This window comes from Sprattus sprattus, assembly GCF_963457725.1.
Source record: "Sprattus sprattus genome assembly, chromosome: 19".
NCBI lineage: Eukaryota > Metazoa > Chordata > Actinopteri > Clupeiformes > Clupeidae > Sprattus > Sprattus sprattus.
Window position 1 is genome coordinate 15,128,392 of NC_137917.1, and position 72,089 is coordinate 15,200,480.

Here is a 72,089-nt window from a genome sequence, read left to right on the forward strand (position 1 = left end):
TCCCTTCCCTACAGTACCTATGCAAAGATATGGCCTGCGTTTTTTTGCTGTTGAAACAGTGCTGTTTAAAGTAATAATAATAATAATTATTATACTATATATTCATGATATCTCTGAAAAATAATTGTTGGTTCCTTATTTTTTATTTTCATGTTTGACATGGTGGTTTATTTCTTTAAGATCAAATTAGTCAGTAAACATATTCTTCTGTCTTTCTCTCTCTCCCTCTCTCTCTCTCTCGCTCTCTCTCTCTCACACACACACACACACACACACACACAGTTTATTTAGGGCAAAGTATTGACTTTTTCTTCCAGGTAAGATATAACCTAATGATTTACAATACAAACAAAAAACAATATACAAGTCAATATACTCATGTACCAGACAGTTTATGCTAAGAAGCAGAGAGCACAGACTTCCACCAAGGTCAAATCCCTATCTTGCAATGTTACCGAAAGTGAACCGATTTGCACCAACACTTAATGGGTTTTTCCTTGGCCCATGCTACACCCACTCCACCAAGAGTCTTGAAGATCTAACCCATAGATTTAGCATAAGCCTGCTAACAGCCTAACAAACTGAACCGAAAACATTCTCTCCTTGGCAAAGGTAATGAACTGGTAAGGCAGGCAAGTAGGATTTTTTTTATCTCCATCTGGTGGCCTGCTTAGGGTATAACAGATGGTCCACACACACTTAATGACACTTTCAAGTGTATTTATTCAATTTTATTTTGTATTTAATATCTACTTCTCAATAAACGGGAAAAAATATTACTTAGATGTATTCCATATACAGAAGAGTAAATGCAAATGATGCAGGATATGGAAATTGTAGTAGTTTAGGCCTCCAATGTAATGTCTCTGTTTTGGCCAAAAATAAATGTATGATTATATATATATGGGCCATTCTACCGAATTCGTGTAATATGCAGTCCCTCAACAATAAAAACTATTTACAAAACAATTAGGTATTTAGGCATAGATATTTAATTAGAAAATGTTATGGTCTATATAAACCCAATGCATTTCATGAGATAGTGATAAGCTAAATATATACAAAATCATCATTTATAGGGTACTTTCTATTGGGAAGTAGCTGTCCCCAACCCTGACATCTAAATTTCAATGCCTTTAAATAACACTTTTCAATTTTTTTAGATTTTTTTCAATGATTTAATTTCAAAGATCTTTATGATTGGGTTGAAACAGAACTTGGAATATTTAGATTTATTTTGGGTTTAATTTTTAAATCAATTTTCTATACTCAAAAAATCATGTCCCTAGTTTTCATGTCACTACCGAAACACAAGAGTTTTAGTCCATTGGCTGAGCCTGTGTTTTAGCCACGACTCTGCATTTTTGACCATGCAGTGACACTGCATCTCTGACCCTCATGGTTGAATGGTAAGTAGCTAAATCCCATAGTTTTTATATAAATGTGTTCCAAAGTCTGAAAATCGACGTGTAACCTTAAGAATTGTCACTACCGAAACGCATGTTTTCTTCAATTAAGTAAACCTTTTGGGGTTTCATGGAAAATCTTATGTTTGTATGTGTGTTCACCTCTTCAAAGATGTGTTTGCATGCCGTGTGCTTGTTAGAATTCTTTATTTATGCTTAAAGTTAGCTATAATTGTCACTACCGAAACAGTCACTACCGAAACATATGGTAGTGACCTGATGATTTCAGTAGTGACAAAATGAAATGGTAAGTAGTTCAATCCGATCATTTTTAAATAAATGTGTTGTGTGGACTAAAGGGCGGCCCAGAGCACCTTTTGGAAGATTTTGGGAGAGAAATGAACATCCATCCAACAGTGCAGTCACTACCGAAACACTGGATGTCACTACCGAAACAGTGCAGCACTACCGAAACACAGGATGTTTTGTAAAAAATTAAGTATATTGAGTAATCAACTAAAATGTTATGATACTGATTGGATTAATGTATGTTCAATTTCATCAATTAACAACTCTGGAATCAATATGATCAGTATTTTGCATTTTACAAAGAAATATTGCACTTAGATTTTGATGAATTGTATAAATTGAACTTGAAAATTTGATAAAAAATTCATTTTTATGGATTTCATTGTGAAAACCTTCAAGAAATATTTGTAAAAATACTCTTCAGAGAAGGGAAGGAAACACAATCTGAACAGGTCAATAATAATACTTTTTTACTATAGTAAATGTGATGTTTCGGTAGTGACAATTTTTGGAAGAGGAAAAACATTCCAACACATTCTGAACATACAATATAAAAATTGACTGTTCTTTTACTAGATAAGTGTACTTTAGATATGGTAAAATATACATACGGACAAAGTTTTGGGAATAAAACATAAAAAAAATCTAAATATTTCCGACCTGACTTTGCACCAATTCGGTAGAATGGCCCATATACGTATATACAGTATATACCATCTAATTATGGTCAACTCAATATTGGTAAACAAGAAAACTCCTCTCTTCCTTCTGTTTTATGTGAAAGTATGAAGTCCTGTTCCTACTTTAAATAAATGCATTTTCCTTTTCATAACACTTACAGATTAAACAATGGACACCCTAAAGGTTTAGCATACTAAATCACAGTTGTTCTTTTTAAATGTACAGGGCTTTTCAAACACGCAACAACACAGAGTAGTTCATATTTTTCAGTGGACTGAATTTAATTTAGGTAATGCAAAATGAATAAGTACTATTACAGAGAGCTTACATTCAACTCTTTAAAGGAACATAGTGCAGGATTTAGTGGCGTCCAGCGGCAAGGTTGCAGATAGCACCGAACTGAATACCCCTCCCTTTCCAAGTGTGTAGGATAACCTACAGTATCCGCCAGTTGCCATAGAAATGCAGGGCGTCTCTATAGCCAATGATATGGTTAGTTCATTCTGGGCTACTGTAGAAACATGGCGGTGAGACATGGCGGACTCTTTGGAATAGGCCCTGCCCCCTATGTAGATATGAGGCAGAGAAAAACACAACCATTCGTAAAGGTGATTTTACACCTATGAAAAACACATTATGATTTTCATTCCATTTCTGCCAATAGATTCCCCTAAATCCCCTAAAATAAAGGTGGCTTGGTTAAAACCTTATTCATGAGAACTTTGTTTCAGGATTACTTAGTAAATACAGTGTCCTGTACAGATGCTTACTAACATATACACATAACAATATGCAATCATCAGAAAGATAAATCATAGATAACAATTAAGACCCATTATTGTGAATACTGAATGAACTGGTTCAAATCAATTACTAGAGATGAGGAATTAAATAATAAACTTAGAGGACAAACTCATCCTGAAGTATTTGACCTTTTAACAATATGACAAAATTCAGAGAAAAGTGAAGAGTCTAAGGGCCTGATTTACTAACAGGATTGCGCCCATTTTCTGGCGTAAAATAGCGGTCGTAACGAAAAACGGTATTTACTAAGCTGGCGCAGCGCATATTAACGCTTTGAGGGTGTGTACCTGCAAACAGGTGGGATGGTTCGGAAACGTGGGTGGTAACGTAGGCGTGTAGCGCTATTTAATGGGAGGAGTGCGCCTAATGATGAACTGCGTGGTATTTACTAAACTGCCCGGCGAGCGCACATCTCTGATTTGCAGGCTAATTCTCCGCCTCATAAAAGCACGTCTTAACCAAGCGCATTTCCACTGAGTCTGAAAACGTTGATATGGCAGCAGCAAGGCAAAGACATAGACAGAGACAGCGAACAGAAATATTTGTTTCAACTCGTATAATTCATATATTCATATATATGAAATTAAACTTTCCGAACGTAATTGGAGAAATTGATCGCACCCACATGCAAACAGTCCCACCTTCAATCCGCGAACACGTTTACCGAAACAGAAAGCACACATATTCAATGAATGTCCAGGTCATATGTGATGCCAACATGACCATTACTTACGTGGAAGTGGTCTGTCCATGACAGTTTTATCTTTCGGAATAGTGCCATTTATCCATGATTGAGCAACGGTGATTTTGGAGAGGCCTGTCTACTTGGTAAATGTATTTGTTGCAGTGGGGATATATGGTAGTGAACCCATGTCCCTTGTAGAACGTATTAATCTCGCCATGTACACATATATATTGTTATAATACACAGTTTATGCATTAATGCCACCAATAGCATATTATTTATAATCGTGTTCTTTTAAACATCACGCTGTAGATGATGGCGGGCAAAACAACAATATAACCCATTGAATCAGGTTCAGTGATTGAGCGAACGTGAACCAATATATCTATCTCGCTATCTATTCGCTATCTATTCGCTGAACCTTAGTTTTTTCTTCCTCGAATCTCCATGGTGGCAGTAACTTGCTGGCAAGTTCTCCAGTCTTTTAACGGTGCGCTAAATAATGATTGCCCAGCGCGTATCTGGCTTGATAAATATCACGGAAAATGCGGGGAATCACCGTGCGTTAATGTGCGCCTGGCAAAGATGCTTTCGCAAATCAATCTTAGTAAATCAGGCTCTTTAAAGGGCGGAGTAAGCACAGTTTGCCCAGCGCAGATCTGGCTTGATAAATACCAAGTAAAATGCGCAAAAACACCGTGCGTTAATTTGCGAACGCAGATTAAGAAGCGCTCGCATATTAGTAAATCAGGCCCTAAATATCTGTATGCTTTTGTGGATGCTGTAGGTGTGTACTTTAGTTTGGTAACACACACATTCTTTGTACAATTTGAAAACAGAACCTCAAAATCCGATTGAGAAAATGATCTATGAAAAAAAGAAAGTGAACAACAAACCGAATTCCTTATTACCAACACAGCATTACTTAAAATTACATGACGCAAAACGTTAACTTTTTGGCTTTAGATGCCGTGTATTGTAAAATACAATTTATACCTTACAATATGATAAGATACAATATGTATCAACGCTGTAGCCCAGCACACAGTTTCTCCTATTATCATACTTAGCACAAAGGCAAATGTATAAGGCAAGTGCACATAATAGTCAAATGGCAAGACTACTGGTTACTTAGACAGGTCAGAAAATGCCATATACTGTAACTCTCATATGACCTTACTTAACGTCATTGCATAGATCACCTGGGCTGAAAAACTCAACCTACTGAAGTAAAATACTCATACTGGAATCTCTGCAGTCTCTGTGTTATATAGGACTTGATCCTGTAGACTCTGGTGGCTTTGGCCACAAATACTTTGAAGCTCCAGGAAAAAAATAAACAAAGAGAGCCACTGGGAATGACAGTGACAGTGAAGTCTCTCAGAACATCTCTCCTTTTGCCTTGAGGGTGAGAATCTCTGCTGCCAATTTCTGGGCATCCTTGAGGTAAGGATGCATGCTCATGACCTTGTCCACCTGGTATGGGTTGAAAATGGCGTGCAGTTTCTTGCGCATCTCCTCTCTCTCCGAATCCAAGCTGACAGGCTGCGGCTCAGGCTGAGGGTAGTTTCTGGCCCACACCTGCTGGTCCTGGTAGAAATGACCAGGCCCTGGGAGGCTGGCCAGATGGCTGGACTCTGGAAGACTGCAAGGGTTCGATGTGCTCTGTGGCATCCATGGCACAGGCTCCGACCAGCAGTTCTGCTGGCCTCCTCCTCCTACTGCTCCACCGAGCTGGAAGTAGCTGGGCAGGCTGTAATGGTGAATAGGGGCAGGCTGTGGATACTGAGGGTGGTCATAGCCACAGGAAGTGGGGTGATGCGGAGGGAATCGAGCAGGGCTGGAGCAGTAGGACTGCAGGAGGTGTGGCAGTGGTGGTGGGGGGGTGGCCAGGTGGGGGCAGCAGGCCAAACAGGGATGTGGAGCCTCCTGAAGGCTTGGGAGCCTGGCCTGGCCACGGCTCAGGTCCTTAGGGTGCTGTCGTTGCTGCTGCTGTCTCTGTTGTTGTTGTTGTTGTTGTTGTTGTTGTTGTTGTTGTTGTTGTTGTTGTTGTTGTTGTTGTTGTTGTTGTTGTTGTTGTTGTTGTTGTTGTTGTTGTTGTTGTTGTTGTTGTTGTTGTTGTTGTTGTTGTTGTTGTTGTTGTTGTTGTTGTTGTTGTTGTTGTTGTTGTTGTTGTTGTTGTTGTTGCTGCTGCTGCTGCTGCTCGTACGAGCCCAGGCCAGAGTCCGTGCTGAAGACAGAGGCTGGGTCAGTGGTGAAGGGCGAGAGCAGGCTGGGCCATTCCAGCTCAAAGAATCCACTGCTGCTGCTGCTGGAGGACGGGGTCCTGCTGGAGTCCATAGCCAGGGTCCCATTGGACCAGGCCTCCGGGGCCTCACCCCCCTGGCCCTTGTGGAGAAGGCCCCCACCGGCGTCCAGGGCAAGTCTGTACTGTAACTGCTGCTCCAGAGAGGCTGAGCTTGTCCCAAAAGTTGGGCTCATGCCAGAGACCGTGCCCCCCCTTGGCACCAGACCTACTCCTGTAGCGTCCTCTTTTTTGGCGGTGGAGAGTCTGGCGTTGTCCCGAAGCTCGTCTGCCAGAGCTCGCTGGGACTGGTTGGCCCGCTCCGGGTGGTAGAACTTGCACTTCATACCGTAAGTGCATTTCTTTCCTAAAACGCAAAAGGAAAACATATCTGTGAAGATGTTCTCGACTCTGAGGGCTTGTAATCACAAACCTATCACACATAAGGTAAGAGATGAAGGAGTGAGCATTGGATCTGTCCGAAAAGAAATTGGTTGTCTTATTCAAAATATGTAGCTAACAGATTTTACACTCAAGCCTTTGATGTTATCTTTCTCCATCCTCTGATGCCCCTTTTGGCATAACAAACAACATTATCTTTGTATATATTGAGACACAAACCTCCACTTCATGCACAGTTCATTATAAAAGTAACACAGAGTACAGAAATACTTTACCATAAGGGCAAAGCTGACGTTTGTGCTCTGGCAGTAATGGCTTCTTCCTTAGGAAGTTGTCAAGACTGGGACCATGGCGACCAAGAGGGTCATCGGGGGGCATGAACCTAGAAATCACAAGGTCAGAAAGGTCAATGATAATTATTGAATTACATCCTTTATGAATTCAACCCACAGTTAAAAGCAACAACAATCACAAAAACGAAGCCAAAGCAGAGCTAAGTGCGACACTCACTTGTCGTTGACGAACGAGTACATGAGCAAGCGTTCCTCGATGCAGCGCTTCCACTCCGGCTTCTCACTCTGCAGGTCGCGGTAGGTGTCGTTGGAGACGATCACGCCATCCAGTTCGTGGGCCAGCTTCACGATGAAGCGGTCATCGTAGCAGACCACGCGTTTGCCCCCCACACGCCTCGATGGAGTGAACACTACGATCTTCTGCTTCTCCAGTTTGCTTAGGATGTGCTGATCTAAATAGATGACAGAATGAAACAATGCACTTTGAGGATGACATGCTGCTGGGCTTGTGCTTCTAGTGCCATTATAGAGTGCACAGTACACTGTGAAGAAATATGTGGAAAAATACATTACAAAAACTATACATATATACAGTCAAGCCAGAAGGTCTGCACACCCCTTTCACCTACTCCACATTTTATTTGTATTCTTGAATCATTGTGAGGGTTGATTATACTGATGTGGAAGTACTGCTGGTTTACTATGCGAGCAAATTAATATTTGGCTCATCTCTAGTGTACATGCATGCAGGCCATGGAATGTGAGAGAGATATGTCCCCATCAACACCATATCAGAGAAACTTGGAAAAAACTGTCCAACTGTCTACCAGCGTGTCATGCACTCACTGGCTGTGACACAACTAGCAGTTTGTATAGAATAGGAAGGACTACAGCATTCACCAAACTCAAGACCCATCTCAGCGAGCTCAAAGAACTGGCCCATTTTGGACTCTCTGCATGCTTGGAAGAGTCTTTGCCGTTAGCAAGAGAATATGTGCTTCTGCTTTACGGAAAAAGGAAATGAAAATGGACGAAGGTGCACTAACTCCAAGCACCTAAAGAGGTGAGAGACATTACTCATTTGTATTGCAAAGATGCAAACTGTGGAGAGAGTGGAAAGTGCCAGTGCCAGAGGCACAAGTTGGTAAATCAAACTCTTTCCAAAACCAGTTGGTAGTAGGGCGAGAACGTCTTTCCCGGAAAGAAAAGCTTTCAGTGCCTCATTTTGCTGACGTTTTAGCTCTGAAATTCCGTCTAAATTAGCGAGAACAGACAAAATCGCCTGCTCGATCAAGCTAGACCTTATTTTGTCCATTCATTGCTTACATACATCTGTATTCTGTACACACACATACGCACACACACACACACACACACACACACACACACACACACACACACACACACACACACACACACACACACACACACACACACAGACTTTATTTTGTGAATCTGTTCCTTTTGTATGCTCTTGGTTCTTGGTTTACGCCTTGTATCTTTATGTTTTAGAGGCTTGTCATTTTAGATAAACTATACTTTATTGGGTTACTCAAATTCTCACTGTTTGGGGATGTAGTACAGCCATCTGGTCTTTGTCTCTCCAAATATGATTACCATTAGAGTGAGTATTCTCAACTTATAGGCTATTATGCCACCTATCCCCCATACGGAATGACCAAATTTGATCTGTTTCAGAGAAGTGGGATGTCTAAAGAAATCTTATTTGCAATAAAACTATACCAGATACCTCCACACAACCACTGGTTTTAGTTCAATAGCATCCTAGGCCATCCAGTAACAGTATATTTCACAGGAATCTATGTGTTTCCGATAAATGAGAGAAAAGTAAAGGAGTGCTCTTTTCACATGACCACAAAAATACAATGTCTGCCTAAACTAAAGCTATGTTTACTGTACTATATTCTTATTATATTAAGTATTCTATAACATAAATTACATTTTGACCCTTCGAAGATGTAGGGCAGGTACCTGGTTCATTGCTCAGCAAATTTGATGAAGATAAGAGTGAGCATTATCAAGTTATGGGCCTTTTGTCACCTCACCCCGAGATTGGGGTAGGTCTAAAGAATAACCCACGAAAATAATTTGCACCAAAATAAAAGTTCACAACAATCCATTTCATTAATGGGAAACATATTGAATATGAAAAAACACGGTTGTGTTTTGTTTTAACTCGGGTAGGGGTATCTCAAAAACTAAAGCCTTTTTTGGGGACTTGCTGCTAGTCTATTTTATTACATTACAGACTTATACTACAATAGATTTAGTTATTTTTTTTGTCTTAAAATTCTACACAAAATAGCCCATAATGACAAAGTGAAAACAGGTTTTTAGACATTTGTGCTAATTTGTTAAAAACCTAAATGTTAAATATCATATGTACACAAGTGTGCACACCTTTTGAAATGACACCCAAAAGTGAGCTGAGGTGCATTTTGTTTCCACTGATACTGCTTGAGATGTTTCTACAACTTAATTGGAGTCCACCTGTGATAAATCCAATTGATTGGGGGTTGCCAACACCTGCCTATATGAGGTCTCACAGCTGACAGTGCATGTCAGAGCAAACTCTAAGCTATGGGGTCAAAGGAATACTGCAAACCTTGACTAGTTCTGATAGAGGGAAAGATGAATGCAGTTAAGTACACTGAGATCCTTAAAGAAAACCTGCTGACAATTACAATGATCAAAGCACACAGCCAAGGAAACAAAGGAGTGGCTTTGGAGAAATTCTGTGCATGTCTTTCAGTGGCCCAGCCAGAGGCCTGACCTGAATCCAATTGAACATCTTTGAAAAGAGCTGATAATGGCTGTGTACCGACGCTCCCCATCCAACCTGACAGAGCTTGCATGGATATGGCAAGAGGAATGGGCAAAAAAAATTGCAAGCTCGTAGTTTCTTTCCCAAGACACCTTGAAGCTGTAATCGCTGCCAAAGGTTCAGCAACCATGGATTAGGCTAAGGGTTGGTGAAGATATAAAACTAGGGCTGAACGATTAATTGCATTTGCGATTTTCTAACCGCAACGTCCGCGATTACAACGTGGTGTAAGAGACTAGTAAGTAGCTTAATTGCCTTCTTGTGTTGCACTTGCTTGATGTTTGACTGTGTTAGGACATTTGTTGACTAGTTTGTCGTAATGTCAAAGTAAGTACATTCCAAGAGATTTCGCTAATTTGAGCCACTAGCATCTCGTTAGCGATTAGCAATTGATCCGTTATGCTGCTTTAGGTCACTGTGTGCAAAATTTTCCATCTTAAAAATAAAAAAATATATATATGTATATATAATATGGCATGCCGTTCAGGAAATTAACATTTGAATATAAAGTCTGAATATATATACAAAAGTCTGAATATATATACACAAAAGTCTGAATATATATACAAAGGTCTGAATATATATATAAAAGTCTGAATATTCTGTATACAAAAGTCTGAATATACATACAAAGGTCTGAATATATATACAAAACGAAGTATGAATATATATACAAAACGAAGTCTGAATATACAAAACTCTGAACTCTGAAGCACTCAATCCATTTGTGTCCGCCATATTGGATTGAGCGCTTCCTATTAAATCAATGGTACCAAAATGTTTGTAATTACGTATTTTCTGCTTCATGAAATACTGTTTTTCTGTTATATTGTAAAATGTAGACATTGATTCCTCACTAGAAATGCAATAATAACACGTTTATTTTACACCGTTTGACTTCACGAAGGATATGTTTTAGAGGCAAGCTCCCCGTTGACTTGACTGGAGTCTCGTCAAAATCTTTGTAATTCCTTGTTTTCTGCTTCATGAAATACTGTTTTTCTGTTATATGGCTTCAATTAAACATTGATTTCTCGCTAAAAATGCAATAACAACACATTCATTTTGCATCGTTTGACTTAACGAAGGACATTTTTACGTTTAGATTTTGCGTCTAAATGAGATACATCGTATCGTCTCGTCACATGATCAAATAGAGACTTGACATTGGACAACAAAATATTACCCAGCAATCCTCATTGCATATCTGTATATGACAACAATACCAATGAAAATAAGAAATTATTAGTTTTTTAATAGTTTCCATAGTTTATGTAGGATAAGCATATAATTGTGTTATAGGTTGCTACTGACTATTTCCCTTCTACAAAATAATACACACCATGACCGAGATAGGTTGGCCATTCCAAGGGTATATATAGCATACGGTACTCCTTGATCTTTAAATGAGTAGTCATTGATCGCGGGTGTGTTTCCAGAAAAATCCTTCCACTCAGTTACTTTGCAAACACATCCAGGGTTTTTCCTGGGTCAAAATGGCTCTTCGGTGCCCCCCCCAAAAAATTGTGCGCTATGCGCGCACAGTCTGTGTTACCTATCAGCAGAAATCAATGTTTTTTTTTTTTTTACATTTCATAAATAATGGAGGCTATGCTTGAGGTTATCATTTTGCTTCCATTTTAAATTAAAATAGATAGGCTAATATATTGACAATAGTCCAAGCCCCATGGTGCTATCATGTATGGTTCAAAGATTCAAGATCAAGGTTTACCTCGTATATGCAAACTACTGAAATCTATATCAATAGAATCTAGAACTAACCAGTGGAAAGTCAAGTTTTATGAAAGTCAAGTTTATCTATGATTACTATTCATGTTTATTATACAAACCTACATACAATTATTTTCACCAATGGAGGCTGTGTTGGAAATCAATAATCAAACTTTTGACAGTTTTGAGTGGAAATTTAATGTGCATTTGTACAGGTGTATTCGTGTAGGCCTACGTCGGGCTGGCCCTCGCAGTGGAACGACAGTTTTCAACCGAACCGGTTTATCAATCAATACTAATATTAATATTATTATATTCGAGATGCAACACAAACGAGTTGAGCTTTCAAAACCAATCCTGTTGTCTGCCTTCCCGAGGCCCCGCGTTCTACTGGTACTCGTTTAAACGCGTAGACAAATCAAGTAATAGCCTACACCTGTGCAAGTTCTCAACATAGCAGATATTTTAATAAATTGAAATCCATGAATATTGAAACCGCCGACTGATGAAGTCAGGATGCATCCACAGGTTGAGTAATTAAGTGATTGGCTCTGTCCATTCGCGCACCTCACAGTTGCGTATAGATCAGACTTATCAACTCGATTACTATTGATCAAAACGGAACGAGAGTTCGGCTGTAGCCTACTTGAAACATACTATTCAGAACATATTCGCTGACGTGCATTGCATACGTGATGAATTGCTCACAAATCTGCTTAAAACAACTAGTGAAGGTGTTTTAGAATAATATTTATGCCATATACAATAAGTGACTTTATGTAAACACCACTTATTAATGTTAGCTGCCTAATTATTTAGCGCAACGCTAGCATGACTCTACCGTAATTCGATTTTTAACCAAGGTAGCCTATTGTACCTATTGAGCCTGTTGATCACGACCTGTTTACAAATCTGGTTAAAAAGATAAAGGTGAGCTGTTATTTATAGATACTAAATATTTCCCAGGCATCTAATGGCTTACAGCTACCTGTAAAGCATCTAAACGTACAGAGTAAGGAAGGTTGACTGCTAAATCGGCAGCCACCAGTCTTTGGATAGCTCTCATTAATCAGTTATTGTATATGGGCCATTCTACCGAATTGGTGCAAAGTCAGGTCGGAAATATTTTGATTTTTTTTATGTTTTATTCCCAAAACTTTGTCCGTATGTATATTGTACCATATCTAAAGTACACTTATCTAGTAAAAGAACAGTCAATTTTTATATTGTATTTTCAGAATGTGTTGGAATGTTTTTCCTCTTCCAAAAATTGTCACTACCGAAACATCACATTTACTATAGTAAAAAAGTATTATTATTGACCTGTTCAGATTGTGTTTCCTTCCCTTCTCTGAAGAGTATTTTTACAAATATTTCTTGAAGGTTTTCACAATGAAATCCATAAAAATGAATTTTTTACCAAATTTTCAAGTTCAATTTATACAATTCATCAAAATCTAAGTGCAATATTTCTTTGTAAAATGCAAAATACTGATCATATTGATTCCAGAGTTGTTGATTGATGAAATTGAACATACATTAATCCAATCAGTATCATAACATTTTAGTTGATTACTCAATATACTTAATTTTTTACAAAACATCCTGTGTTTCGGTAGTGCTGCACTGTTTCGGTAGTGACATCCAGTGTTTCGGTAGTGACTGCACTGTTGGATGGATGTTCATTTCTCTCCCAAAATCTTCCAAAAGGTGCTCTGGGCCACCCTTTAGTCCGCACAACACATTTATTTAAAAAATTATCGGATTGAACTACTTACCATTTCATTTTGTCACTACTGAAATCATCAGGTCACTACCATATGTTTCGGTAGTGACTGTTTCGGTAGTGACAATTCTAGCTAATTTTAAGCATAAATAAAGAATTCTAACAAGCACACTGCATGCAAAGACATCTTTGAAGAGGTGAACACACATACAAACATAAGATTTTCCATGAAACCCCAAAAGGTTTACTTAATTGAAGAAAACATGCGTTTCGGTAGTGACAATTCTTAAGGTTACACGTCGATTTTCAGACTTTGGAACACATTTATATAAAAACTATGGGATTTAGCTACTTACCATTCAACCATGAGGGTCAGAGATGCAGTGTCACTGCATGGTCAAAAATGCAGAGTCGTGGCTAAAACACAGGCTCAGCCAATGGACTAAAACTCTTGTGTTTCGGTAGTGACATGAAAACTAGGGACATGATTTTTTGAGTATAGAAAATTGATTTAAAAATTAAACCCACAATAAATCTAAATATTCCAAGTTCTGTTTCAACCCAATCATAAAGATCTTTGAAATTAAATCATTGAAAAAAATCTAAAAAAATTGAAAAGTGTTATTTAAAGGCATTGAAATTTAGATGTCAGGGTTGGGGACAGCTACTTCCCAATAGAAAGTACCCTATAAATGATGATTTTGTATATATTTAGCTTATCACTATCTCATGTAATGCATTGGGTTTATATAGACCATAACATTTTCTAATTAAATATCTATGCCTAAATACCTAATTGTTTTGTAAATAGTTTTTATTGTTGAGGGACTGCATATTACACGAATTCGGTAGAATGGCCCATATATGGCATTAATATTAGTCTTACCATCACACATAGGATATATAGGTTCAAGCACACACTGCTTAAATAAAACGTAAAGCCTACTATCAAAGTATTGTTTTTTTAAGACAATGTAGGCAACTGCTTGCTAGCTGCTTTATACAAAAAAAAAATAGAATTAAAGTGACTAACGTCTGGCGAACTTGGAGAAGCCTCTGTTCAATGATTGGCTGAGGGGGTAGGAGGTGGGATCTGCTGCTGCTGCTTGAATTCAACGTGAGCGCTTAAAACACCATTAAGCTGAATTGGATGACAGTTATTTTTTTATCGCAGACTTTTTTTTTGCCTTTCAGCGCTCGGGATTTTTCATAGGCGTTCGGGAAAACGGCTTAGGCGCGCGCCTACATTTTCTCTATGCAGGAAAAACCCTGACATCATTTTGTGAAAGACTTAGAGAAAAGAAACAGAAACACCCGACGAGGCAAAATCCCGGACGATTTGGGAATCCCTGCCGGACGCATTTTTTAGGTCTCAAAAAGAGGACATGTCCGAAAAAGAGGACGTCTGGTCACCCTACCATATAACAGAAAACAGTATTTCATGAAGCAGAAAACAAGGAATTACGAAGATTTTGACGATTTTGACAGTCAAGTCAATGGGGAGCTTGCCTCTAAAACATATCCTTCGTGAAGTCAAACGGTGAAAACGTGTTATTATTGCATTTCTAGTGAGAAATCAATGTCTTAATTTTACAATATAACAGAAAAACAGTTTCATGAAAATACGTAATTACAAACATTTTGGTACCATTGATTTAATAGGAAGCGCTCAATCCAATATGGCGGACACAGACGGATTGAGCGCTTCAGAGTTTTGTATATATATTCAGACTTCATTTTGTATATATATTCAGACTTCGTTTTGTATATATATTCAGACTTTTGTATATATATTCAGACTTTTGTATATACAGCCGCGGAAAAAATTAAGAGACCACTTCAAAATTATCAGTTTCTCTGGTTTTACTATTTATTGGTATGTGTTAAAGTAAAATGTACATTTTTGTTTTATTCTATAACCTACTGGCAACATTCCTACCAAATTTCAAATAAAAATATTGTCATTTAGATCATTTATTTGCAGAAAAATGAGGATAAGGATTGAACCAAAGCGGACTGGAGGGTCTCCTAGTTCGTCTTCTCTGATGAGTCCAATTTCACAGTAGGTGCAAGACTCTGTGGCTTGTAGGCCTCTCCAGGTCTCCGTCTAACCATCAGACGACCATGTGTTGGGCAAAGCTGAAAATTGGACTCATCAGAGAAGACGAACTAGGAGACCCTCCAGTCTGCTTTGGTTCAATCCTTATGGTCTTTTACAAACCTCAGCCAGGCAAAGTACAACGTTGTCCCGGAAGAAAAACTTGCTTCCTTTTGCTCTGACAATGTTCCCCAACTCTGAGAAGTGTTTTTTCCAGCAGGGCAATGCTCCATGCCACACAGCCAGGCCAGTAAAGGTGTGGATGGAGTATCATCAGATCAGGGCCCTGTCATGGCCAGCCCAATTTCGAGACCTGAATCCCATAAAAAAACCTCTGAAATGTGATCAAGAGGAAGATGGATGGTCACAAGCCATGAAAAGAAGCCGAGCTGCTTGAATTCTTGCGCCAGGAGTAGCATAAAGTCACCCAACGGCAATGTGAAAGACTGGTGGAGAGCATGCCAAGACACATGAAAGTTGTGATTTTAAATCAAGGTTATTCCACCAAATATTGATTTCTGAACTCTTCCTAACTTAAAGCATTAGTATTGTGTAGTTTAAAAATGAATATGAGCTTGTTTTCTTTGCATTATTCGAGATCTGAAGACACTGCATCTTTTTTGCTATTTTGACCAATTGTAATTTTTCTGCAAATAAATTAACTAAATGACAATATTTTTATTTGAAATTTGGTAGGAATGTTGCCAGTAGGTTATAGAATAAAACTAAAATGTACATTTTACTTTAACACATACCAATAAATAGTAAAACCAGAGAAACTGATAATTTTGAAGTGGTCTCTTAATTTTTTCCGCGGCTGTATATATATATTCAAATGTTAATTTCCTGAACGGTATGCCATAATATATATATATATATATATATATATATATATGTGTGTGTGTGTGTATAAAATAACCGCAGGAATGTTAAAATAAGTTATATACAGTATGTTCAAAGGAACACTGGGAAATGTACATTTATATTCTCATTAACATTTACCTATATTTAATTGTATATTTATGTATTAAAGGATAAGGAGTAGAACAGATGTACAGGACGTTCTCCATTACTGGCGACCCGAAGAGGCCTATCGTTATAGATTAGAATAAATGCAGCAATGAATCTTATGCCAGTGATTTACGTATTTAAGAGTTTTGAAATGGTCGATGCCAATGGAATGTTATTTTGATTGCTATTCCAGGTTTCACACAGAGCATGGAATGTCCATTGTTTCTACCTCTATGGGTCATGTTTGTACAGTGGGGAAAATAAGTATTTGAACCCCTGCCGACTTCGCAAGTTTGGCCACTTGCAAAGAAATGTGTGAACTAGAATTTTAATGGTAGGTGTATTTTAACAGTGAGAAACAGAATATCAACAACAAAATCCCAAAAACTGAATTTTATAAGATTTGTGACTTTATTTGCATTTGATGCAAAAAATAAGTATTTGAACCCCCAAGCAAACAGCAAGAATTCTGGCTCCCACTGGCCAGTTAGGTGCCCAAAAAGCACACAGATTAGTCCTCATTAGGTCTAACAAGGTATAACTGATCTCAACTGGTGACCTGTATAAAAGAAACCTGTCCAAAGAATCATACTTCACACCTTAAACCTCACCACCATGGGCAAGACCAAAGAGCTGTCCAAGGACGTCAGAGATAAGATTGTAGACCTGCACAAGATTGGAATGGGCTACAAAACCACCGGCAAGCAGCTTGGTGAGAAGCAGATAACTATTGGTACGATTATTCATAAATGGAAGCAACACCAAACAACTGTCACCCGCTCTAGGTCTGGGAATCCATGCAAGATATCCCCTCGTGCGGAATCAGTGATCATTCGAAAGGTGCAGAATAACCCTAGAACTACACAGGGGGAGCTTGTGATGATCTCAAGGCAGTTGGGACCAGAGTCACCAAGAAAACCATTGGCAACACACCACGCCGTAATTTTTTGAAGTATTGCAGCACTCGCAAGGTCCCCCTGCTCAAGGAAGCGCATGTACAGGGCCATCTGAAGTTTATCAATTCTAGATCACACATTTCTTAGGATTGGGAGACAGAATGTGATCAGATGATACCAAAATCAAGCTCTTTGGCATCAACTCGACTTGCCGTGTTTGACAGGGGGGGGGGGTGCTGAATATGACCCCAAGAGTACATCATACCCACCATCAAGCATGGAGGTGGAAACATTATGCTTTGGGGCTGTTTCTCTGCCAAGGGTACAGGACGACTCCACCGCATCAAGGGGACTATGGATGGGGCCATGTAACGTGGAATATTGGGCTTGAACCTCATTCCCTCATTCCCTCCCATTGAAAACACAACCTTCAAGATTTGGAGAGAATCTGGAAAGAGGAGTGGACCAAAATCCCTCCTGAGATGTTTGTATACCTGGTGACCAACTACAAGAAACGTCTGACTTCTGTGCTTGCCAATAAGGGTTATTCCACCAAGTACTAAGTCATTTTTGTTAGTCAGTTTTGGGGGTTCAAATACTTATTTTTTGCATCAAATGCAAATAAAGTCATAAATGTTATAAAATGCATTTTTCTGGATTTTTTTGTTGATATTCTGTTTCTCACTGTTAATATACACCTACCATTACAATTCTAGAGCACACATTTCTTTGCAAGTGGCCAAACTTGTGAAATCGCAAGGGGTTCAAATACTTATTTTCCCCACTGTATGTAGCTTCGGCCCATAATCCCTTTTTAGGATGCAACCGGTTATCAGTCCCGTCTATTTAGTCCTTCCACACCTTCTGAACTATGTCATGGCATGTCTCGAGACACTTCCCCTTTTTCCATACATGACACAAAGTCCTGTATTCATACGGCAGAACAAAGGGATGTTTACAGCCTCAAAGGATCCCACAGCAAAACAAAACAAAGCTAGTCTGGGATCAGATTAGGAATTCCTACAGCAAACTGGCTACCTTTGTCACAAGAGAGTGTGTGTGTGTGTGTGTGAGAGAGAGAGAAACAGACAGAGAGAAAGAAAGAGAGAGGGAAACAAATAATTCAATACTTCCTGGTTAGGGAATTCCCCTTTAATGGGCATTTATGTTTCCTGGTTCAGGACCGATTTGTCCAAAGCAAACTTTGGATTCTTACACCACGACTCTATCTCTACTGCGGGCAGTGTGGGGGGAATGCAGTTTCTTGGTCAAGGGCCAACAACCACAGGGAATACCACACCAACTTTGATATTGAAGCAACATTGAACATTTGAACATTTAGAGTAAAAATGCGATTACATTAAAATGTTAATTGCTAATGATAATTACTCAAATACAATGGACCCTTCCGCAAACTCCACCCCCCTTAGCAACGCTTGCTATATCAGTCAAGCATTCACATTTCCCAGGTTCTCAGCATTGGTATGAATGGCGTGGCAACATGTTTTCAACCGTGTCAATTTCAGCTCTACCCAATGAAATCACAAGCATTTTTTGGAAAAACGGCAAGATCTCAGATCGAAGCAGGCCAAAGGGTCTGCAATATGCTTATATAGGCTACAACCACGACATTACATGCCGTGTTTGTAGACAGACAAATGCTAAGGCTAACAGGTTCATTCCAGCTGTGTTTATTTGTTCTATTATCTACACAGTCGCTGCTACGCAAACATGTAAGGTGGTAAAACTGAATCGTATTTTAAGCAAGGGTTTTCTCACGTTTTCGATGCAGTGGGCAGATTTTAGCGACATAGCTTCTTGGAACAAAGTAGGTGCTTCTGTTTACGTCGCTGACATTCAGCTGATGGGGGGGTCGTCCACATTGTTTGATCCACAGCAGGCATTTCTCTCTCTGGGTCTTGGGTTTCGGGAAGGGATAAAATGTTACCCCTCCCTCCAGCCTTTTTGGATATCGGCTGTCAGAATTACACACTCCATAAGCGCAACGTTTTATTTTCTCTTCTCAAGCAGACCTCTCTCTCATTGACTTCCATTCATCAAAATGGCTTGCTTGACTGAGGTCCCGAGCTTAGTAACCGTTGCTATGCTATGATTGATCAGTTACCGTTTTGGGGAGTGGTCGTGGAAGGGTCAATTCCACATCAAAACAGACAGAAGTATGAACCCAGATGACTTCCTAAATGAAAAGTGGTAAACCATGCCAGGCAAAGCGAGCAGAAAGAGGAGCACATCTGACAAATAAAAAAAACAATGGCGCCCATCCAAGCGATGGCTGATGGCAAAATTCTTTTGAGACACGTGTAAAAATTCAGAGAAATTTTCCTGTGATTTCTCAGAAATGGCATCCTTGTGTGACGTATTATCAACCGATATATTCAACGACCAGATTTCCACTGAGCAGGAATTCCCCTTCATACTGTGTTTGGATAAGGGAGGGCGTGTACAGATTTATTGTACGTTTGTAACCATAGACTTGTGTGCAAAAGTGATTGATTTTAAAATGCCACAACACCACTGTTTTCCAGTAGCCAAACCAAGGAAGCCCCAACACAATGGCATCCCATTTAATAGTTTGTCATATTTTGGCATGACTGTAATTCGGATCTGATTGGCATGAAGATGATACCAGGTTGGATTCCCTCACCCACCCACTTGCAATTAACTTTATGTTTTCATAGAAGTAAAGATTCCTGGACATACTCTCCACACCCGCAGGTCATTGGTTCTCTCTACCAGTCCAGTCAGAGTGGTGCAACCCTCAACGGTGATTGGCTAATTTTTCTAAAAGAAATTACGAGAGGTGGCTAAGTAGGCATGAACTTAGTGTGGCTTCCCCTTGACAGCATTAATGCACGTGCAAGCCAGCTGTAAAGCGAGAAGCTTATGATTTGACATTAAAAAAGCTTTCATGTCACGGTAAAAATGTAATGCGCAAAAATTATATATAATGATGTGATACGTTTCATTAAGTATATCTCACCTGTGTATTGTTACAGAGAGTTTCTCGTTTCACTCAAATCATTTAATTCTGAGAAAGCCAGGCTTCCACAGGCCACTGCTGTTTCGAGCGGACTACCCAAAGGATCTACAAAGGTTTATTCTATGGAGGAAGAGTTGATCAAACCAAGACAGTTGTGTTTTATTTTTCAGTGGGGTCGTTGCTTTAGTCAGAGTTTTCCTTTTTCTCACCTGAGATTGGCACATCAGGTCTGGGCTGCTCCTTCCTCCAGGAAGGCACAAACACTGTAATCTTTTTGTGTCCCCGCTCAAGGAAGTACTTGACAGCTAACTCAATTCCCCTGCATGAAAATACTTCCTTGTTTCCATGGCTGGAAGAAGTTGGGGGAAAAGGGAAAGAAACACAACAGAAAGGAGAGGGGTTGGTTAACCAAAAAAATCATATGTATAAATATTAATTTAAGGACCACAATCAGGTCATGAAGGGATGCAACTAAAAGCAAACGGCCCGAGGCCTGAAAATACCTCACAGGCTTCTATGTACATGACACTGGTGCAACCAGGAAATGTCTATTATGGGTGAGAGAATTTGCATATAGCCGATCGTCAACAATCGGTTTCAGTGGTTGAAAAAAAAAAAAAAAAAACACTTGCAGAGAAAGCGTGGCTGTCTGTCCCACAGCTATTTTCTTCCAAATCAGCAACACCCCTGAAGAGCAACACGGTGTAACCTGACATGATTTGAATGCAGACTGTAATGTGGAGAATGCCGATGGGGGTTGTGACCTCGCCCCCCCCCCCACATCTGTTTACATACTAACAAGCTGCTAACCATGTGCGGTTATGACCTGCAAATAAATGCTACTGAACTGAATGTAAACCTGTGGAATTCATCTACAAATCAATATGGGACCATGGTTAAATTTACTTAAACAGTGAAAAATATAATTTTGGTAATTGGTTGGACTATACTGTAACATGGGAGGCAGTTTTATCTTTAAACTACAACTGTAGTGGTTTTACCATATACACCTAAAGGGCTTATGCATGAATTTCTATACATTTTGTAATTTCTAAGTGCTCGCATCTGTGTGAGAATTATGGATGAACCGCACAGAATATACATCCATATCCTGCATTTGCTTTTCACTTTTTTTGCTCAATACATTAATATTTACATTGTGTCTCAGTAGCTAAAATGCCAATAAGCCTACATTTCCTCAAGATAAAAAAGCACAGGAAGAAATACCATAAACTTTTAGGCACTTTCAAATAAATCAGAACAGCAGCTTACTAATAAATTATACAATTATTTAAAAAAAAAACCTAAGAAAAGCCCTCTGTGTGTCCCAAGAGTGCCTAGGGAAACTCAAAAGGCCAAGACATTCGAGAAGGATTTGCATATTGGAGCAGTGTCCTATACAGACAAGCATGAACTGGTTGAACTTCCTTGATGTTAGCAAGCCAGCAAGGGCGTTTCATTGTGTCTCTTTCTTTGTTCACCCCAATTCTTTATTTAGATTTACTTGTTTGATAAACACACCCCTACTGGCCATCAAAAGCTGATCTGTGTGCTTATCCCCATTTAAGTTATGGTTACAGCAGGCTGACGGCAACACACACGCGATGAAACACACTTATGATGTCAGCTAGTTGAAGGTCATGGGCTGGGTCGACAGCCAAGAAGCACTAGTGGTGATGAATGGCTACAGGGTTAACATAATTTATGTGTGTGTGTGTGTGTGTGTGTGTGTGTGTGTGTGTTTCTACGTGTATACAATACCCACAGACAGTTAATACACATGCATACACCCATGCACACTCTCTCTCACACTCACACTCACACACACAGACACACACACACACACACACACACACAAACACAAACAGAAAACACTCACCTCATTGCTACATTGCTGCCATCAATAACTACAGGCTTCAGTTCATTCTCTGGCTCCTCGTCCTCCTCCTCCCCCTGTGTCACTGAAAGTTGGGTGGCCTTCCCCGGGCTCTTGCGACCCCCGACCCCAGCCGGCTTCTCCCTTTCTGGGGTGGGGGGCCCCCCGGAGGCCCTGGTCCTTACCAGCTCAGCCAGCACTGCGTTGGTGTCCGTGCCCATGCCCAGCTTCATCATGGCAGCCTGGATCTGCCTGGGTGAGTAGCCCAGTTTACGAAAGAAGTCCACCTGCAGCTGAAGGTCTGACATGCTGGTGTTGTTCGGCAGAAGTGGGGCGATCTGACCAGTGCAGCCTGGCTCCTGAATTTCGTACGCACGTGCAGATCTAGCTCTCTGAGGGTTCATCATTCCTGCCAAAGGTTTTTCATGGCAGAATTTACCTGATAAGCAACACAAAAACTTAGATTAGACAGCACAGATACAACCTATGTTAATACTTAACAGATAGTCACTGCTTTATACTGTTTATAAGTTATGTAATATTTGGCCAACGCAATCGCAAAGGGGACGGTAGTTGTTTGCCCAAACACTTTAGAAAGAAAACAAGCAAAAAAAAAAAAAAAAAAATGCAAGGTTGGCTCAAGGAAAGCTGTACTGAAGTATTTCGATTTCTTTAAATATATGTAAAGGGACTATGGTACTAATAATGAGTTGATAAGTATAATGTGTCTTAGGTTAGTGCAATTATTTAGAAACTCTGTATTGTAAGTATTGAAATTTGTATTGAAAAAAACTATCAAACAGGCTGACTTTGATCAATAAACCTTTAACTTCTTGAATAAGCTACAGACTCTTACATGGACCCATAACTTCAACTGCAAGTAAGTTGACTTTGAACTAAGGAACATCACCTACATCTGTGAGGGTTTAACACTAGTAATGTCATGATCTAAGAAACGTGTACAGCAGCCTGGATAGGACAACTCTGCAAACCTCAAAATAAATTGTATAATGACGTTCTGCTCAAGAATTAATTTGGGATAATAGATCAACACACTGCCACTGCCATAATTCAAATTTCCAGACAAACTCACGACTTAAAGTTAAGTACGAAATTCCAAGATCCGACTTAATTCATCAACAAGTTATCATGGTTCAAGCAGCGATTAGGATACATAACATTTCAGAATAGAGAAACACCTGTTCATTCAAACTTCTTCCATGTTTATTATTAGTCCGTGGTTTCGTTGCTCACCCAACAGCGAGTGTAGACTTGACTTGATAATGGGTTATGATAAACTTTATATATGTGATATGCCTACATAATCTAAATAAAAAAATATTAAGACCTAATGTTAAGCCGCATGACTTTCCACATTAGTTGTAGGCTACTTATCAAGTTACCGCAGCCTGGCTCTGAGACTTTCTAGTTGACCAACTCATGAAGACAGAGCTCGTCAAACTAATAATTACGGACACATGAATAGCCTACCTTCTCACCTACCTTGTATTGTTGTAACGATCTTTCTCCATTTCTCCTTCAATTTGTCTGTAACCTACATAAAGACAGTGGTCTAACAGCATTTTATGTATTTCCTTATGGGATCTTCCCTTTGAAACTGAACTTCGCTTCCTGTATGACGTGTAGGCCTATAACACCGCCCTATCATGAGCAAGCAAAAACGAGTGTTTGAGACAGGTTAGCATTCCCTGAGGCTTTGTTAAATCCCTTTAACCAGCTTGATCTGCTTAAGACCGTTACAATGACAATTGATTTATTATAGATAATTTGAATGGTAGAGCATTCATTATTTATATTAAATGGTAGAGTTATTGTGTTCCCCAACTACCTACATTACCACCACCATCATCACCACAAACCAGATAACGAGCATGTGTCGGTCCACCGCTAGATTCTGGTCGGCACCTTACCGATAGTGTTCTAGCTATTATCCTAATGTAGCTGCGGAGGCTATTGAGAAAAAAAAACTTACGTTCTAATTCATATGCCATATTATTTGCCATAACCTAGAACTCAGGGGGTTTAGTACAAGTAATATATTTAGGATTTATAATACAAATCATTGCCTCAGCCACCCTGTTATTCAGAGTTGAGACCCCCCTCTTGTGCTCTCCCGTAGTGTGCCCCGTTTGCGTCACAATATTCAGCATATAAATCACAGGAGGCGCTCAAAGTCTGATAACGAAAGTGTGTTGTGTTAAACGGCAGTAGCCTACTTGAGAGTAGTTGAAAACCATGTAGATGGCTTTGGCAGGTCTCAGCAGGTATGACTAGCTAAAACTAGCTGGTCACACAGAGTACTGCAGATGCTGGAAAATGTTACACAACAGTAGCCTAATTAACCCCAAAGCATTGTGGCTGAAGCAGAGACCATTTGAAGCAGAGACCCCCCCCCACACACACACACACTTTGCACCACATTATCAGTCCAACGTGATAATGAAGGTCGGTCAGGGTAGCTAGTTTAATTAGTGTCGTACATTTGTTGACTAGCTAGACATTATAATCCCCATTCCCTAGAACAAATAAAGAGGAAAAGTTGATTCAGATGTGTGAGATGATGACAGGCCAAAGAGAGGTAAGATGCTTTTTTTAATCTGTAGCGTTTTCTATCAACAGAAGCTACAAAACCACATGCTGATGTGCTGTTGCAGTTTGAAACAATCCTCTTACTGTTAATATCTTAAAGTGAAACTGCAGTTGTAGTTCATATTTCCTATGAATTGCATGACAAAAAACGGAAAGCAGAGATGATATATCAATAACGCTATGCTGTGCTGAAGACAGCTTCAGGCAGATTCAAGATCGATTCAAAAGGAGTTATGGCGTCCTCTGGCGGTGGTTTGTATTCAAGTCAGTGAGAGAATGCAAGCTTGTCGTTCAAAGTTAATTTTGATGTAAAATAGACATGATCGCATTGCGTGTTACCACAAAGTATAGCCTAGTTTATTAACATATGTATTCAATAAACGCTGTTTTGGCACAGTGTCTGCAGTCATTAATTAAATACATTTTTATTTTTCAGGAGGAAAAGGCGAAAAAATGGTTGTCTTCTGCTTCTGTAAAGTAAGGAGGGCCGTAAAAGAAAATCTTGCCTACAGCTTCTTGTTGTTTAGAGCCATGACCCTGCCACTACTAGACCAAAGATTTTAAAAACACCTGAAAAACAGACATCTTTAGATTAGAGGAGAGTGTGCTTGAAAACCATAGCCGAAAAAATCTTCTGGTAATAATAACATAATCATTTACCTTTAATTGCTAATTGCACCTTGACTTATAAAAGACAAATATTTTTAAGCCTTAAACATAACAGTACTTCGTTTAGTTTGCTTCTTTCACAGGCTGCTACTCTCAACCACAGTTTGTTTTAGAAAAGAACCTGCACCACATTGCTCTTTACGACTGAATAGAATTTGACAGTTAAAGTATGCTTTATCAAACTCAAAAGTGATTACTAAGGTTTGTGCCAGGATACCCCCACTCATGATATAAAAGGCCAGAATTCACTCACGTTTAACAGTGTTGATCCTCCAGAATTGCCCAGAAATTCGTTTGGGTCAGATGACAGTAATAGAAATGTCTTGGAATGAGGGAACTCTGGTCTGAATATGTCTGCATACAAGCATGTATTTTTATCAGGTGTCAGAGATGAGTTTTTATGTGGATGACTAATTTGCTTGCTCAGGACAAACTTGATTGACGTGATGATCACTTAAGCTTGAATTTCCCTCATGTGTACTGTTTTAATAGGATTAATGTGGCCCGCGTCTAAACCTTGTTATTACGTAACTAACAACTGTCAGATGTTTTACTGTGTGGCTGAGGCAATTTACGATGTAAGGTTCTGGCAAATTTGCATATAGCAGACTTCATTTTACAATCATGGGATTAAAGGTAATCATATGTTGAAATGGCAATAAAAGACAATACAAGATTCAACATAGATGAATGACGGTTCTTGATGCATTTTCTCTGAGGGATCATAGATCACGGTTATTCAGCTTGCACCCTTGCCCTTTACGTAGTAAAATTTCTCCAGATTCCTTGAATCTTTTAATAATTTTTGCACTGTGGAGGGTGAAATATCCAAATCCCTTCTTATCTTTCTTTGAGAAACATATTGTTTTTAAACATTTCAATAATTTGTTCACACATTTGTTGGCAAACTGGCGATCCTCGGCCCATCTTTGCTCCTAAGGGACTGGGTCCTGGGTTCGATTCCCGCATGGGCCGCAGTTGGCTCTGGGGGGCAGGTCCTCCCCAGACCTCAGTGCTGGGGCCCTCAGTGCCCCGGGCCTTTCTGTGTGGAGTTTGCATGTTCTCCCCGTGTTCACAAGGGGTTTCCTCTGCTAAGAACCCAAACAGAAAAACATGCAAAAGAACAGAACTGTCTGTCCCTGACCAAGATGGACGGTTCACTTCACTTGGTTTAAGGCTGCCAACTGCTCCTGGGGTCCTGGAGGAAGGACAGTCCGGGATGAGAAAATGCAGAAGTCAAAATCAAATTCACGTGTGTGTGTGTCCTGTGTCGTCACCTAATATATGCACGTGTGTGTTGCTGTGTGTTGTTGTGCAACAATAAAATTAACTGAAGTCAGCCTTGTTTGTTTGTTTGATTTATTTTTTTATTTGCATTTTCCATACCGTCCCAACTTTTTCTGGTTTGAGTTGTATTTTATTTGGACGAATGGACTAAAACTCATTAAAATACCAACAAAGCATCCGTATATTATATAGAAACTACACACCCACACACACACACACACACACACAAAACACACACACACACACACACACACACAGATGACACGCCTTAATAATCTTTTACTGTCAATCACCAATAAAACCAGTTATGTTCTGGTATGTGATGTTTTTTTGTACATTTTGTTTCAATGACGGAATCCTGAGTGACAACTGTAATTACAATAAAATGCCCCATTAAGCCAGGTGAATCTTGGCATGAAAAGCGTACAGACCTTAGTTTGCATATAGCAAAGAGCAATTACTGTGTCACGTGAATGAAATAAAAAGCACAATAAACCTCACGTAGGCTGCCCTAAGGCTATCACACTCGTCATATCTTGAGCTGTGAGCAGTGTATCCCCTCTACCTGTACAGTACATGTGTACACTTGATCATTTCCCATGCATTTTGGTCTTGTTCATACCCTTACTAGTCGGCCAAAACCAGTTTTGGCATCTTTAGGCAAAACTATTAAATGTTTTATATTTTTGTAGTTCATCATTTCTAATTAACATTTCAAGATGTTTTTAATGTCTGGTTTATGTTATAAAAATATATTTTCATGTTCGTGAGAAGATTTTGTGCTGTATACTGTATGTTCACACACATATCATATGTGTACAGACTAGTTTCATGATAGGGTAAGTGTAAAGAAAGAAAGAAACTTTTGCAGACCACAGTAATGATGTTAAATAGTATTTAAAATGCACATTTCTCATAAGTTAACAAGCTGGCCAAACTAATATAGCATAACCTAAATATCAAAGTGTAAGAAAACAAGACAAGACAAAAGCATATGAACATTTAAATGAAAAACTTGACGTAATGTTGGTTAATATTAAAAGAACTAAAGTCTTATGACCTATATCATGTTCATGTCATACTTTTGCACAGCATTGAGTTGGTGGAAAGAAAGGAGTGTCAACTGAGCCTACAGAGATAGGCATGAGCTGTACCATGAATAGCACTGGAGGATCATACTGGAGGATTGCTAAGAAATGAGGAACTGCCAAGAGATAAACATGGGCCAAAGCACTGTGTCATAGTTTGTAGAGGATTTTGTGCTGTATACTGTATGTTCACACGCATATGATATGTGGACAGACTAGTTTCATGATAGGGTAAGTGTAAAGAAAGAAAGAAACTTTTGCAGACCACATTAATGATGTTAAATAGTATTTAAAATGCACATTTGTCATAAGTTACTCTAATATAGCATAACCTAAATATCAAAGTGTAAGAAAACAAGACAAGACAAAAGCATATGAACATTTAAATGAAAAACTTGACGTAATGTTGGTTAATATTAAAAGAACTAAAGTCTTATGACCTATATCATGTTCATGTCATACTTTGAGTTGGTGGAAAGAAAGGAGTGTCAACTGAGCCTACAGAGATAGGCATGAGCTGTACCATGAATAGCACTGGAGGATCATACTGGAGGATTGCTAAGAAATGAGGAACTGCCAAGATAAACATGAGCCAAAGCAAGACTTTGGGCAGCACTGTGTCATAGTTTGGAGAGGTTTGGAGGTAAACTAGAATACATGTACATGTAAACGCATACAATGTATACAGTGCGAGATTTCAGGAAGATAACAAAAATGGAACAGTGTTCTCAGGAGCAATGTGAAGATTTGAATTCAGGTTTGTGCAAAGGAAGATCTCAACAGCATACAGGATATTAGATCCTGAGGCTCAATTGGCAGAATGCCAATGACATCTGTGCTGACACCCAGGGATCACACGTATAGGCTCCTAATGCACATCTGTACTGTTGGCTGATTTGGAGAAAAGCATCAGCTTAAATGTAAATGTCCTCATGTCATCTATGTCTGTCAGATCAGACAGAATCAGATGTGGTCCACGGTCAGCTCCTGCGATGGTTTCGATCAATTGACTTTAAAGGTTTATTCTGGGAGCCCCAGAAGGAAATGGGGCTTGACATTTCCTTATTAAAAATGTCATACTTTCAGACAATTTGGGACATGTAAAGGTTCCTCTTACTGTCCAAGAACCAGGAAACAAACAACTGAAAACTAGGAGATAACATTGAAATGTAAATACAACAAACAGAGTCAGAGACAGCGGCCCCAGATATTGTGAAGTGTAAGCGCTTCTATTCTCTCCAATGGCACTCAGTTTGGGGAATACGTTGTTTCTATTAAAATGTACATGGGACGGGTATTTCACCGGTGAGATTGATATGTCAGTCTAACTACGTCCAATTAAAAAGGAGAATGCTTCTATTATCGCTTCATTAGAAAAGCTACGGTGGCAGAAAGACACATCGCTACCGGTTGAAGGTGTGATTCTGTCAGGCGTGAAATAGCTACAACTTGCATATCATAAGTCATATTTCCCCTCGGGGTGAATAATGTTTTCTGTGATTGCACTCACACACTGTCGCTTACCCCCTTCTACAAAAGAGATCAGGGACTGAATTGCATTATGCAACTCCAACTGCTCTCCCAAAGCCAAACTTTATGTGGATTAAGCCAACTGCAAAAAGAATGTGTTCAATAAATGCAAGACCTGTGATAACTTTGAAGCTTTATCGACATATTTTGGCAATGACGTGTGGAAAGGGGAGGTTTATTTAGGGGATGGTCTGCTCGATGCTTTACTGAAAGTGATGATAGACATGGAGTATAGAGTAGTTTCAGTATTCCAGTATTGATTCAAAATAAGAAAAGAAAAAACACAACTCTTGCTGCATGTTTATTTAAAAAGTCTTTAGAGCAAATATCTATGACCTTCGAAAAACCTTTACAGAGCTACACCAACATGTTCCAATAAAATAATCCCTGACATAATTCATAAACACCAACGCGTGCCCCTCACAACCTCTCTCACAAATCAATAGGAGTCCTACCATGTAGACTCGGGAGGCAGAAATAGAATTGAAGATTTAATCCAAGGTAGGATGTTACTGTGATAAAGATATACAATAATAAAAAGATAGAGACAACATATCGGCATAGGCACCAATCCTCAGTCTGACAAAAGCAGTGTAGGGGAAGTCAGATCCCAATGACTGGAGAAGGCCAGGACGAGGAGCCTACCCCCGGACATCAAGACAGGGACCGTCTGGTGGTAGGCGGGTGGAGGAGGGAAGGTGAAAGTCGGCATACTGAAAGCAGCAGCAGACAGGTGTATTACAGACTTCAACTACAACTACAGAGAGGTATGTTAGACATTTCACTATAGGACAGACAGGCCGGCAGGCTACTGGTCAGTAGTGATGAGTGAACGAATGACGTAGACAGCGCACCTTCCTGGTAGAACTTTCACATAAGCTATCATTTGTCCACCAAATTATACAATAAAAAAAGATATCTTTATCAATACACCCACCCCCAAAGTGCTGAGAATGAGGTGACTCCAGAGCAGGACCAAAGGGCATGGAGTTTGGCAGTGGCCTACATCCTCTTCTCATCATACTCTTTTGGACCGATGTGTTTCTCAGAGGCATTATTCTAGACTCTGGCCTAGAGTAGGGGATGACCCTGCTTTTTTTTGCATTTACATGTATTAAAATAAAGCATATAGTAGATGCATTTACTGTATCCAAAAACAACTGTCATTTCTCTGATATATTTCCATTGGCTGAGATGAGAATCACAGGTTGTCTATAAATGGTTAGAAGAACTCATTTGTGGCAGACCCTTGCTATATGTGAGAACTGAAAATTCTATCCATCTATCTATCTATCTATCTATCTATCTATCTATCTATCTATCTATATCTATCTATCTATCTATATATCTATCTATATGGAATAGACATGTAACAAAAAAAAGGACAATTATGTTTTATTCACTGTGATTGACTGCTGTTACTACAGATGAGTATGTGCTCAGACGGCATTACCCTTGAGCCTAGCTCTTTGGCATTGTAGTTAGACTGCAGGTTTGGTACCCTGTAGACCTGGGTTCAAGGACTGCTGGGGTGACTGCTCTTTCCCTTCGCTACATCCTCTCCCACCCATTAAAACATATTGTATTCCGAGATTACGTCCTTATTCAGTTAAAGGCAAATTCTGCATGTTTTAGAGAATTGTTTTTGTAGTAAATCACTTTTTAAGATACTCCCACTTTTTATATTATTTTTGAAGGCATATCATCATTTGCAGAACACATAGACATAGCCTACCTGCCATTCCTGCTAGCCGCCTAAGTTATTCACTGTGTCATTTTGTGATATGGACCCAAAACCCCACAAAATGTCAGAACCGTTTTTAGAGCTTGACATCGTCAAATATATTGCCAGTTAGCAAGCTGCTGTCATGAAAAACGTGAATGAAAACTCAATAGCCTAATCTCTGTGTGAAGAAACCACCATGATAGTCATGATGACAAACTACTAAAACTACTACACTACTGAAAATGATTTACACTATTGAAATGAATTAGATTATGTGCACTCTATGTTTATGTATGTATCAAGTATAGCAAGCATACTTATTTTTGAAATGTTTTAAGAGGTATATCAGGGGATCTACCTGCTGGCTGAACCAGCCCACTGTCTCCCAGAGGCTATTCATTCTTAACCTGCAATCATCCTGGTTGCTTCCACATGGGCCACTCTCAGGAGCCATCTGTTGGGCCTCAGTCTTGAACAGGTGGCAAACCAAATATGACATGAATATTTTCGGCCCAACGGATGCTCCAATTAAGGCGAGACACGGCAGGCAAAAACATCGTTTTTTTCAGCAGTGGTCAATTTTGAGATTTTGAGCTAGTTCACTCCCTGAACATGAAATCTTTCATACTAGCACAAAAACAATATCCTAATTATACATTAATGTGTATATTTATTCACATGTTGTCTGTTCGCGGCGTTTTCCTAGGTTTCCCGGAAAGTTTGATGTTAGTAAAAACGGGGCTTTAAACCTAAGGACGCAATTTCATTGGTTTGCGGTGGTTTCTGATAACGTGATTCGTTCAGACGCATCACATGGTATGGTTTGACACTTCCTTGATAAGCTTTCCGCGGGATCTTTTTTGATGAATGAAAAGCAACGCAAGCAGCAATGTCATTGAGAAAAAGACATCAAAGATGTCGATCGCTAGAGAAAATAAAATAGATAATAGAAGTAACTAGAATGCGTTTCGTGAACAACTGCGAGAGTGTGCTTGCTCTGTAGCGGCTATGACCGAGAGAACAAGTGCCTTGGAATTGGGGCAGGTGTCAGCTCTCCAGCTCTCCCTGCTGGATTAGCATGCACAAATGAGTATGCATGAGTGAGTATGCATGAGTGAGTAAACATGAGTGAGTAAACATGAGTGAGTAAACATGAGTAAGTATGCATGAGTGAGTAAACATGAGTGAGTATGCATGAGTGATTGCGCTTCACAGAAAGGGAGAATGTTTGTGGGGGGATTGAGCGGCTTCACTAGTAAGAATGATTTTAAAGATTATTTCTCAAAGTTTGGAGAAGTTACTGATTGTACCGTCATAAAAGACCAACACACAGGAAGATCAAGAAGATTTGGTTTTATCCGGTTCAAAGAGGCTTCAAGTGTGGACAAAGTGCTAGAGGGAAAAGAACACATACTTGATGGGAAACATATCGACCCAAAGAGGGCAATGACAATGAAAAAAAAGATGAATGAATACCAGCAGCAACCATTTAGGGGCAAATATGGCGATCATAATCATTGACGGCATAATGGCCGATGCGCTGTTTTGCGCGCTGGTGTAGTAACTTGGCATGTCTCATTTCTCCTTTTCTATCTATCTGTCCCTGTTCTTCTTAAACTGCTTTTCTAGGTACCAGGATTGCTGAGGGTCAGGAAGTGGAGTGGCTGGAGAGGTAGAGGTGGTGATGATGTGAATGGGGGTGGCATTCCAACTTGGCCCCAGTGTGAGGTTGTATGGTTGTCAGCGTGGATGGGACTCGAGTGGTTGAGGATGGTCATTGAATGTTTGCTTGTCGTATTTAATGGTTTAATAGTAATGTTTTTGGGGATTTTGCTCATTGACAGAATCCCATTTCGGTGGGCTTCTGTTATAAGGGGGGGGATATGTGACGGCCCAGCTAACTCCGCCCACGGGCCGATGTGTTATCTCCCTTGTTCTGCTTAGGAGCGCCTGATTGGCTGGGCTATAAAAGGCCCGCGCTCCAACTTGACGGGAGCTCTCTCCTCCATCGCGGCTTTTGACTCCTGTTTGCTTATTGTTTGGTTGTTCCTTAACTGATCTACAAGACACCTTTGGTTGATTCCATTATACTGACGTACACCACATGTATATTATTCTCCATTCGTTAATTATCCGTAATTATCCTTATTTTCTAGTCTTTGTTAAATTCTATTATTTAATAAAGTCAATTATTATTATTACAACTATGCGTGGTCTCCCCGTTTATGTTACATACTTGAGCCGGTGTGTAACAATGCATGAGTGAGTATGCATGAGTGAGTATGCATGAGTGAGTAAACATGAGTGAGTATGCATGAGTGAGTATGCATGAATGAGTATGCACAAGTGAGTATGCATGAGTAAGTATGCATGAGTGAGTAAACATGAGTGAGTATGCATGAGTGAGTAAACATGAGTGAGTATGCATGAGTGAGTAAACATGAGTGAGTATGCATGAGTGAGTAAACATATGTGAGTATGCATGAGTGAGTAAACATGAGTGAGTATGCATGAGTAAGTATTGTAAGATTCATGATCAAGCAGCTGCTGTGACCACCAGCAGAATATCCAAAAGGGTTATCTTATCATGGTCACAAAGGAATAGTCCCCACACTGGTATTGCTCAGACACCTGGGGTCAGGAAGCAAACTGAGGTGTGAGTGACTGCAATTAATCAAAGTATGGGAATGGGGGAGGCCATTGAGAACCATCTCAGACAGAGAAACCAGATTATCATATACCACAACAAAAGGTTGCCAGACCTGTTTGCATTACAAGCCTAGCTCATTTACATTAGAGGCCTAGGAGTGGTCTTAAAACAGTATATATGCCTAGAATTGTGAATGCTTGTGATTCAGTCCTACACAGCTGAATCCGGAGTAAGGCTGATTCGTCACTGCACATTATTGGAATAAAGATTGCTGCATAACCTCCTTCATTTCTTACAGTATGCATGAGTGAGTATGCATGAGTGAGTAAACATGAGTGAGTATGCATGAGTGAGTAAACATGAGTGAGTATGCATGAGTGAGTAAACATGAGTGAGTAAACATGAGTGAGTATGCATGAGTTAGTATGCATGAGTGAGTATGCACGAGTGAGTAGGCATGAGTGAGTATGCACGAGTGAGTAAACATGAGTGAGTATACATGAGTGAGTAGAGCCCTGGTATGGAAGGTGTCTCTTAATATTCCTAGTTATACAGTTGAATGGAGAGGGACAGAGAGAGAAGAGGAGCCGCAGGTGTCAGTGAGAGGTGTCAGTAAAGCACAGGTGCAAGCCAGTTTAATGACCCTATTATGATGTCATAATAGTGATGTCGCGTTTGACGTGAATGTGCGAATGGTCCTGTTGGCACATGAGCTAGGGATAGGCTATGCAGTGCTGAAAAAGATCAGCAAGGTGTTGGGGATCCCTGCCCTTCATCTTAGAACGTATCAGAGGCATGTTAAAAGAGTGACAGGTATGGATACAGGATTGTGTCAGAAAAGTTTAAGCCGTTTGTAGAATTTCTAATGACAGAGATAGCCTAATGATAGTTAGCACCTTGTGACATAATTTTATGACATTTCTGTAGGCCTAACAGTATTTGTTTTCTATGGTTGGAATAAGGATGGATTTATAAGAATAGAATAAAGTGTCATCTCATTCATTATGTTGTGTTGGTCAGTTTTACTTTTACAGTTAAGATTTCGATTCAGTGGCAAAAACAAAGAAAATAAACCTTCTAATTAAATGAGTAGGCTACATGGCAGGACATTGAAGTGAATTATTTTCCATCTGATAGCTTAACCTTATGACAACATTAGTTCACTGGGCAAACCTAGGCCCATAGTTGCAAACAGGGAGGGAGTTAGGGGGGAGAGGGGCGCTCTCACGCACGCGCGCACATACACACACAGGCACAGAGTAATGGGTCTGCCTTGCTCTGCTTGGATAAAAGTAGGCTATTTGCTAAGCAATCACACAATTTTGCATAGTGTAAAATTAGGGACAGCTGAAGTTTATTCCTTTTATTCAATGTATCACTTTCAGCTTATCTAACAGACTGCCCCAGTGACTGTTCTTGACCTAATCCCTGGTCCTATCCAAAAAAACAATTGGAGGTTTTTGCCACAAGTGAAAGAAATGTGACCCGTATCAATAAAACCAAACCAAATGAACAGTTCTTGATACAAATTACATATCATTATAGCAGCGGAAATTGAGAGAGGTCTGGAGTCGTTGCACAGGACCAGGGAGCAAGGCAGGCAGGCCTATGCTGATATAAATCCAGATGTGGCAGAGTTGCTGAGGGAGGATGAAGATGCAGTCATAAACATCAGTGTATCTTTTGATGGCACCTGGCAGAAAAGGGGCTTCACCTCACACTATGGCATAGGGGTGTGCATAGACATTTTCACAGGTCTAGTGATAGACTTTGAGGTCCTATCCTCATATTGCCACGGATGTGCCCTCAAAGAAACTGCCAGGCATTAGGGAAAGATTACAGAGGAGGATATTGCCATTCTACTGTTGTAAGAGACATGAACTAAGTGTGGCAATGTTTAGTATCTGTAACCCATAGCTCTGGATTTGAATTCTGTCTGTCTCATTGAGACCTGAACCGTCAACATCTGAACCAAAGTAAAAGTGTGTTTATTATTGCATGTACCAAATTGCTTCAGCACAGCAAAATTCTTACGACTTGGCAAGCATCATTCATCTACGCAGTAGACGTCATACATATAACATATACCAAAAAATAACATAAAACTCTATAACACTATGACAATAAAACATATAAAATGTAACATTAACATACAACAATTTAAAGAACAACATATAGCTCTGCAACACTATGACATTATAACAATATAACATATAACATTAACATTCAACAATTAAGAGTACAGTAGAAGGGCTAGCAGCAGTTTAAGTGTGAATTGAGGCATGTTAAGAATAAGTTAAAAAGTTTTTAAAATTGTGCAAATATATCTAGGAAGTGAATTGTATGTGTGGGGGAGCAGGGAGTAGGTGGAGGTGGCGTCTATTCAGTGGGTCAGTGTTTCTGATTCAGAAGCCTTACAGCCAGGGGGAAAAAGCTGTTTGTGAGTCTGGTAGTCCGTGTTCGGATGGTCCGGTAGCGTCTACCAGACGGCAGCAATGAATATAGTCCATAGCCTGGGTGGCTGTTGTCCTTTAAAATCTTTTGTGCTTTCCTAAGGCATCTAGTGTTATAGATGCCTTGCATGGAGGGGAGATGGCTGCCGGTGATACGCTCCGCTGTCTTCACCACCCTCTGCAGGGCCTTGCGGTCGGCAGCGGAACAGCTACCATACCAGGCAGTGATGCAGCCTGAGAGGATGCTCTCAATGGTGCATCTGTAAAAGTTTTATGATTTGATTAAATTATTAGCTTTTTAATTTTAAATCTGACCTGATAACTCTGAACTATTTGTCGTTCACAGATAGGCAGTCTAATACGGCTCCATCTGGGCAAGGCAAGGCAAGTTTATTCATAAAGCACAATTCATACACTATCACCCTTTGTCCTGTGTTCTCTCCCCCCCCCTCCCCTCACATGTGAACCCCCTCCACCCCACTGTTTTCCCTTCCTGCCATCACCTATAGGGTATGGTCTTACTCCACCGCTTTTTTGTTTGGTTGTTTGTTAAAGTCTACTTTATTGCTTTCTGGGCTGTTAAACAGACAGGAATGGACACAACCTCAGTGCTATGCAAATAATATTTGTGTGAAAACACATCTATCAGTGTGTTGCCTAGAGGGAATGTACAGGATCCGACACAATGACATAAGTGGGTGGAAGGAGATGCTTAGGAGAGTGCTGTCTGGCTTTGCCAACACCATCACCACACAATATTGTAAGGTAATGCAAAAGTATTGCCAGGGTATGCAGAAATTGCTCATAAAAACATTAAATCATAAACATGACCCTTAAGGGTTTCATCAGCATTTATTCAGATAGAAATAAATAGGGGTCTTAGCCATAAATAACCCTAAGGTGTATAAGCTGTAAAAGTTGACTGGTTAAAACTATAAAACAGTCCACCTAGGATTTTATGATGGATGGTTGTAATTAATGTGGCTAAAAGTAACTGAGTTTGCTGCGATTACTCTCAAACACTATGGTTAACATTGTGGTGATATTGATAAGGAAGCACCACTAGATTTTTCTCTTTGGTTCTTTTATCTGCTCATTTGTTAAGCCACTTGTGTATTGCCAATGTGTATGACTTGTGCTTTATGAATAAACTTGCCTTGCCTTGCCCAGATGGAGCCGTATTAGCCTGCCTGTCTGTGAACGACCAATAGTTCAGGGTTGTCAGGTCAGATTTAAAATGAAAAAGCTAATCATTTTATCAAATCATAAAAGTAGGCACACTGAATGAAAATAAGATTGTTTATTCACACACAGTCCCACAAGATATACATGTATTTTGTGTAGCCTTGATACAACAATAGCTGATGCTTATGTTTAAACATTATGAAAACAATATGAAAGGCCAACATAAAATTGGTTTCATCTTAACAGTTAACATTAAAGCCCCATTCCGGGAGAATTGGTGTTTTTTGCTACTGAGCTCCCCTTAAAGTTGTGGAGTGAAGCTCATTCTACACCACTATAAATACAAATCAGTGTACGCATGTATTTGTCAAACAAATTGAAGGAAATGGAACTGGCAAAAACAATGGCAGAAGCTAAAGTGACTGACAAGGTAGAGTAATATCGCAAGATTTTACACAAATATTGTGACATTGGACGCTAACATAACCAAAGAATAACACAACAAATAATGACACATTTAAATTGAGAGCTCGCATTTTCAGCCCTTGTTTTATAATTGAATGTGGAGTATAAGTTAATGTTGTCAGGGTTTGGCGGGAAAGGATCCAATCGCAGACCAGATACAATTTAACTCAGGATTTATTTCCAAAAGGTTAACGCACAGAAGATCCAAGGCAAAAACTCACAGAGGATCAAAAATAGGCAAGACTCAAAAAACAGCAAAGAGACACAACAAGGAAGCTTGGCAGAGAAGGAATACATATAACAGAATCTCTCACCATGCTACTAGAAACTGGGAACACAAGACTTGGACTGACATTGAGAAACGACCCGACAAAGGACACAGGACACACTGAACTTAAATAGCAGAGGACAACGAGAAACAGGTGAAACAAATCAAGCCGAACAAACAGGGTGATATTGGGAACAGGTGAGGGATGGAGACAGACAACAAGGGAGCACATGGCAACATACACAAACAGGAGGAAGCACATGGACAACACACAGGAAGTAAACAATGGCACGTGTACAAACAAAACACAGGCAGCACAAGTAGAAACTCCAGTTGGCGGCCTCTAGAGGCCCGGAGGTCCCAACTGGTGACACAGGGTGTCAAGTCGTGACAAATGTTATAAAATGTTGTTGGCAACATGCTTACAGTTTTTCTCCATTGCTTTCGGTAATTTCACAAAACAGAAATTACATTCTCAAAACAACACGTGCAAACCTCCAAACCTACATGAGGGGTGTTTGGTAGGGCCTCACTTGCCTACATTTGTCATTGTGTGGGACAAAGTTAGCTTCCACTGAGGCCCGCTCATCAGGGCGTGGTTCGCTGCCCATCCAAGGATGCTGATAGTGCTCTAATCACCCTACTACCCATACCTCAATCTTATCGAGGAGTTTTTTTCTGCATGGATGTGGAGGTTCTACGAGCATCAGGCTCTAAACCAGAGGTCCCTTCTCCAGGCAATGGATGCTGCTTGTGTCGATGTCACAGCAGATCAGTGTAAGGAATGGTTGCGACATGCACGCCAATTCTACCCCCGTTGCAGAGCAAGGGAGAACATCAGATGTGATGTTGATGAAAATCTGTGGACAGACATGAGCGCGAGGATGAGTAAGAGAGTGAGGTCGAAAACTCAACTCCAGCTTTGCTTTACTTTCCTACTGTATGTGTTGTTATAGGAGTGAAGGCTATACATAATTTTAGTTTTGATGGAATTATTGTTTGACAGTATATTGTGCTGTACACATTTTCTGTTTCTGTTCGGCAATTACTGTAACAATTTCCATGGCAGTATGAGTGCAATACAGTATGTGATGTGAAACCTTGTTGGCTTCTCTTGAATTCATCGTTTTTCTGTTTGATACACATAGCATTCTGAAAAGAAAACATTACAGTACTTTAAACTACATTAAACATTAAACTACTACAGTAACCATTCAGTGTCAAAGGACTAAGCCAAGAAATATGCACATGAGGGATATTTCTATGGTCCACTGCCATACTGACAAAACATCTAAATGTTTTGACCTACAGTGTTTTAACAATGCCAAAGGTACTATTCATTTTGGGGGCACTGACTATTTGTATGAGAAAAGGAATTAGTTTTGACTGATGAGTTGCCTGTTTTGGGAGAGATATGACCTTTTGCAGGTGTGCCATAGTGTTTTGCTAAACCATCTAGCTTATTTTGGGGGCACTGACTATTTATATGAGAAAATTATTTGGTTTTGAAGCTTAAGTAACAGTAACTGTTTTGGGTGAGATATGACCTTTTGAAGGTGATCTACTGTATGCAGTTGTGCTGAACCATATAGGCTTTTATGCCAAATGCACTAAGAGTTTTGAGAATGTAATTTCTGTTTCGTATAATTACCCAAAGCAATGGAGAAAAACTGTAATATAATAATAATAATAATTCATTTTATTTTTAACGCACTCTTCATAACATCGTTGTATATGTTAATTTGTGTAATTTAAGTGTTATTTATTACAAGCTAGCTGAGTATGAGATTGACGAAGACTGATCAAACTTTTTGACATGAGGGGATTTAATTTGGATACCAGCCTGAGACAGGCCAGTTTCGATGACTTTGGGCATCTGGAAAAGCTAGAAATCTACGTTGCGCGCCCTATACCCCAAAGTAACATAGTGCAATACCAGGTGCACCAGGCATGCTGTGGCAGTGTCACATTCACCATTCTCCTTATTACAAGTCAGTGTACCACCAAAATTATTTTTAAGTTGTTATTTTAAGGTAAAATTGTTCGTTTTGTTTTATAATACATCAAAGATGCTATTACTAATCCATTTCTAATGGATGAAGCCTTGGCCTGGAGGAGGGGTCGTCAGGTGGTCCCCAACCTTCTCAGAGTGTTTCGACCCTTACCCACAACACTCTCCAGTTGGCGGGTCAGCAGTAATTGGCCAAGTCACTGCCCCCCTCCTCCAGGCTTCCAGCTAGTGTCCTCTCTCTTATGCCAGAGCCAACAGGAGGCTCTCTCTGCCGCTTCTCCCAACCGACGAACAGCTGTTTTTCTCACGTGGCCTCTTAGACCAACCCTCGTCATCAGATTCCAAGCTGACTGAGCTGGGAATCCTCGACAACCCACTTCTACTGTCATCAGCCATGTTGTCCACCCCTTGTCCCGGCAGTCTTGGACAAGTTGTTGGTACTTCATTTTCTTTCTCTCTGCCGCCTCCTCACAGTTCTCTTCCCACGGGACTGTTAGTTCCACCAGGATGATCTTCTTACCCTCTAGGGACCACATGATGATGTCTGGTCTTAGAGTTGTGGACAGTACCGCCTCTGGGAAGTGGAGTTTCCTCCCCAGATCGACCTCCAAAACCCATCCCTGGGCTGACTGCAGGAGATTCTGCTTGGCTTGGCTTTGGAAGGCTGGTCTTTGCCCCTCTTTTACAAAGGCGATGGTACTCAACAGCGGTTTCGTTTTGGCTGGACGTTTCCTCCTCCTCTTTTGCTCCAGGATGTCTGCGAGCTGGGCCAACACCTTGTCATGGCGCCACCTATACCTCCCCTGGGTCAATGCTGTTTTGCACCCTGATAGGATGTGCGCCATGGTTCCTTTACCGCCACACAACCTGCACAGTGGGTCCTCCCTCATTCCCCACCTGTGCAAGTTGACTGGGGTCGGTAGGGTGTCGTACACTGCTCGGAGCATAAAGGAGATACGGAACGGCTCCAACCGCCACATCTCACTCCACGTAATGGTCCTTTTGGGAAGGTTCCACCTTGTCCAGGCACCTTGAGTTGCGAGCTCGATGGACTTAGCTCTTCTTCCTTCTTCCTCAAGGCTTCGGACTTCATCCTGGATCATGGTCCTCTTTTCCCTGGGAGTGGACTTTGACCACTGCTGGAAATGGGATGTTCCTAGACCCTGCCTTCTAGTGCAAAGGTTCCCGATGGTCTCCTTGGTCCTCAGAGAAGATTCCGCCTGGTTAACTGCAATGCTGGCGGCCCACTTCCTGCCGGATCTTGTTCTTATTCCTGCTTCCCTGGTAAGTTGGTCTTCCGAGTCCCTATATGTGAGGGAAAGTCTGCACTTGGCAACTTTAAACTCCTCCACAACTGAGGACAGGGGGAGCTGGAGCTGACCCGTCCTTATGTAGAGCCCCACTGATGTAAAGCTCGGGGGTATTCCTAACCATCTTCGAAGGTGCTTGTTGAACTTTCTCTCCATCCCTTCAACTGATGTTATTGGCACTTCGTAGATGGTGAGAAGCCACATAAGTCTTTGGAGTAGGCCATGTTGGTAGATCCAGCACTTATACTTCCCTGGCAGGCCAGACTTGTCAATTTTGGTTAACCATTCTTCAACTTGTTTTAAGGTGCTGGAGATGCTGTTTTTGTCTGACAGGGAATCATCATACCAAATCCCATTTAATAGGGTTCCCCTGGATGTTCGGGATCACTTCCCCTTGAACAAGCAGCTTGAACCTCTCCGTTGTTTTGCCCTTTTGAATCACCAGATATCTTGATTTCTTGGGCTTGAAGATCATCTTCGCCCAAGTAGCCATACGATCTAGTTCCGCCAGGACCCATCTTGCTTGCACATGGGTTGGTGTTATGACGGTAAGGTCATCCATGAATGCCCTGATCACTGGCTGTTGACTTCCTGCAGCAGTCTTTGGTCCTCTTGACTTTGTACTAGCTGCAGTGATGATCAGGTTCATTCCCATGACGAACAAGATGGGAGAGATGGTACACCCGGTCACTATTCCCTTCTCCACTGGCTGCCATTTTGTTATAAACATGGCTGACTGGAATTGTAGCTTGATGTCTCCAAAGTAGCCGGTGATTATTCCCTGGATGTGATGTGGGATGTGGTAATGGTCCATAGCCACTTGAATCAAGTTATGGGGGATAGACCCGTATGCATTGGCAAAATCAAGGCAGGCAACTGTTAGGTTCCCTTTCTTCTCCTTTGCTTCTTGGATAAGTTGGCTGAGGACCCCTGTGTGCTCCAAGCACCCGGAGAACCCTTCGATCGCGCCCTTCTGGATAGAGGTGTCAATGTATCCATTCTGGCACATATAGGCGCTCATTCTTCTGGCCAGCACGGAAAAGAAGATCTTACCCTCCACACTGAGCAGGGAAATGGTTCGGAACTGGTTGATCTGTGTGGATCCCCGTTCTTTCGGCACAAAGCATCCTCCTGCTCTTCTCCAGCTTGTTGGGACGGTTCCTTTGGACCAGATTACCCGCATAAGCTTCCACAGCCTTCGGAGGAGCTTGGGGCATCTTTTGTATACTTTGTACGGTATACCACTGGGACCTGGAGCCGAAGATGATCTAGCATGCTTGACGACCTCTTGAACCTCTCTCCATGATGGAACATCTATGCTCAGGGATGTTGATGGTGGATTGATGGTGCCAAGCCCGTGATCTTCTGCTAAGGCTTCGTTTCTTGATGGGTCACTGAATGACTCTTCAACAAACTCCTCCACCTCCTCCTTGGAACTTGTTAGAGTCCCAGATCTCGCCTCTCCCAAAAGTGATTTGGTGAAGCGGTAAGGGTCTTTTATAAACTGGGCTCGTGCAGCTTCCTGTTTTTTCCTCCTCTGTCTTAACCCCTCCGCTCTTCTTGCTCTGATGAGCTGCTCGCGGAGGCTGGCTGTCAGTTCTTTAATTCCTTCCTTTTCTTCCGTGCTTGCCAATTTGAATTGCTTTTTCAGGGTTTTAATCTCCTTCCTAAGTTGTTTGATCTTTCTTTCTCTTCTATTATCCTGATTTTCTCGTCTGTCTTTGTTCTCTCTCCTTGGCACTGTTCCAAACCGTTCTTTTGCCAAGCTATAGGTGATGGCTGTCAGTGAATCCTCCTTTCTTTCTGCTGATCCTGCTTGAGCAGCTTCCAGCACCTTGTCCAGATCTTCATCAAGCATGAACCACTCTTTGGTATCACACATCTTAGGCCACTTGAGTCTTTCCTTCATTGGCTGGGGTGGGCTTTCTGGGGTGGCATTCGAGGTTCTCCTTGTGTGCTCTTGGGGGATGGCATGCACTGAGAGATCTCTAGGACTATGGTGTGCTTCCTGCCTAGGGTTCTCCTGCGTCTCACCAGACTGTTCGTCTGAGCGGTGTGCCTGCATCCGTTACTTTAACAAAACATTATATTCTTAAGACTAATATAGGCTACATTACACAAACATGGTCTCGTAACACATATAGATATCGTGTTAATACTTGTTTATTAGTATAACTCGTTTGGCTGAAAAATCTTTCCTCTATCACCTTCTGTGCTCAATGAAAAAGAACACAATTTTCTTTATCCCAGATATAATATTGACATTCTTATTATGTTTAACATGTTTGTCCCTTTCCCCAAAGCTCTCCAATATAGTTTTCAAGCATAACATAAGCCTAATGTACCTGCTGAAAACATCCACCACAAACGTAGAGGTGAGAAAGGTGAGGGAGTAGTAATGACTAGGATCATGCAAGGCCTAGATTTATTATTGCCCCCTTGTGGTCTCCAAAAACTATTATTTCAAACTACATTATGTAAATGGGAAGCACACATATTAGCAGTCTAATTTGATAGTTGGCTTATTTTAGTGCATTAATGTCTGATATTGAGAAAATAGCATGCCGATCAACAATGGATATATTGGTCTTTCCTGACATTCCTATAAAATAGCCAAAGTAGCCCAAGAGTTGGGTGATGTAACGTCTTCTTTATTCGTGCGATGAGACCCACAGCACTTTCATATGCCATCGTACCTCCTACTGGTGAAATAGGCTCCCCAAGTTAAATTATTTGTTGTTGATTAGATTCCTCTTCCACCAGCCAAAGTTCACAATTATACTGTACATGGGTTTCTTTTTGATATCAGACTCACACACTCATTTAGATCAAGGTGGTGAACGAAGGCTCTTACAAACGGACATTTGAGGAGATTGTGAGGACACTGGACAAGATGGAGAATGAGTTTATTCCCTCAGTGTCCTTGTCTCAAAGAGAGGTGTGGAACTTATCTTACTGCCCCCAACCCCCCACACATACCCCCCCCCCGCCCCCCCACACACACACACACCACACACAAAGACACACACACCCCACACATCCCCACAAACAACTCCCAAGTGTTTCCATTCTGCATCTAGGACATTTTCTCATGAAAGTTTAGATCGGCAGTTGAGTGAATGGAATGCACATTCAACAATCTCTTCTGGCTCAAAAAACCCCCACAAAGGCCTTTATGCAGCGTTATGGAGTTTTGGTGTGAAACTAGAGAACTAGCCACCAAAAAAGCAAACAAAAACCTAGCAAGCACCAAAACAAACATAGTTGGCACTGATAATAGTGTGCTTACAGCCGTCTTTTGGTAATATTGTTGGCGATGTTGAATGGCGATGTTCTCTTCCATCCCGGACCACATAACTTGATAGTGCATTGCCTAGTGGTTACGATAGGTCTGAGCTGTCTTTCACATGGCCATATGAAGATTATACCAAAGTAGTTGCTTATAAAAACATACTTCTAAATGTGACAAATTGTTGCACAGTACTCCCCTCATTAGAAAACACCACGTTCCTGCATTTGTACAGATACGCATCTTACTTTTCCTCAAAACCATAAAACCTCTCTTGATATTCCTAACATTGGTGCTATAAGGGTCTCAGTCATCTTTTATCTGTTAGTATGTTGTAACTATCAAATTAGTCAAATTAACATCCCCTTCCAAATTCCTGAAACATATGTTTCATAGTGACTGTCAGGCTATGTGTTTTCATAGCCCCTATGTTGCTAATTTTTATACTGTACTTTAATAAAAAAAATGTTATCGCTTTTTGCACGTCTACAAGCACCACAAGAGAAATGAGAGCAACAACTCTAATCTTTAAACACAGCTGATACAGTAGTTCAGTGCACTGTAGAGGTTTGTGGGAAGATAACAGCCCTTATGTTACTATTCTTGGCTGTAAGTGGCACTCCGTCTTTTCCATATGCCACTAATGGAGCAGGCTTCAGCAACCAGTGTGAACTCGACAAAAATAATACAAACTTCCAAAAATCTTCCTTTTAAACTTTACTGACAAAATTGCAACATACAAACAAAATATGAATTCTAAGCTTTAAATAAAAGGTAAATATGTGCATTGGTGTTGTCGGTCAGAAAAACTGTATTGCTCCTTAGCCTGACCATCTCAAAACTGAGCAAGCACAAGTTGGTCACATAACCACCGTTCTCTCCGGATTCTTAAACATTCCACTACTTTTAACCAATAAATGTACTTTACACCTATGAATTAACTAATATTTCTCTATACATGAAATTATGAAATTACAGATTTAAATAAACAATATTCTGAATTATATTTGTATACATTCAACACTATTCTTCAAAATTGGCTCTTACATTGGCTGTACCTGAGAGGTAATGCAAGGCCAGGCTACACTAGCCTGACGATGTCATACTCATGATTCTAGTCAGAATATGAGTCCGATACCGAACCATTGGGCTGTGATTATGGGGCGTGTTTCAACGAACCAGGAAAGAAAATGCCTATTCGCTGAATTGGATACCTAGAACCAATCAGAGCAATGTAGTAGGCCTATTACCATCTGATAGATTAAACGTTTACCTGATCCCGTAGGAAGGACGGCAAAAACATCTTTTCAATCGACAAATGCCTTGATCGCGTTTCTCTGTTCCTCTTTCAAAATGAATGCGCTGTCAATGTCTGTTGAGATATGCCTGCTCACGTTAATTAATTAGCATTAAGGCTACAAGCTACAGTTTGTTTCAATGGGTTTTTTGTGTACGCGTTAGCAATGATCTAACAATAATGGTCTAGAGAGCTTTAGTTAAGACAAACAATACTCTGCAACATTCGTGTTGCACATGCACAACTAACCGAGTCAATGTAGACATTAAAAAGTCGTGTAGATAGCTTAATTCACATAAAATATTCCCCACTAAGCACCCGAGACGCGGCCATCTTGGTCGGAGTTCGAATCTACCGGTTAATTCAACTCAAGCGTTGGTATCTGTCCATCAACGTATAAAGCCCTCCCTGACAATTTGATTGGTCCGGTTTTATCCGACCGATGAAACTCTCTCCCAATTAGCCCAGAGCCAGACCAAATCTCCCTGACCAAAAAAATTGTGGGCGGGGTTTGGGCTGGTATCCAGGCTAAGGGGCCGATCACACAGGACGCGACTTTTAAAAGCGCGTCGCTAGCAAAACCATTGTTTTCCTATGGTACGGCGCGCCTTTCATGTGCGCCTTTTAAACGCCGCGCCTCGCGCCTTTCTGGCGGTTTAAAGGCGCGCCTAAAAGTTAAAATATTCTCAACTTTAAGCGCAAGGCACGGAGTCGCACATTTTAGCAGTTTATAACTATGAGGAATTGTACAGCTCCAGATGTAAGAATTATTCGAATTCTATACGGCGGACTCATATGTGGACCTGCGTGAGCAACCAATTGGCCGTCTCTACACTATGCCTTTTATAAATGCCTTTAAAACAAATAGGCTAGCTGGCTAGCTAACTGTAGGCACCACTCCACAGGCGCATAGGCGCTTTTCCCCAGGCGCATCTTGCCAACGCGCTTTCGATGCGACTGTGCTTATAAAAGTCGCGATTGTGATCGCCCCCTAAGGCTACACGGGCGTGGGTGAAGTGAATAGGGAACAGTCCTGTTCAAACACGGCCAAACACACCCATGACCTTATTCTCTGACACTTCCACTCCAAGCTATATAGTAGTTCAGTGTATAGCCTATAGTAGTTCTACACAGGGTGCGATTTGTCAAAAAAAGAGGGGGGCATTTATTTATTTTTTTATCATAAGAAAACAAGCAATGCAAAGGCCTAATTCTTTTGATGTTAACGATAGGCCCTATAAGGTTACATTTTGAACAGTTGAACATTTAATGCAAACTAAAATATATAAAATTCATGCAACGGCCAAACCTGACTAATTCAGTTTCAGGACCACAGATAGGGTCCGATCACGCAAGCATAATGCCAACGGGCAACTCACTCAGACTGTAAAACAAAACCTAATCAAATATTTCACAGTATGTTTAAAAAAATCGCCATCAACGTCGGAGTTTTCCGGTGGGGCATTCACTCCAACTTCTTCCACTGTGCAGACTGAGTTATGTTGTGCATAGAGGTTGGATTATATATATTTTTTGTGCGGGTCCTGTTAAGAAGGACGCTATGCGGCTCTAGACTCGTTTCATTTTGCCCTCGTTTAACAGTATTTGGCTGGCTATGCTAATTTCCGTGTATGTCATATTATTATGTGCATGGGGACATTCGAGAAATTCCGAGACTGCAGACAGTTCGGGTCATGTGAACGTTAAGGCATTTGCATGGTTATCCAATTCACCTCGTACGACTTCACGAGAGACACGCCCTTTCTAATCGGATGATTGTACGACTCACCTCTACCTGCATGGTTCTACGAGGGGCTGTGGAGATTACCAACGGTTTATTATGATGTTACAAGGCCATTACATCATCAACAACAAACTATAAAATAAGAAATCGTTTGTTTTTATCCCGTGTATTTTTAGTTAATGATCAGAGGCTGTTGTTGTGAAATGAATTACTAACGACAATGACCAAGCTCGCGGTTATTGTCGAATATTTTCTATTATTATACCACACAAAGAGATCTGCTTTTTTACGTCTACAATTCAGGTTCTTTACAATTTAATCATTTACACTGCATGCTCTGCTAACTCAAACACAAAGAGGCTGTTCGAAAACCAAGAAATGTTTTTATTATTGCTGTAATTAGACGACGTCTCTCTATGCTTTATATGCCGCGAGAGCCACGATGGAGCAAGGAAGAAGGGAGATGTCGGTTTTCCTCCTGCATCGCCGCTGGTGCCCTTCATAGTTTTTTTCATTTTTACAAACTTGTCCCTGATCTTCCTCCAACTCCTAATGCACTCCTGGACCTCCAGCCCCAGGTTCCCAGCGATCTCTCAGCGATTTTTTTTAAAACGGAGGCGCTGTCATATAGGGAACGAAACAGGAAACGTCATTTTAGATTCAAGCGGTGCTCCAGAGGCCATCCGACACCCTCGGATGGCTCTCCGAGGTGCTCAAAGGTGTGGTCCCACTTCAAGGAGGGCGTTTAAGGGCGTGCCTCGTGAGATCGGAGAGCACGATCGGACAAGCATGTGAGCGCTTTTAGTGTCAGCGATGTAGGCAATAAGTGAAAGAAAACTCTGTCACAACCTGCCTGTTTTTTGTTTACATTTTTTTTTTTTATAATGGAGGGTTGTCCCCCCCGAGGATGAAATTCATCCAGCTGAGGTAGGGATATAAAACCAGAGGTGGGGTAAATCCCCCCCCAACAAATCGCACCTGTACAAACAGCTTTGAGTATATGTAGTACACTGAAAATTAAAGGAAAGCTATTATGGCACAACATTGCCAACTGCATCACCATATAACACAAGAAGTATTCTTACACTCTTTATCAGTGCCAGCTTGGCACTTGGCAAGGTTTTGACATGCCTGTTGGGCAGAGCAGTAGTGTTAGACCAAAACCCCACTGCTGCTTTAATCTTAAAAGAGGTTAATGTTTTTTTTATAACGGGAAACAACATAAAATCATAATCACAGTTTTATACCAAATCCCCTTACCGCTGCTTTCATCTTAAAAAGTAAAAAATTAATCTTAATTCTTTTTTTTTCTTTTTTTTTTTACGGGAAACAGCATACAAATCATAATGATAAAGAGGGGTCCAGGAGGAAATTCGTTTCTGATTCGGGCCAGAGGGGCCACCGATGGACACGCCGGCTGCGCCACTGACAAGCCCTGCTTCCTATTGAGTCCACCAGGGAGCTCGGGGATGCACAAGGACCATTGGCCGAGCGTAAAAGGGGTTGGTGCCAGTCTGATTTCACGGGCCATTTCACACACAGCAGTGGAACCGCTTTCCCCCGGCATTACATTATTTATTTATTTCAATATTCCACTGGTGAGTCAAGACTTTACCAGCAGGGGTCAGTCTTTGCCTAATAAATATGAGGCTGTTGTTCGTGAGAGTTTTGAGAAAGAGACCAGAAACTGCCTGTAGAAATCTGGCTCTCTTTCTCTCTTTCTTTTCTCTCTGTCTGTTTGTCTCTTTCTCTTTTTTTTTCTCAGCCTCAGTAAGATGTAAAATTAAGAAAATGGTTCTCTCTCTGTAGAACCACCAGGGCCTGGAGCTACACAGCACAGGGAGGAGAGCATGTGTGCTTGCTGAGAGAGACAGCAGATGTGCACATTAAAAAATAGTGAGAGAGAGAGAGAGAGAGAAAGAAAAAGAGAGAGAGATATTGAGAGAGATAGAGAGAGAGAGAACAAAAGTGCTCAAGTGCAAGGTGTAAAGCCTGCTTCTGTTTCTTAGGAGACAGTGGTGCCCATTTAACAGGTGGGTGAACGAAGGTGAAATGAAAAAGCGTCTAGAAAGCCTGCTACTGTAAACCAACTGGTGTTTGCTCGGACGACCCGGGCCTTTGGGGTTGGATGGATGGATTAGTCCAATTATCCAGCCTGGCAAACCTAACAACACACATGTTGTCATCAATCATTCAGAAGTCCCTCAGAATCCCTCAGTATCCTTCTGGCCCAACCTCACTGTCTAAATCCCAGACGCACAACACTCTCTCTCAGTCTCTCTGCTATTTTCTTTTTCTCGCTCCTCCTCCCTCAGCCTCTCACTATCTATCTGTTTGTCTCATGTATTTCTCTCTCTCTCTGTCCTTCTTTTTCTCATGGTAGTCCATCAAACTAAAGTTTGAGGCACATAAAAAATACATAGACAGGAGCTATGGAAGGGGTTTAAAGTTATTTTTTCACTCTGAACTTTGCCATTCATGTATTGGTTTCTTTCTCACACTGATCTCCTATCGATTGGCTCAAGGAAGCTTCTGCCAGATAGTTGGGCCTATGGATTTAGGATTCCATTTAGGATTTAGGATTCCATCAAGATGTGGTCTTTAGTGGCTCCACATTAACTTTTTATGTGAGCCTCCCTCTCTGTTCAGATTGAGCCATGTAGAGTCTGGATTGTTTGTAAATGTATTTCAAACCCTCTCGCCATGCAAGTTTTGATAAAAGCTCTTGTGCACATCTGATATAACTTCCCCTCATAGATCTGCCACCACCTCAAATGCTCTCCCCCTCATCCCTCTCTGACCAGACTCTCAATGCAAGTTTGTATCCTCGAAAATGATATGTGCATATACCATATCCAAGCTTGTATTTGCCTCTCCACCTCCCTCCTTTTGAAAGGCTCTCTTCTGTGTGTGTGTGTGTGTGTATATGTGTGTGTGTGTGTGGTTCAGTTTGTTTGACTGTTCCATAATGACATTTTGAGCTGACAGCATGCTCTGTCACACTCTGTGAGAAAAGCTCCCTAACAAATATTGCCAGTCATCTGAGAAGCGCCACTCCGGAAGAGTACATGATGGAAAACAAATGAATGTTGAAGGCGCAGCGCCATCACATTAGGTTGGTTTGCAGTAATGCTTTCTTTATTGTACTTGATTGCTGTGGATTATATCCTCTATGAAGTGTATTTGTCTGAGTGAATTTGCAGCAAACAATTGCTCCCTCACTTCTCCTGGCCACGCGTCTGCGGAGATTATTTTGGGCTCTTGACAGGAAGTAGATTATTGTTTCTGCTCCAGACAGAGATCGCAAAATGATTTTGCTGTTCGTCTCTCTATTTGAAGAACAAATCAATTTTCCATGGAAAGTACTACTCTCCCCCTCCCATACACATACCATCATCATGTCTCTCATCTCACAAACACACACACACACACACACACTCCTTTTCTGTCACCACACACACGCCTCTTGCCCTTTCTGTCTTCCCAGATGTATCTCTCTCTGAGTTTCACAGTGGATGATTAACCCCAAACATCTTGCTGCTAAATTTGGCTGCTCCAGATTTCTCTTTCACAGAGTCCTTTTGATGTGTTTTTATACAACAAACACACCAAGGAGTTTCACCTGTCCTTGGTTTCTGGAGCACTCTTGTTTGTTGATTCCCTATGCGCTTGTTAAAAATAGATACCTATAACATGTGGATGTGCGTTTTCATTCATTGATGTCTAGTGAGGTGAGTGTGATGTCAGCACAATGCAAATCCCTTGCCCTTAGTTCTTGGAATCCTGGAAATATTCCAATTGCATTTCCCTTAGAGTCGTACCGGCAAAACAAAACAAAAATTAAAATATTTGTTTGTATTTTTTAGCAAGTGTTAAAGTTGCATCTGTCTAGATTCCAAACGCATAGATTGTATGCACAATTAAACACATTTAAAGGTACATTATTGGGGGGCTCATCTCCCCTGGCACAACTAAAAGGTCTGCTAGAGAAAACTAAAAAGAAGGTGCTTTAGCACTGGGGTCAGGGACGGACTGGCCGTCGGGCATACCGGGCGTTTGCCCGGTGGGCCGACGTGCAATATGGGCCGACAGTCCCGATTTAAAAAAAAAAAAAAAAAAAAAAAAAAATTTTTTTTTTTTTTTTTTTTTCTTCCATATAATGGTCTAACCGGCTGGCCCATGAAAGTAGTTCATCAGCGGCCCTATTGACACTGGGCTGGCCCAATCACATCCCCTGGGCTGACCCAACACCAACCCCTTTCGATTTGGACCTGCCTACATAATGCATTAGGACGGTAAACAATCTCAAATTTTTTATTTTTTTTTCCCATATAATGGTCTAACCGGCTGGCCCACGAAAGTAGTTCATCAGCGGCCCTATTGACACTGGGCTGGCCCAATCACATCCCCTGGGCTGACCCAACACCAACCCCTTTCGATTTGGACCTGCCTACATAATGCATTAGGACGGTAAACAAACTCAAATTTTTTTTTTTTTCCCCATATAATGGTCTAACCGGCTGGCCCACGAAAGTAGTTCATCAGCGGCCCTATTGACACTGGGCTGGCCCAATCACATCCCCTGGGCTGACCCAACACCAACCCCTTTCGATTTGGACCTGCCTACATAATGCATTAGGACGGTAAACAAACTCAGCCTGGCCCATGGCTTGACAGGTGCACGCTAGTCTGCGGCCCATTGGCTGTCTTCTTTAGTGACTAGGGGCTCGTCCAATCATATCACCAAACACCTTCTACCTTTAGCTTGGTCGGTGCACAGAAACGCACGTTTCGTTAGAATCCTCCAGTCCAAAATGGAGAGAAAGCGAAAAGGGGGTGCAGAGAAACCGCAAGATAAGAAGAGGCTTGCTTTTCAAGCCAACGCTGCCAAATGTGCCAAAATATCAGAAATGTTTGCCACGGCAGGGCCATCATCAGCTCCCGTGGATGACAGCCAGGGAGATACGATACAACGACCTACGGTAAGCTTACTGATCATGAATTAAAACGTCTCTAAAATATGTTTGACTTAGGACCTATGTTCTATGGCCAAGTTCGTTTGCATTGTAAATACAAGACAAGTCTGGAGCAATTACACTGATTTATTTATATGTTTAGTAATTTAATACATAATAACTAGGGTGACCAGACGTCCGGATTTATGCCGGCCATTCCGGATTTCCAATGCCCTGTCCGGCGTCCGGCGCAGCATCAAACCGGACGCATATTTGTCCTCCTTTTTGGAGTTGCACTGGGCCTAAAGAGCTGCGCTCTAGAATATTTGCCTGGATCGCAGTCTAACACATGATTGGCTTAAAGCTGTGTCTGATTAATATCTGATTGGCTTAAATTCAATTCTAACCCTATATCATTGGTTAAAAATGTAAAAAGGCTCCATGTGCTGGCTACGTCATACATATGCTGCTGGCTAAATTGACAGAAACTGTTATTGACATAAGGACAGTTAAAGGCACCCAGTGCAACTTTTGAGGCTTAAAAATAAACATTCAATTTCTAGTCTTTTTTACACGTAGTAAGTTTCAATAACTCCATACCATTACATACCGACATTCAAGCAGCAAAGATGAGACGTCGTTGTGTGGTGAGAACTGATAGAAAATCGATAACAACAACAATCGTCGCCATTTTCTTTATTTTTTTTAACCTACAATAAATAAAGCAGGCTTCCAGTCAATGGAAAAATGGCTTCTCCCCACCGGCGATTGTTGTTGTTTACGATTTTCTATCAGTTCTCACCACACAACGACGTCTCATCTTTGCTCCTTGAATGTCGATATGTAATGGTATGGAGTTATTGAAACTTACTACGTGTAAAAAAAGACTAGAAATTGAATGTTTATTTTTCATTGAATGTTTACATAAAGTTGCACTGGGTGCCTTTAACACACATAGAAGAAACGTGCCTAAACGCCAGACGTCTTTCAATCCAGAGTGGGCAAAAGAACACGACTTTATATCAAAAAGCAGTCGAGACTCCTTGCATGGCTTCTGCATTTTCTGTTGCTGTGACATTGACATAAGTAGTCAAGGTAAACGCGCACAAACTTTCCTCCTCTTTCTCGTGCCAGCTGCTAATACGAGTGGACATGCTTTCACTGTATCATGCTAGCATACAATTAACGTTGTGTTGCCGTGTGCGTTACCGACAATGTAAGTGTAATTCATGTATCTGCTAGCTTTACTTTCTTTATATTAATGTTTACAAGCACTAGCTGCTATAACTAGTAATTTATCGCAGACTTGTTCTAGCCTGTATACGACGCTAATACGGAGATCCATTTGTTTTGATATTGCTGGTAGCTTAGAGTTCAGACTGCCAGGCCATTTGTGGTCTTAGAGTGCCACCTTGTGGTATAGTAATGTGACAGCATTGCAATTACAGTGTTGCTGATACACTGATGTGCATAATAGTGAATTATATATTATACATTATTCATAACTGATAGGTTATTGTGTATTTTGTTCAGATATTTATATATTTACGTAAATTAGTACAGATTGCGAGTTATGTATATTTATGTTATATTCTGTATTTCTTTATTCTATAGAAACCACACAAACACTTACAAATACTTCTTTTAATGTATGATTATTCCACTGCAAACACTTAATGCACTTGATCAACCCGCTGGAGGTTAAACACAAATAAACCTGTTTCTACTACACAAAGTTGTATTGTAGAGGGGAGCACGCCAGAGTCCTATGTAATTATTCACAGCACCACGAAATTCCGTGATTCCGGAATTCCGTATTCCGAAATTCCGCATAGTGTCCTCCTTTTTGGTGTTATTTGGTGTTATGGATATGGTCACCCTAATAATAACAGTGAGTGTAACTGAAACTAGGTAACAAGGTACAAAATTCAAGTAACAACTTTAACAAAAAGTAACAACTTTCTACACAACTTTAAAGTGTATGATGTATATTGTATTGTATTGAATTTAGATTAATTAAGACCACCACCTTAACACACAAACTCTTGTTGAACTCATAAAGTAGTAGGTTCAGTGACGTGCGGTGAGACACCTGTATTCTGTAGCATCTGTGAGCCCGTGAATCAATGTTTCGTTGGAATCATGATGTAACGTTGTTGTAGCGGGAATACAGCAATGCTATTTTCTAATTGGCAGGGCATATGTATGATTCTAGACTTTGCTAAGCACTGAAGCGACTGAAACTGTGAATTTTGTCACATTCAGAGAAGTTAACAGGTAAAACGGGAGAAAAATAGGGCGTCTTTAGGCCGTCCTGCCCAAAAGTAGGGCGTCCCATTTCTTCTTAATTTTTAGAAGACTATAGGGCAGATGCCCTGCTAGCCAAAAGCCTGGTTGGTGTAGATATTCGAGAGACCAAAAAGACTGAAAAGGTGTGTTATCGAATTTAGTGGGCCGGTCTGGTTCAAAATGCCCGGGCCGATTTTTTGTCCCAGTCCGCCCCTGACTGGGGTCAAGTACAGGACACCAGAACCCGGACTGATGCGGAGGAAAAAAGATTTGCTTTAAAAAGACAAAACAGTCAAAACATTTCATCACTACAGTCTGGAATGCTATTAGTCAGAGAATAGATGTGCTGTCTTTTCCCCTTAGTCTCTGTAAAGCACAGCAGCTGAAAAAAACACAAACTATTGCACTATTGTCCTTCCTAAAACCACTGTGAGAGGATCTCCAATGTCTTTCCATATCAGCCCAAGAGAGCATGAGGCGGATCCAGGCCGTCCACACACGTTGAGCTACCTTCTGGGCTGTATTGCTGAGTCGCACGTCTCCCACCTCATCATCGTCCTCCTGCTCATAAGCGGAGAGGCTTAACCAAGATGAGTGGGTCGTAAATGTATTCAGTCCTCCACGTGTCGATATCTGTGTTTACACTCGTATGCGGCAGAGAGCTCAAGCCGTGTCTCGTCCGTTAATCCTCGGAGGCGCCCTGCTTAATATGCCTGGAAAATGACCAGCCTCGTATTGACAAACTGCTCCATTAGATGAGTTCAGCGTTGTAATGCCGTAATACAACATGGGAGTAAATAATGCCGGAATGATCTCTTGTCCTAACAGAGGCTGGCAGGGACACACTCCAAGCCCCCCTCTTTCTGTCTGTGTATGTGTGTGTGTCTGTGTGTGTGTGTGTGTGTGTGTGTGTCTGTGTGTGTGTGTGTGTGTGTGTGTGTGTTTTTGTGTGTGTTTGTGTGTGTCTCTGTGTGTGTGTGTGTGTGTGTGTGTGTGTGTGTGTGTGTGTGTGTGTGTGTGTGTGCGTGTGTCTGTGTCTGCCTGTTTTGTTGAGTTTATGGCAGTGAGTGGGAACTGTGTTGCCATTGAACAGTGTACATTGTGTTGCCTGAAGTGTTGCTTTGCTGAAAGGTTAGTGTACATTTATTTTTCTTGAAGAGCAGCAGGAAAATCCAACACCCGAAGAGAAAGAAAAGGTCATCTGTTATTAGTACTTGAGTACCACTGCCTATCTGCCACTGAGATGTTTTTATAGCACTTTACTTGAACCCAGTATCCATCAATATAACAAACACAAACCACAACAAGGGTTATACAGTATTCAGAATGCTTCATAATGATTGACATATTCTATACAACTAAACATAGTAATGACTATGCGACTAAAAGTGTTACAATGTTTTATTGGCTTGACGTATCAGAATGCTTAATAAAGCTTCGTTTAACTCTTGATTATGGCACTGGTGACCTATTTACCTTATGTAAAATGCTGTTCAACCACCAAATGCTCAAACTTTCATAATAATAGATACTGTAGCCTACTAAATTATGTAAGGGCTAATTCTGCAGTATCTTAATGCTTTTTGAGTGCGGTCTTGACTAAGCACAAGTGATTATTTGGGTGAAAAACCATGTAGTTTGCAGCCTTAGAAACAGACTCTTACATCACACCCACAATATTTCATAATTTTTGACTTTATGAAGTTCTTTTAAATGAGGCTTCTGGTAAATATGTCTGGCTTTGGGGTTTGTTTAAACCATATATGTAGTTGAACCATAAACTCAATGAAACACCTCTCCTTCTTCTATGTAGTTTTGCCTTGCTAAAATGCCTGAACGTGATAAGCACAGGAGATGAGCAGAGAATGGGAGAGGCTCTGGGTTTGAGCACATGCTAAATGGTAACCTCTATCCCCGAGGAGGCCCTGGAGTGTGTGCAAATCAAGCACATGTGTACGTGACCATTTCCAGTAGGGCCTTTGCAGATTGCTGTCTCTTCATTACTTCCAGGACTAGATGTAGATCTCACCTCATATTGTCATCCTAGCTTCAAAGCAAAGGGGTGAGATTTAGATTTCATGTCCTGTTGTCATCATGTCATCATTGACATGTCATCACAAAACAAAGGCCAAGGAATCCACTTTCATTACTCCACTTGGCATTAAGACAATTACATTGTATTCTATAAAAGAGCATTCTGACAGATGCCCACAAACTCATTAAACGGGAAAGAGAAAGGGACAGTGAGAAATTAGAAAAAGAGAGAAAGAAAGAAGGAGAGCAAGAGAAAGAAAGAGAGAGAAGGAGGAGCAGGTTGAGATACAGATGGACTGTGCAAACCTTCATTGCACATTCATTTGAAGCCACTTACATCTTAATTGATCCTGTGGTGGGGTGTGTAGCTGTGGCATCTCCAGCAGATGCAGCTTGGTGGCGCCACCCAAACTGATTCAATTCCCCAAATCAATACCTATGCCCAGCCTGGTGGTGACTGCGCCTCCAAGAACCTCATTTCCTGCGCGAGTCGTTTCCTTCCGACTCCAAAAATAAACAACTCAAAAGAGGGAGACAGAGAGGGGGGTTAGAAGGAGAGAGAGAGAGGGACAGAGAGAGAGAGGGAGAGAGAGAGAGCAACCCTATATGAAAGGCTGAATTTTGGAAGCCATGACAACCGGGAGCATCAAAATCCATTTGAATGGAGCTTCCTGCCTCTTGAGCAGATGGAACTTCCTCTCTTCATCACTCTCTAATCTACTAAAGCATTCAAAGAATTTTGGCACGCCTCTGTTACTCATACCTTCCGCCCAGAGAGTTCTTATAGGACGCCACTAGCACACGTGTGTGAGAGGCCGAACCGAGGAGAAAACTACCTGACTACCAACTCTGCCACGTGGGAAAAACATCAATAATTTGGTATCATCGTTCTGCTGTGTGGTACTGTGCATTGTGCAGTGATCACCGGCCGCATATGATGCCTATCTCCTTCTCCTCCTCTCCTCTTCTCTTCCTCTCTATATTTCATTCCCTTGCTCTGTCAAGTTTAACATGTTCATGTATGTGACAGCTTGCTGACATTTGTCACCCAGATGTAGCCGTGTGGGTCACATGTTCGGACTAATAAATATTGGGTTACCTTGGCAAAATGAGCATGAGATTGAGAATGAGATTGTGTGGCTTTTATAAATTAGTACGATTGAGTGGAGAGAGCTCAGTAGCACTGAATTTAAAGAAAAGATAAGACTCCTGGTCAAAGAGACAATATAAGATACTCAGGGAACTGATGGTATCTAAAACCCTTAATCATTTTTCTTATAGATCTTTGAAAGATGGGTCAACGATAATGGCGGAAGCTAGCAAAAACATCCACATAGGGTTCCCCCCATAAACTCCCTCATAGCGTTCACACTTAAAACCTGCTTTGACTTGGACACGTGATGGACAAGTTGCTGACTTCATGTTACAATGAATTCCCATTACGAAAAGTGAAGGGACGACTTGAGGAATGGCATGAAAGATGTGAACTAGAAGCACAAACTCGTTGCCAGTGGCAGCTGTTATTCATTTTTTGCAGCTGTCGTTATAGAGAAATAACTGATCTCCGAACGTTTGGGGGGCCCATCCAAATCAATGGACATTCTGCAGCATTCTAAAGGAGCTGTATAACAATAAATAATATCGTTCACATTACATGTCATTAGCATTTCAGCATACCAGCAGTCTTAGCATATCCTTCAGAGACTATTTTTTATAGGCCTTGGTAATGTAAGTGTCTGAATAACCAGGAACAGTATTGAGAAATAAATAGGCAATTTAAGCCTTAACACTCCATATGGCCATTTGGTAATCAACAGTGAAGCCCGTTTCTATGGCAATGTGATCATTTCAGTGGGTAATTTTTGTACTTTTCATTGTCTGTTAAAAAGACAAAACTGGGGCATTGGTTTTGCTCCCTGTTCACGGCTGCCTCTGATGCCTCTGTGAAAACGCTGTGACAAAGTTCTCTCCCACCTGTTTTGGGTCACTTTCAAGTGTGTGCGGTTCCACGCTCACAAATGAAGTTCTGAAGAGCCCTCCATGGACTTGTGACTAGGTTCTCAGCCCACAGGAGTGTTCCGTTGCCCACGCTTCTCCTCCCACTCGCAGCTCTCATCTCTCTCTCTCTCTTTCTGTGTGTGTGTGTGCGTGTGTGTGCGACAGAGAGGGTGGGGGTGGGGGGGATTGAGAGAAAGCAAAACAGACACAATCAGTGAAAAAAACACAATATGAGAGAGGAAGTTAATTGGAAACAGAAAAAAAGACAGATGGTAAAATGGAGGGAGCTGTAGTATAAGACAGGAGAAGAGAGAGAGAGAGAGACAGACAGACAGAGATAGAGATAGATAGAGGAGAACATATAGAGTGAGAAGGAAAATAAAGACTATCCATGAAAGTTTCCTGAGGGGAAAAGATGTTTTACTTCCCTCAGTACACAATGCAGTTTTCTCCTCACCCAGAGCCACTATCACAATGCATCACAGCGATATAAACTAACAGTTTATATACATGAGCTCCGTTATTATGGATGATAATTATGTCATGTTGCCTTCATGTTCCCCTTATGGTCATTAGGGTTCATTAGCATCTCTGTTTCTCCAGACCTGTCAGCTGGATCTCTCTCTCTCTCTCAGACTCTCTCTCTCTCACACAGACACACACACACACATACACACCCCAACACACACCCAAAAACACACAATCTGTGAAGTGCAAAGTGGCCATGCTTACCCTGTGTAACCTTAATCTGAACATTCTCACCATTGACCGGCCTTGACGGGGGCAACGGCCGACTCAGGTCGACTGTAATAAATTGCGAAATAAATCAAAAGGTGCAGCCGAAAGCTCACTTGATAAAATCCTCCGACAATTGAATGATAAATATGCGGTTCCATGGCGACACGTGCTGTGGGCTGCCTGGAGGTTACTGCTGTGTACTTTATTCTCCCCCGGCCATTTATCACCTGAGCATGCTAGTGGCCATGGGCAGAGAAGGAGAGAGGAAGAGAGAGAGAAAGAGAGAGAGAGGGAGAGAGAGCAAGAGTAAAGGAGAGAGGTATTGGGACAGAGAGAGACAAATGGAGAGACAAATGAGGGGATAGAGACGGACAGATAGAGAACAAGAAAGAGAGATAAAGAGAGCAGGGAGATAGAGACAGACAGATAGAGTGCAAGAGAGAGAGAGAAGATAGATGGCAGAGATAGATGGAGAGACAAATAGAGAGAGGTTGGGAGAATTTGTAGGAGGGTGTATGAGGGGTGCAGTGGGGTGCAGAGGGGTGCAGTGGCCTAGGATGGTGTGTGTGTGTGTGTGTGTGTGTCTCTCTGTGTGTTTTTGTCTGTCTCTCTCTCTCTCTGTGTGTCTCTCTCTCACTGTGTTTGTGTGAGTGTGTGTGTGTCTCTCTCTCTCTCTCTCTCTCTCTGTGCAGTGCTGCCGCTCTCATAACGTGCACTACGCGCTGTGCGTAGGGCACCAAGTCCTGAAGGGGGCCCAAAAAATAGGCAACTGGAAAATCATCATAGTTATAATAATTATAATGCTGATATTATTTTAGTACAGAAATATTAGGCACCTTTTAGGCATGTACATTACAATACAGCAGTGGTGTAGCGGGGGTTTTGGCCGCCCTGTGTGGTACCCAAATTTGCCGCCCCCCCTTCAAGGAGGTTTTTTGTTGTTGTCAATATGCTTTTGAGGCCCCACGAGTTTTTGTTCTGGCGTCATAAAAAGAACTTCCCCAGAAATCTTGAATCTTCTCCTTTAAAGGCACCCAGTTCAACTTTATAGGCTTGAGACTCGATAATAAACATTCAATTTCTAGTCTTTTTTACACGTAGTACATTTCAATAACTCCATACCTTTACATATCGACATTCAAGGAGGGGAGAGGCCATTTTTCCATTGACTGGAATCCTTGTTGTTGTTTACGATTTTCTATCAGTTCTCACCACACAACGACGTCTCATCTTTGCTCCTTGAATGCCGATTTGTAATGGTTATTGAAACTTACTACGTGTAAAAAAGACTAGAAATTGAATGTTTATTTTTAAGCCTCGAAAGTTGCACTGGGTGCCTTTAAAGCTATACAGTTCGAAACATAATAATAATTAGCACTTTGTAAGGAGAATATGCACATTTCAATTTCTGAGTGACAAAACAGCTACTAACGACCCACAGTTAGCAAATGAGGGCTATCCATATGTTAAATGCATGGTATAGAAGACAATGTGGACAAACGTATCCACTTTGAGTTGGTTGCTATGGTTACCTAGTTATGCTAACTAACTAGCTAGCTAAGGAAACTTGTTGTAATAACCTTAAACAATTTAAATGGAAGAGGTCCATTTACATAAAATTATAGCTAGTTATCTAGCTGATGTAATAGTCTCCTCAATTTAACTTATAAAATTATAATGGGAAAAGGTAGAAACCCTCAGGGTGCCTGTGCAACTTTGTATGAGCTAGTCCATATTCATAAGTTCATATTGATTCATATTAACACAAAGAGTTCAGCGCATGTGGTCTTACCTAGAAAGCTGATATGAAATATGAAAACAACCAGTAGACACATCTATGTGTATAATGTTCTTCAAAACCTTAGGATACCCTGCATGAAAATGTTGCCGAGTGCAGTCCAGTATTTGACCCTGGGTAATTTACGCACTACTAGTTAAGTTCCGTCTTAAAGGCACCCAGTGCAACTTTATATAAACATTCAATGAAAAATAAACATTCAATTTCTAGTCTTTTTTACACGTAGTAAGTTTCAATAACTCCATACCATTACGTATTGACATTCAAGGAGCAAAGATGATACGTCGTTGTGTGGTGAGAACTGATAGAAAATCGTAAACAACAACAATCACCGGTGGGGAAAGGCCATTTTTCCATTGACTGGAATCCTACTTTATTTATTGTAGGTTACAAAAAATAAAGAAAATGGCGGCAATTGTTGTTGTTATCGATTTTCTATCAGTTCTCACCACACAACGACGTCTCATCTTTGCTCCTTGAATGTCGATATGTAATGGTATGGAGTTATTGAAACTTACTACGTGTAAAAAAGACTAGAAATTGAATGTTTATTTTTAAGCCTCGAAAGTTGCACTGGGTGCCTTTAAGTTATGGTGGTGCAACTGAAATTTAGAACAGCGCTAGTTTTAAACTAGCTACTCTGAACGTAAGGTTAAGACGAAGTTTACACTGGGACTTACGATCGACCTTACGTTCTGCTGGTGCAACCGGCTGCAGAAGTATAATTTGGAACTAAAAACAAAGACGTTCCACCAAGACGTTCACACGCGCAGGTCGTACAAACTGTTGAACGTTGCAAAGTGACGCTAGGGAGACCGCGCCACTATAAAACAGCACCATATTGTAAATTTGGCCATTTGGGAAAACATCTGTTATGAATTTAGTGATACAATTATAGTATTGGCCGCCCCCATTCAATGCCCTGTGCGGTCCGCACACCCCACACCCTGCACACCCCACGCTACGCCACTGCAATACAGGCAGAACAAGAGAAATATTGAATTGCTCATAAAGTTCCGATGGTGCAATTTTGGGTGATTTTGATGGGGGTATTCCGATGACAGCCTTTTTTTTTTTGTATCCGTGAACAGAGAAAAGCATAACAGTTAAGTGTAATCTGGGGGAGTCATACGGGAGTTATTCATAGGGCACCAAAATGGCTGGCAGCGGGACTGTGTGTGTGTTTCTCTCTTTCTCTCTTTCTATCTCTCTCTCTATCTCTCTTTGTGTATGTGTCTGTGTGTGTGGGAGCGTGTATTATTGTAAACTTTCCACCACATTGGAGTAGATTTCCACTCCCTGTTTTTCAGTCTTGGTTGTAGATCATTTTCTCTGATACTGCCCTCAAAACTGAGACATACAGTAGCTCTCCACCTCTACTGTTTTCCCTCTGTCTCTCACCTGTTTTTCGCGTGCCATCACCACATGAAAAAAGTATAACACCGTATAACGTCAGCCGACTGCAGCATCACAGTCAGTTTGGGGGCTGATTTCGTAACAGTTTGAAAATTTCTCTACCTCTTCTGCACCAGTTAGAGACACAGACGAGCTCTCCCAGCAAATTAATAATGCAGAATGTTCTAGCGCCTCGCCTCGGCTTCCCCTATGTTCTGGCCTCCTCTGAGCACAGCTAAAACAATGGAGGATAAGAGAGCATAGCTGATCATCAGGAGGAGAGAGAGCTGCCGCTGCTGTAGATTGGATACCGCTGGTAGGACTATGAACTTGAGAGAAAATTGTGAGAGATTCACACTGCCAAACTGCAGATGATGCTAGCACTGATCTGAAATCATGAGAAATTCACACTGCCAAACTGCAGATGGTGCTAGCACTGATCTGAGCTGCTCCGTTAAAATTCAAATATCACTTTTTGTGTGTTTGAATACTTGCAAACACACCACGGAACACTGCAGCTCTATTGCATTACAGTTTTGCTCTATTGTGCAGTTGTTATTGGTCGCTTGTGTCAGTGCATAGTTCACACATACCATATCAGAATACTGTGTGAACTAAACTGTGGATACCTTCGCCAATGCCTTGATACAAAATGCGTTCAATCACCACTCGTTCTGAAATTCATGAATACCTCTCTCAGAGAATGTGCACCATCAGCAAAACTCTGCTGTGCAACTACAGCAAATGGTGCAGACATTTGCACTGTGTTCAGTATACATACCTATGTACAGTATATACATACCTATGTATACACAGTTTTGTGTTATGTTTGCACGTCTTCCATGCTGTTATCGTTTCGTTTATCATCATTCGAATGCAGCAGGTGGAAGCACATACAAACAAATAAACCTCACAGAATCTCTGTGAGCTCAGTGAGGTTTAAATCTCAGTGGGGATCTGACTGATCTGTTATCTAAATGGATAGCTGACAGGAACCTTAATTACAGTTTAAAAAGCATAGGAAGAGGTACAAGAAATAGCATATCAGCTGCTGAGATAAATGAATCATTAATATAGTAAGATTTGCAAATGAAGCTCACCATCAGATATGCTGTAACCAAAAAGGTTGTTTAAATGGGGGAGAGAGGCATAGGTCTACATACTAAAGCATACTCCTATGACCAGGTCAGTCTCCTCCTTTCAGGAATAACATGGCCTACATTGAAAAGCCCAGGCCAAAGTCTCTGACCTGTACTAATGAAACAATTTGTCCTCTCCCTGGTGGGGCAGAACGCTTCATCATGGCATTATCTTTGCCAGGAGGTGTTCAATACTCTGAGCCCTGGGGCTGGTGCTCTTCCTCCGAGAAGTCTGCGTCCTGTGTGGGGGAGGCAGGCCAAGAGAAACCCAAAAACGACAAAACATAGGGCTCCATCCATTTCTTCCTCTCATTCTCTTTCGCTCTGTCACTCAATGACACATTTCAGTATAATACAATAAGCTTTATTGGCATGCCAGTAAGTACAACATTGCCACAGCATTAAATATAAATCATACATTTGTATTCGATATTAAAACAATAATTTCTATTAGAAACAAAAGCTTCACAAAACTGCAGATGATCAAAATATATACAATGATGATATTACAATAAAGTGACATACACAACCCCCCCCCCCCCCCCCCCCTCTCCTCCGTGCTTCCTTGACACCTTCACAAATCAGTGGATGTCCATTCGGCCATGGAATGAGAAAACCAGACAGAAATTGAGGGTGCAATCCCGCCCGCTCTCTGGGGTAACGTCACACCTTGATTGGGATAGAAGGGGGTGAGGTGGGGTGGGGTGGACGGAGGGCTGATCACGAAGGGGGGTAGTCTGGATTGAAAATGATATATATTAGGGCCTGGCCATTCATCTATCGATTTGTAACCTCTGACCTTTTGGCCACGTGGCCCGTGGGCCACGTAGCGTTTGGTGCCTAGTGGCCCGATGCTCAGCGGATGTCAGAATGTCTGTCAGGCTGTGAAACCACTTGATGAGCAAACTCCTTCAGTGGTATGAGAGATTCCTGCCCCATCCCACCAACTGATTAACCTCTGATGCCATCTACCTACTCAAGGTGCCTTTGAGGGTTGTAATAGCTCCTTCAACAATCATTTCATTCAGAGAAGCTGCTGCACAATTACGGCCTAATGGCCAAAAGCTTTTCATTAAGTTATAAAGGCTTTGCCTGGTCTAATAGGTAGACAGTCCATTGTATTCAATACAATGTACATTTGTATGCAATATAAACATGCCCAAACATTCAAACCCAATGTTTCTACTCCAGCTGTATTTAAAACCTGACTGTGGTGGCTATTTGTGCCACAGCTTATGTTTAACCCAGAGTGAGCCCTCAGACGCTGATAAAAATTCAAAATTTGACAGCACTTCAATTGACTGCAGAGTGACTCGCCTCTTTTGTGAGTAGTAATATTTCTGACTGTTTAACAAAAAAAATTAAGATTGTAGGTTTTGGAAAATAAATGGCAGTGTCAAACATTTGCACTCCAATCCCAATGTTTTTGCCTCAAATATAAAACCACTGCTTCTATTCTTCCAGTCAGCACAACACATCATCTACCTGTTACCAGGTGCCGCATGTGGACTCTCTTTCATGGCATTATTAGTGCCTCACAACAGTAAGCCTCTCTCAGTCTTTCACTCTCCCCCTCAATCCATTAATTTAAAAAACCTCCTAAATATAAGCACAAGGCGTAAGGCACCTCATAACCAGAGGGTCGGCAATGGCACAAATGTGTTTCTTTCCTGCAGCATCCTCCCCTTCCATTTCCTGCATTTCACTAAGGCATACATACGGTGGAGGTGGAATTCGTTAGCTACCACGGCAACAGTGGTAGAATGGCGACCGACCTCTCCACACTGCTGCTCTGCTAATGTCCTTCAGCCATCACCCAGAGGCTTCTGGGAAAGTGGCATGCAGGAAAATGACATGCCCCACCAGGGTGGATATTACCACTAATGCCCTAGAGTAACATTCAAGAGGTGACACATGCTGGTGTGACAGGGCTGGAGGGTGTGGATGGGGGTCACTTCTTTGCTTTCTGGGGCAGAATTTAAAAACCTCTTTCTGGGAAATAAACTCAAGTCAAGTCAAGTCAAGTCAGGTCACATTTATTTATATAGTGCATTTTAAGAAAGAAAATACCACACAGCTTCACCAGTTGAGGTGAATCAATAAGACAATAAAACTAAGCAAGAATAGATTAAGAGATAAAAGACTTAAAAAAAGAAAAGAACTAACATCATGTTAAACATGACAAACCTGAAAGAATAAAAGACCAAACAAAAACACAATAACAAAATATAAACAAGAAAAAACAGATAAACATTCATTGAAGCATAATTTAAAAATTATTAAAGCAATGCAATAGTAAAAAGAGAATGAAGAAGATACATAAAACCATAAATATGGACAATAATACAAAATAAACCCAGCCAAATAATACACAATAAATAACCACGCATTAAAAGTAAAAGTGAATTTGAACAGAAACAATAGAATAACCTCAGACTGACTAAAAGCACAAATAAAGCCTGACCTCATACTGAACTTGACAAGTCACATTTATTACACAGCAAATGGCGAACCGGATCTGAGGTGTAATCCTTACACAATGGAAACCAGTCCAGTTTCAAGAACACCAAGCACGACCTCAGGCTTTCGTCAGGGCCACCTTTAGACCCAGCTCATTGCACCAGGCAGGGGATTGGTAGTGTGACTTATGGGGGAGAATTATTATGAAGTATGAAAAACACACTGTTGTAGTGAATGTGACATACATAATTCACTTTTGCTGTAGTGTGGTTCTACACACCGTTGTCATACCGTTATTTAATGAATGTATAATGTACAAGTATAACTGTTCCGGGATCGTGGTCCCTTTTAAATATCCAATGTTGACGATGACGTTGCTTGTTTGGTCACGGTTCAACGCCATCTTGTTTATCGGTTTTATGTCTTGTTAAATTAAACGAGTCACACACTTGTGTACTCAACGTGAGAAGTTGCCTTTGCAATTTCCACACTGTCACACTTTCTATGGTTTCATGATGAAATCCAGGGTCAAAGGTGGGACGAGTTCTTCATGCGGCTATGGTGTGGTAAAGTTAACCCTCTTCTTCACTGCTGCTTGTATCATTTGTGTGATGAAGCTGTAAATAATATTAACATTGCTTGCTTTGATAGAATTAACATTTATATCTCATGCCAGTTGAGAGCCAGAACCACTACATTATCAAGCACGGTTTCATCTCCTGATGCAAAAAAAAACCACATTAGGAGTAGTCTCTGTTCGAACCTGCAAATTTCCAAACATGGAGCCTGGTTTCATAAACGGAACTGAAAAGAAAGATCCCTCCCATCCCATGTGAGGAATGTGAGGAAGAGGAAGAAAAAGAGAATGACACCGCCATTTATGGTTAATGTATTCCGCTAAACAACTCTCTGCCTCACACAAGTTTCCAAGATAGTTTAACATAAATATTCATAAAACAAGCTCGTGGGGGGAAACAAGATTGCATATTCACACAGTGGGACTGTGTGTCTATAGCGAAGTTTAAGTGCTGTATTTAAGAGCTTGGGCTACTGTATAAGGTTGGCAGGAGTCATCCAGGCTACCCAGCACCCCGCTGTAGGCTGTGTGGAGAATATCTTTGTCTTACCAACACAGTATGTTAATTTGAACACAGGGGAAGTGAAGCACTGCACTGAGACCCGACACACGTCTTCCTGTTCTACTTCTCATAAAGCCTTTCTGTGCTTAATTCAGCTTGATCTGTTCAACATAGAGACTTCATTCAGATGTCATTTTTTAAATCAATGCAGCACGAGATAGGCTTGATGTATTTGGATTATATGAACTTAAATATTAAATAAAGAAATGTAAAACCTGAAAGCCCTGAAAGACTTCCCTTAGAATGCAGGAATCTATTTGAATCTTAACATGGCCTTAACATTATAAAACTGTGAATTAATTGCAGTCTCTGAAGCTCAAAGCACTGAAACTCAGTGTATTTTTCATGAGAATTATAGTAACATATTATTTGTGTCATTTGTGTCAGGGCAATATTTATTATGATCTCTCGATAATATTACAAGCAAGCAGAAGTTTGACATTTTCTGAACTTTTATAGTATAGTATGTGGAAAACTGCCATTCAGCAATGGATCTCTAAAAGACACCAACAGAGGAAGCTGACACATGCATACTGTATGAGAGGATGGATACTTTAGTTATAATCTGTTGAACGTTTTACAATCATATTTAAACAGAAAACAGTTACTGACCCTTAACAGTTCTGGTTTACATATCTAACACAAAAGTAAACCTCCCTCAAATTGAACATGCACAAGAAGATACGACAGAATGTGTGATCCTTTGACTGAAAAACTATATTTTAGCTGCTTTGGAAATCCTGCTCTTTTCTTTGTGAAATACATATCTAGGTTGTGACATGAAGACACTGCATTAAAAAAATTATATTTCATGACTTCTCACATTTCCCCAACACTGATGTTGGGCTCTATGGGCAGAATACAGTGATACTTTTTATGTGTATGAAGCAAAGGCTACAAGAATGTCAATAATTTAGATAAAGACAACCTATCGATCATACGAACTGAAGATAAAGTTCTTGACAGCCAAGGACACACACACCTCCTTGCCAACACACATTTACTCTCAGGTCTAGGAGAGCATCAGGCTGAGAACAAATGCATTCCATATCAGCTCCAGCACCTTTTGCAGTCAATTGGGCAACCAGAGGTTTCTTTCCCGTCTCTGATGGTTGCATCTGGGAATCCACTCTGTCTGATGGATGAGATCATAGATCATACACCCTCTTCTGTTGCTGTTCGGTTGACAGTATATGTGGCATGTAAACCTCAAAGCAGACTGTAGCATAAATGTGGTTTGTTGAAAGACATATTCTTGTGTGGTATCTGAAAAACAGGAAAAGGAAAGATTTTTGAAGAATACGACAACCTACTTTAAATATATATATAAAAAAATACCTTCATAAAATCAGTCAATCAACATCAAAACAGATATGTCTCCATCCATTTGAGAACTGCTGTTGTCTTACATGTAATACATGACATAAATGAAACACACTTAGGTAAAGGGTGGCTGGAGATAAGCACTTTTTTTACTGTATGTTTTATAGTTGACCATTATATGTTTTATTGATCTCATATGATGTAATGTGACTGTGGGTGTCAGAAAGTAACAACAGAAAGTTTTCAAAATAACAAGATACTATGTAGAAATAATGACTAATTATCCTGAAAGAATGATAATATTATGTATATTATGTGTTGTAATTTCTATATAATTTTGATTTAATTGAGATCTTATTATATCGTTATTTTGAGATATTACTGTAAAACCCAGGAAACACAGTCTTTTCCAGCATCTGATCAAATGTACCAAGAGTACAACTACCCTAACTAAAGACAGTGCCGGCCATATTGAGTTTCTCCCCTTATTCAGATTTACACCTCTTACCACGTTTACATTAACATACTTACATTTACATTTACATTTACATTTAGTCATTTAGCAGACGCTTTTGTCCAAAGCGACGTACAAGGGAGAACAATCAAGCTAAGAGCATTAAAAAACCTGGTGTAACCATAAATATTGCTTATAAAATGACATAGAAAGAATAAAAAAAGAAGTGCGGGCCTGTTGCTGCTTAAGTGCAGGTTGAGCCAAGGTGCCAGTTTAGGAAGAGAGGTGCTCTTTGAAGAGTTGGGTCTTCAAGAGTTTCTTAAAGGTAGGGAGGGACGCTCCTGCTCTGGTAGTGCTAGGCAGGTCGTTCCACCAACGTGGAACTACAACTGAGAATAGTCTGGATTGCCTTGCTTGCACTGGGGGCAGTGCCAGACGACGCTCACTGGATGAGCGCAGCGTCCTGGGTGTGACATTTGCCCTTACAAGAGCATTTAGGTAGGTGGGAGCAGACCCAGTAAGCACTTTGTAGGCAAGCATAAGTGACTTGAATTTGATGCGAGCAGCTACTGGCAGCCAGTGGAGCTCAGTGAGTAGCGGGGTGACATGTGCCCTCTTTGGTTGGTTGAACACCAGGCGCGCCGCCGCGTTCTGGATCATCTGTAGTGGTTTTACCACGCATGCCGGCAGGCCCGTTAGGAGGGCGTTGCAGTAGTCGAGGCGGGAACCCACCAAGGTTTGCACCAGGAGCTGGGTGGCATACTGGGTTAGGTACGGCCTGATTTTGCGGATGTTGTAAAGCGCAAAGCGGCATACTTTGTGCTGTTAAGGTGCAGTGAGTTAACTATGGATAGCTATTCAGATTTAACCCCTTTTGATTCACACCTAGTTTGCAATCTTTAGATCTTGGATTCAGAAGGCGTCCAGATTTTATTTAACAGTTTAGGGAAAGCTTTTGGGTTTTACTCAGTAGACTGTGTTGCGGCCTTATCAGCCTAACGCTATGTACTCCTTTTGCTGTTTATCTATTGGGTCTTCAGGTACTCTAAATACGTCTCTGATGATGGCACAGCCATAGAGATTTCTGCAGGCCTATACGTTACTCAACCCACTCTTTCAGTAGTCAAGCCCTGAAACTCTTAGCCATGGTACCTCTGAAGCCTTTCATACCGATAGGATCAGATTGACTGGATCTTAGACAATGTCAGAGCGCCCCCTATCTTTCTAAGGCGTGTTTGGGTCCTCCTTGCGAGCTGATCCTTGTTTGTCTGCATTCTTTTGGGTGTGTGCTGGGTGCCAGTGTCCCTGGAACATATTTTATGACCCTGGCCAGTGCCCAGGGACTGCGCCAAAGACGCTCTTCTGCTCACAAGTCTTAACAGGTCATTCGATGTGCTCAGCTATGTTCAAGTTCAGTACATCTACTTCATGCTGGTCTACAGCAAGCATACCCTCCTTAGTCTTTCTAGATCCTCCATAGTGGGTGTTCTCTACGGTAGCCCAAAATCAACTAAACCCTGCTTAAAAAAGCATCGGTTTATATACCCACATGCATGATTGTTTTGGAAACGCTCAAATGAAGCTCACTGGACGCCATATGATGTTCGTTTGACGTTAGTCACACACTGCGTGCGCTAGGGGTCCGCTCAGTGGTCGTTGACAGGTCGCCAGTGAGTCGCTTACTGCAAAGCAAACAATTAATAACAACCAAGTAACGCTAGGTTAACAACTGACTAACGATAGATGAACGCGTGCAACGTTCAGCGACGTTAGTAAAACATTCCACGAACGTTCTTCAGCATTTAAAATTAAACGTTGAAGAACGCTGGTCTCAATGGGAACTTTTGTGCATGTTAAAAAAAAAAATCGGACCAGCGATCTCTGCCGATCATGACGATTACCACATTCACCAACGTTCACAAAACGCTATTCTGGCGCTATACCAGCGACCATGGACGATTACCAACTTTTCCTCCAACGCCAGAATACTGACCAGAACGTTACGGTGTTATGGCCCCATCATGGCAATTTCAGATCTCAAATTCATAAAACGGCGTTGTAAATTAGATGTTTGGGAGGAGATAGAGAATGGGAGTAATTCGTTACCCACAACCCTGTAATATCAATCATCCACACTTGATTTAAAGCTGCAGAACCTTCCTTTGGTGTACTCTCTCAACCCACCACCTCCCCTTACACCACCTGTCTTCCTCTTGTATAGAATGTGGGTATGAGCACGGATCCTGCATGATGCCGGCAAGGTGCTTTGAGGACCATGGCCAAACACACTGGTCTGCTTGCATGTCTTAGGCAAATTCGGAACCGGAACTAGTGAAGCACCGTTTAAACACACAAAAAAGGAGCAAGTGAAAGAGAGAAAGAGAAAAGTGAAGCTGGAGTGATAAATGGGGAAAGGGGTTTTTGTGTAACAAAAACACACAGAAACAACGCTGTAAATAAGCACCAAAGACGGCTCCAACAAAACTGTAAGTGACCAAGCTCAGGCTGTTACATTTCATGGTGGAGGACATCTTGTCCAAAGTGTTACCTCAGCTTGTTGGGGCTTTGTGCTTTTTCTTTCTAGTTGCCACACTTGGTTTCTCATCCATCTGTCAACAGAGAGGCACAGCATGCCTGCTCTGCGCTTTCTGGCTTTTTCTTGTAAATTCAGATTCTTGCAAGAAGAAGAACACTGCAGAGAATTGTCGCTTTGCAAAAATAGACCCACTTTTCTTTT

The 72,089-nt window shown here is 41.0% G+C and overlaps 1 protein-coding gene across 1 annotated transcript; it reads right to left on the minus strand.

The window, feature by feature from the left end:
* Positions 1–5,265: 5,265 nt before the first annotated feature.
* zc3h12aa (zinc finger CCCH-type containing 12Aa) lies at positions 5,266–23,672 on the minus strand (the record flags this gene model as incomplete). Its single annotated transcript, XM_080857474.1, has 7 exons — positions 23,552–23,672; positions 22,052–22,487; positions 20,382–20,521; positions 7,082–7,316; positions 6,847–6,953; positions 6,025–6,536; positions 5,266–5,862 (listed from the first exon to the last, which is right to left on the minus strand). The coding sequence occupies exons 2-7, from the start codon at positions 22,453–22,455 to the stop codon at positions 5,266–5,268; spliced, it is 1,995 nt and encodes a 664-aa protein (XP_080713600.1). The 5' UTR covers positions 22,456–22,487; positions 23,552–23,672.
* Positions 23,673–72,089: the final 48,417 nt, after the last annotated feature.